The sequence below is a fragment of the Trachypithecus francoisi genome, unplaced genomic scaffold (genome assembly GCF_009764315.1).
Source record: "Trachypithecus francoisi isolate TF-2019V2 unplaced genomic scaffold, Tfra_2.0 Lachesis_group21, whole genome shotgun sequence".
Classification (NCBI taxonomy): Eukaryota; Metazoa; Chordata; class Mammalia; order Primates; family Cercopithecidae; genus Trachypithecus; species Trachypithecus francoisi.
This window is the reverse complement of record NW_022681467.1, coordinates 26,366,966-26,437,379: the sequence shown is the minus strand read 5'-3', so window position 1 is coordinate 26,437,379 and position 70,414 is coordinate 26,366,966. Positions and strand designations below refer to the sequence as shown.

Below are 70,414 nucleotides of genomic sequence, written 5' to 3'. Positions count from 1 at the left end.
CCCACACTTCTCATTGGTCAGAACTGCATCACTTGCCGTTTCTGACCAATCACCAGCTTACTTTCGTGGGGCACATGCTTACACTAACCATGGCACTCCTCGAGCTGTAGGTGGAGCTCGTGCGTCATATGGAGGGGGAGTGATTCCTGAGCAAAACCAGGTTCAAAGAGGGAGGAGATGGTAGGGACAATAATGTGCAGAAGTGTGGAGGCCCAGCCAACAGCCTGCTAACTGCAGATACTCGAGAGCCGCCACCCTGGATCATCTGACCCAGGCTGGCCCATACTAGAATTGCCCAGTGACCCAAAAGGTCATTAGCTAATTGAGCTAAATAAAATCGTTGTTTTTTGTTTGTTTGTTTTGTTTTGTTTTTTGAGACAGAGTCTCCACTCTGTCACCCAGGCTGGAGTGCAGTGGCGTGATCTTGGCTCTCTGCAACCTCTGCCTCTCGGATTTTCAAACGATTCTTCTGCCTCAGCCTCCCGGGTAGCTGGGATTACAGGCACACGCCACTACACCTGGCTAATTTTTATATTTTTAGTAGAGATGAGGTAAAAATTATATTTTTCGCCATGTTGGCCAGGCTGGTCTCCAACTCCTGACCTCAGGTGATCCGCCCACCTCGGCCTCCCAAAGTGCTGGGATTACAGGCATGAGCCACCACACCAGGCCAATCATTGTGATTTTAAGTCACTAAGTTTAGGCTATTATGTTTTACAGCAAAAGCTAACTGATGCAGACAGGGACAAGTCAGTCTCATCTCTGTGCACCCAGCATTTCCCAGAACAGGGCCTAGCTGTGTTTAGGGTCTCATGGGGCAGCCACTGACCTCTATCTTGCCCCTCCCAGCTTCCAACAGACCCTGTCTCAGCTCCCTCTAAGCTGAGTGTTGGCCTGATACCTACCAATGGAGCAAGGGGAATAGGAGGGCTGCCAAGGGCAGGTACCATGCCAACACTTTACTCCATTGCACAAAGAGACTCATTTACTCCTCAAGACAATCCAGTGAGGTAGATGCTCCTGTCATTTTACAGATAAGACAAATGAGCTTTAGAGAGAGCAGAAGACTCATCCAAGACCCCACAACATAGAAAAAGACTCCTCTGGTTTTGCCTTGAAGCAGGAACTTTTGACAAGCCTGCAGATATCAGGGGAGCAGAAGGAGCAGAAGTCTACTGGTGATTACTGGCGTCCATGTGTGAAGAAGGGTACAGAGAAGCAGGCTGAGTGGATGGCAAAGTGACTGGTTGAGGAACCGAAACTACAGGAGGGTGAGGGGCTGAAGTGGACGCGGGGGGGCCTAAAGAATTATAGGTAAATTGTAGTTTGGTCCCGGAGCCATTAGGTGACTCTGGAGGTTTGAAGAGAGAAGAATTAGCATATATATGGTCCTGGGCTGTGTGAGTCGGGGCGCGGGAGCTACAAGTACCGGCTCTTCGTGAAAAGAAATAAGATCATCAGGGGGTGACCACAATCCAGAGTCACCGGAGTTAGACATCGAATTCTCAACATCATCAGGTGGGGGAGGAGTAGCTAAAGGGAGAGGCTGATCAGATAACGAAGGCCGTGTGGGAGAGGGAGGTTGAGGAAGAGGTGGAGGGTCGTCAGATTCAGAAAACTGTGGTAACTGTAGGGGGTCATGGGATTGGTATGTCATCAGGACGGCACATACCAAGGCCCAATCACCCCTGTGATGGGAACATAATTCCCTGTGGAGACCAGTTCCCAGAATGTTGCACCAACAGGATCCCATAGTTCTACATCTAAGGTTCCTTTTTCAGGAAACCAAGGATGGTATTTTTCCACTGCCTTGAATAGAGTGACCATATTTTCCATGGTTACTTGGACACCACCCTGTTTTAACAGGAGTTTAATATAGCAGAGATAAGCATGATGTTTAGACTCCGCGTGACCCAGAGACTACTCACCAGTCGTCAGGGAGTCGAACAAGTGTCTCAGTGGACCAAACCGATGACGTTTCTCTGCACCTACCAAAGGGAATCAGGTTCCCACATGCACTTGGGAAAAAGAAAAAACCACATTGGCGTGCCAGATATCAGGGGAACCCGCCCCCAATAACGTTATTTCATGTAGGTTGTTTTCTATTTCCCTAAGTGTTGGCTAGTCTGAGAAATAAAGGGAAAGAGTAGAAAAGAGAGAAATTTTAAAGCTGGGTATCCGGGGGTTCCATGATGCCCCCCAAGCCACAAAACCAGTAAGTTTTTATTAGCGATTTTCAAAAGGGGAGGGAGTGTACGAATAGGGTATGGGTCACAGAGATCACATGCTTCACAAGGGAATAAAATATCACAAGGCAAATGGAGGCAGAGCAAGGTCACAGGACCAGGGCAACATTAAAATTGCTAGTGAAGTTTCGGGCACACATTGTCATTGATGAAATCTTATCAGGAGACAGGGTTTGAGAGCAGACAACCGGTCTGACCAAAATTTATTAGGTGGGAATTTCCTCGTCCTAATAAGCCTGGGAGCGCTACGGGAGACTGGGCTTATTTCACGCCTTATCTACAACCGTAAAAGACAGACATTCCCAGAAACCTCCCGCTAGGAACACATTCTCTTTCTCAGGGCTGTTCCTTGCTAAGAAAAAGAACTCAGCGATATTTCTCCTATTTACTTTTGAAAGAAGAGAAATATGGCTCTGTTCCGCCCGGCTCTCAGGCAGCCAGACCTAATGGTTATCTCCCTTGTTCCCTGAACATCGCTGTTACCCTGTTCTTTTTTCAAGGTGCCCAGATTTCATATTGTTTAAACAATTTGTGCAGTTAATGCAATCATCACAGGGTCCTGAGGAGACATACATCCTCAGCTTACGAAGATGACAGGATTGAGAGATTAAAGTAAAGACAGGCATAGGAAATCACAAGAGTATTGATTGGGGAAGTGATAAATGTCCATGAAATCTTCACAATTTATGTTCTTCGGCCATAGCTTCAGCTGGTCCCTCCATTCGGGGTCCCTGACTTCCCGCAACATGCACAGATGCAGCCACATGAAAACTGCCCATTAAAAATGCAATATCGGCCCAGAACAGTGGCTCATGCCTGTAATCCCAGCACTTTAGGAGGCTGAAGCCAACAGATCACTTGAGGTCAGGAGTTCAAGACCACCCTGGCCAACATGGTGAAACCCCGTCTCTACTAAAAATATAAAAAATAGCCAGGCTTGTTGGTGTGTGCCTATAATCCCAGCTACTTGGGAAGCTGAGGCAGGAGAATCACTTGAACCCAGGAGGCAGAGATTGCAGTGAGCCAAGATTGCACCACCGCACTCCAGCCTGAGCGACAGAGCAAGACTCTGTCTCAAAATAATAATAAAATGTAATATTCACTCTTATCAAATAATGGATGTCACCACACCCCGACCCTAATTAGTGAGGACTTTCATGTTCTACTTGTCTTCATTTAATCATCATTGTATAAGAGTTTTACATTATCAAATTAGTACATGTATATTACTGAAAGGGAAGGACTGTTAGAAAATTACTTGAGGAATGTCTGCCACGGGGGGCTGAACACAAAAGATCCTATTGTGACCTGCCAGATTATTCACTCATTTAGCAAGTCAACAACATTGCTGAATGCCTACTATAGGCCAGGTGCCATGCAAGACAGATGTACTCCTGCCCTCAAGGATTCACAGTCTAATAGAGGAGAGAGATGTTAAACAGATAACCATACAAATGACACAGCTAAGTATATTTGTGGAAGTTCGTTGTGGCAAAGACAGGCATCTCAATATTTCAGCAGCTCCCCTACATTTTCTAGCCTCCCTTACAGTCACATGACTAGTTCTGACCAATGGGGTGTGTGTAGGAGTGGCAGGCTGAAGCAATGGAGAGCTGGTGAGCCTCATCCCTCTCTTCCCCTGCCACAGCCACCTTGCGGCTATGAGTTCCCTTAGCTACAAGCTGGAGGAGAACCACCAGATCCACCTTGGATTTCACTGAGTGAGGAATAAAGCTTCTTGTGTTAAGTCTTTCAGATTTGGAGTTTGTCTGGTAGATAGTGTTAATTACTATGACGAAGGAAAATTTGCCCCTAGTGAAGGGAGGAAAAAGATTCTCCACCAGTAACAAGGCCATGTCAGTCTGCTGCATTACAAACCCCAAACAGTAGTTTATGATCCTGTAGGTTGACAATTTGGGCTGAATTCTGCTGGGTCACTCCTGCAGCTGCAGGCAGCAAGCAGCTCAAATGTCTACCTTGCCAGGAAGACTCTTCTCTGCTCCACGTGGCCTCATCCTGCAACAGGCATAGCCCACTCCTTCCTATAGTGGTCTCAGAGTTTCAGAAAGCAACAAGAGAGGACAAATTCCAGTATTCAAGCTGCACTAGCATCAAAGCATATCAAATAGCGTGTCAAATTTCATGTCAAATTCAGGATGTAGGCAAATAGATTCCTTCTCTTGATGGGAGGAGCTGAAAATAATGTGTGGTCTTGTTTTTCAACGTACAATGGTCCCACTTATCCAGGGGGGATACATTCCAAGACCCCCGGTGGATGCCTGAAACCACAGATAGTATAGAATTCTGTATATACCATGTTTTTTACTATATACACATACCTATGATAAAATTTAATTTGTAAATTAAACTCTTACAAATTAAAAGTTAACAACAGCCGGGCACAGTGGCTCACGCCTGTAATCCCAGCACTTTGGGAGGCTGAGGTGGGCGGCTCACGAGGTCAAGAGATCGAGATCATCCTGACCAACATGGTGAAACTCCGTCTCTACTAAAAATACAAAAATTAGCTGGGCGTGGTGGCACATGCCTGTAATCCCAGCTACTTGGGAGGCTGAGGCAGGAGAATCACCTGAACCCAGGAGGTGGAGTTTGCAGTGAGCCGAGATCAGGCCACTGCACTCTAGCTTGGCAACAGAGTGAGACTCCACCTCAAAAAAAAAAAAAAAAAAAAAAGAGTTAACAATAAATAGAACAGTTATAACAGTATGTTGTAATACAAGTTATGTGAATGTGGTCTCTCCCTCAAAATGTCCTATTGCTCTGTATTCACCCTTCTTGTGATGATGGGAGATAATAAAATGCCTACATGATGAGATGATGGTAAATGAATGACATGGGCATTGTGATCTAGCATTAGGCTACTACTGACCTGACGATACGTCAGAAGGAGAATCATCTCCTTTGGGTGATCCAGGATCATGAAGCCGTGACAATGACCATGGTTGGATGTCAGGAGCAGATGATGTTGATGATTAACGGTGGATAACGTCTACAATACGGATACAGTGGAAAAGGGATGATTCACATCCTAGGTGGAATAGTGCAGGATGGCATGAGATTTCATCACGTGGTTGGCTGCAGGTAACTGAAATTGCAGAAAGCAAAACCACAGATCATGGGGGTGGGAGTGGGGAACTACTGTACAACATGAGATATATTTGATCAAATAAGATGATGTGCACCTAAAACTGTCCCTACAGGTTGTATGCCCCTGGGTAAATTGCTTGGTGTCTCTAGATCTCCAGCTGTTCTTCTTCTTTCTGCATGGCTAAGCCCTATCCATCACTTGAGGCTGGACCTAGAGCCCTGCCTGGCCACTAAGCCCTCAGAACAGGGTGTCTTTTTTTAAAAAAGACAGGGTCGGGAGGCAGAGGTTGCAATGAGCTAAGATCGCACCATTGCACTCCAGCTTGGGTGACAAGAGTGAAACTCCATCTCAAAAAAAAAAAAGACAGGGTCTCACTCTGCCACCCAGGCTGGAGTACAGTGGTATGATCATGGCTCGCTGCAGCCTTGAACACCTGGGCTCAAGCTATACCCCCCTCAGCTTCCTGAGTAGCTGGGAGCACAAGTGAGTGCCACCACACCTGGCTAATTTTTAAAAAATTTGTTTTGTAGAGACAGGGGCCTCACTATGTTGCCCAGGCTGGTCTTGAATGCCTGGCCTTAAATGATCCTCCTGCCTTGGCCTCCCAAAGCACTGGGTTTACAGGCATGACAACTACCCACAACCAGAACATTTCTCAAATGTGATTGGTTGATCTCCTGCATCCATCCCTGGGGTGCTTGTTTAAAATGCAGATCCCTGGGCCGGGTGCGGTGGCTCAAGCCTGTAATCCCAGCACTTTGGGAGGCCGAGACGGGCGGATCACAAGGTCAGGAGATCGAGACCATCCTGGCTAACACGGTGAAACCCCATCTCTACTAAAAATACAAAAACTAGCCGGGCGAGGTGGCGGGCGCCTGTAGTCCCAGCTACTTAGGAGGCTGAGGCAGGAGAATGGCGTAAACCCGGGAGGTGGAGCTTGCAGTGAGCTGAGATCCGGCCACTGCACTCCAGCCTGGGAGACAGAGCCAGACTCTGTCTGAAAAAAAAAAAAAAAAAAAATGCAGATCCCTGGACCCTCCCCCAACCTAGAGAGTCAGAACATCTGGGCTCCTGCATCTTAACAAGCTCCCTGGGTGATGCTGCTGGGCCTCCAAGTTGGAGAACCTCTGTATTTGAAGAAATTCGGACTCCTTGGGGACTCAAATCTTATTTCAGCTCTTCTCTGGACCAGTTTGATTTTAGCCTAGATGTAAAATGGGTATAAATTTTACATGCCTGTGATGCCAGGATGCACTCACAGGGGAGGGAGGGCTTTAGCAGAGGTCAGAATCTAAGTCACCATTACAGTTGTACCAGAACCATGGAGAAAGACACCCAGGCCTCATTTCCTCATTGTTCGCTCTTCCCTCACCTGGCTTTATGCTTCTTCATAGCGCTGAGCACCACCAGGCAGTGTATTTTATGTTTTTTTGAGTTTCACAAGGCCAGGGACTATGTTTTGTTTATAACTGTTCCCCCAGTTCCTAGAACAGTGCCTGGTACACAGGGGTGCTCAATAAATGTTTGTGGAATGATTGAATAAAAGTTGTTCCTGTACAGATTCCAACTGCCTAGAGCAAAGCCAGGACACTGATTGGGATGAACACATAGCACATGCCAGACATGGCTCTGAGTGCTTTACCTACATCATCTCACTTCATATGTGACAGCCAAATGGCCCCCAGTGGCCTTCACTAGCTGGTATTCACGCCTTTGAACAGTTCCACCCTATCCTGAGCTGGGCTGACCGGTGTAATTAACAGGATATTGTGAAATGAGAAAGTATGACTTTTAAGATTAGGTCATAAAATACGTTATGGTTTCTGCTTTGCTTTTCTGGATCATCTGCTCTGGGGAGAGCCAGCTGCCATGTTGTGAGTACACTCAATTACCCCTGTGGAAACGTATACGTGGTGAGGAACGTAGGCATTCTGCAAATAACCAGCACCACCCAGGCACATGAGAGAGCTTTCTTGGGTCGATCCTCCAGCCCCAGTCAAGACTTCAGATGACTGCAGCCCCAGCTGACATCTTAACTACAACTTCATGAGAGACCCTGAGTCAGAACCATCTATGTAGCTGCTCCTCAGCTCCTAACCCACAGAAACTGTGTAACAGCATACATGTTTATTGCTGTTTTAAGCTGTTAATTTTGGGAAATTTGCTATGTATCAATAATTAATAACTTGTACAGATTCTCACAACAGCCTATGTGGGAGGAGCCATTATAATCACCACTGTACAGAGAAAGAAACTGAGGCCCAGATGGGGGAATCTTTGTCCAGGGTCACAGAGATAGTGAACTGTAGCACTGAGATTGGAACCCAAGTTTGAATGACTAGAGTCTACTCACTGAGGTGAAGGGTGTTCAAGTTGAATGCCAGCTCTTCCCGTGAAGGGCCAAGGCTGACACCAGAAAACCTGAAACAATATAGCTGCCCCCAATATAAGTATGTGCAGGTAACTCAGGGCTGATGGTACATGACCATAATAAATCAGCAGGGTCATTAGGAGAAAACAAGACAATAGGAGTGAAAATGGACAGAAACAAATATGCCCAGAGTTTGCATATCAGTATTATCAGATGCAGATTACAAAACAAAATGTTGGCCAGGTGTGGTGGCTCATGCCTGTAATCCCAGCCCTTTGCGGGGCCGAGGCGCATGGATCACCTGAGGTCAGGAGTTCAAGATCAGCCTGGCCAACATGGTGAAACCCAGTCTCTACCAAAAATACAAAAAATTAGCCAGGAGTGGTGGCAGACGACTGTAATCCCAGCTACTCAGGAGGCTGAGGCAAGAGAATCAGGAGGCGGAGGTTGCAGTGAGCCAAGATCGTGCCATTTGCACTTCAGCCTGGGTAATAAGAGTGAAACTCCATCACACACACACAGATACACAAAAATTAAATTTAAAAGATGGGCTAAACAGCAAATTAGACATGGCTAAAGAGGGAATTAGTGAGACAGAAATCAGACACCAATCACAGATTCAAGAAACTCCATAAATTTCACACATAGACACATCATAGTAAAAATGCAAAAAAAAACCCATTTAAAATATTTTTTAAATATTTTAAAAAATTCTTAAAAGCACTCAGAGGAAAAGAATCAGAGATTCTAATAACAAAAAACAAAACAAATTAAAAAAATCCCCAAACAACAACAAAAAATAAAAAATACCCAGTACTACCACATGGATAAACCTCAAAAACATTATGTCAAGAAAAACCCCAGTGTTATGCCAAGTGAAAGAAGCCAGTCACAAAGGTTCACATATTGCCAAAGCCTAATTTTCTTTTTGAGACAGGGTCTCACTCTGTCACCCAGGCTGCAGTGCAGTGGGGTGATCACTGCTCTACAGGTGCACACCATCCCACTCGGCTAATTTTTGTATTTTTTGTAGAGATGGAGTTTCACCATGTTGCCCAGGCTGGTCTTGAATTCCTGGGCTCAAGCGATCCACCCGGCTTGGCCTCCCCAAGTGCTGGGATTACTGGCACGAGCCACTGTGGCCCATGAGTAAGATCTAATTTCTATAAAATATCAAGAAGAGGAAAGTCTATAGAAATATAAAGTATATTAGTGCTGTCAGTTGGAGGATGGGGAAGAGTGAATGTCTGCTAATGAGTACAGGTCTATTTTGGGGTGATAAAAATTTTCTTTCTTTCTCTCTCTTTCTTTCTTTCTCTTTCCCTCCCTTTCTCCCTCCCTCTTTTCTTTCTCTCTCTCTTTCTCTCCCTTCCTTCCTTCCTTCCTTCTTTCCTTCCTTCCTTCTTCCCTTCCTTCTCTTCCTTCCCTTCCCTCCCTTCCCTCCCTTCCTTTCCTTTCCCCTTCCTTCCTTCCTTCCTTCCCTCTTTCCTTCCTTCCTTTCTCTTCTTTCTTTCTTTCTTTCTTTTCTTTCCTTCCTTCCTTCCTTCCTTCCTTCCTTCCTTCTTCTTTCTTTCTTTCTTTCTTTCTTCTTTCTTTCTTCTTTCTTCTTTCTTTCTTTCTTTCTCTTATGGAATCTCACTTTATCATGCAGGCTGGAGTACAATGGTGCGATCTCAGCTCACTGCAACCTCCACCTCCCGGGTTCAAGCAATTCTCATGCCTCAGGCTCCGCAGTAGCTAGGATTACAGATGCCCACTACCACACACCTGGCTAATTTTTGCATTTTTAGTAGAGACAGGGTTTCACCATGTTGGCCAGGCTGGTCTCGAACTCCGGACCTCAAGTGATCCGCCCGCCTCAGCCTCCCAAAGTGCTGGGATTGCAGGTGTGAGCCACCATGCCCAGCCAAAAATGTTCTAAAATTTGATTGTGGTGATGGGTGCACAATTCTGTAAATGTTACTAAAAACTATTAAATTGTATATTTTAAGTGGGTGGATTTTATGGCATATAAATTATATCTCAATAAAGTTGTTTATAAAAAGAACAGCAGTTAGATTGACAGGTGATGATGTCTCAACAGCAACCATTTCCCAGCATTTTGGGAGGCCGAGGTGGGCAGATCTCTTGAGCCCACGAGTTCAAGACCAGCCTGGGGAACATGACCAAACCCTGTCTCTACAAAAATTAGCCAAGTGTGGTGGCACGTGCCCGTGGTTGCAGCTACTCGGGAAGCTGAGCCCAGGAGTTGGAGGCTGTAGTGAGCCATGATTACCCCACTGCACTCCAGCCTGAGCAACACGAGTGAAACTCCGTTTCAAAAAAAAAAAAAAGCTTGCCCCAGGCCATTCAAATGTACAGCCAAGGTTGAAAAACATTGTCTTAAGAGATGCGTTTCAGGCAAAAGAAAAATTATCACAGATGGGCCGGGCGCGGTGGTTCATGCCTGTAATCCCAGCACTTTGGGAGGCCGAGCCAGGCGGATCACGAGGTCAGGAGATCGAGACCATCCTGGCTAACACGGTGAACTCTCGTCTCTACTAAAAATACAAAAAATTAGCCGGACCTGGTGGCGGGCGCCCGTAGTCCCAGCTACTCGGGAGGCTGAGGCAGGAGAATGATGAACTCGGGAGGCGGACCTTGCAGTAAGCTGAGATCGCGCCACTGCACTCCAGCCTGGGCGACAGAGCGAGACTCTTGTCTCAAAAAAAAAAAAAAAGAAAAGAAAAGAAAAAAGAAAAAAGGAAAGAAAAATTATCCCAGATGAAGATCAGGTTCACTCCTTCATTCAACATATGGAGCCTCCATTACGTGTTTGGAACTGTGCTAGACACCAGGAACACAGCAGTGAGCAAAACAAACAAACTGCCCTCTAGGAGAGGAAAACAGACCCAGAAAAACATAACTAAGTAAAATATGCTCCGTTAGACAGTAATAGATGCTGGGAAGAAAAAAAAATGAAGCCAGGAAGGCGGATGTGAAATGCTGGATATATGTGTGTCTGTGAAATTTCAGATGGAGTAGCTAGGGAAGATTTTTGGGTAAATACCAAAATAAAGGGAAGGAGAGAGTCATGCAGACGTTTGGGTTATGGCAGGTGCAAAGGCCCTAAGGCGAGAGTGTGTCTGACTTACTCCAGGACCCAGCAGGTCAACGGGACTTGAGTGGAGTGAGGCAAGGGCAGGGTAGTCAGCTACGAAGACAGAGATCTGGAGGCAGTTTGCAAGCCCTGGGGAAGATCTCGGCTGTTGCTTTAAGTGAGATGGAAGTACTTGAATGGGGGAGTGGCCTGAGTTTGATTTACATTTTAACAGGACTCTCCGGCAGCTGGGTGGAAATGGACAGAAGAGGGCAAAGAGAAGCAAGGAGGCCCAGGAAGAGGCTGATTCAGGACCCCTGAGATGATGGAGCACTGATGGAGCTGGAGCGGGATGGGGCCGGAGGAGGTGAGGGATGAGAGTCTGCAAGTGGAGCCCACAGGATCTGCTGATCGATGGGACGAGGAGCGGGAGAAAAATTAAAGCAGGCGAATGCAAACTTCACCAATAGCTCAACGAAAAGACAGACGGTGACCGCTGAGAGGCAGCGTCGGACCTGGGTAAGGGCGGGTTCCTGAGCCTGCCAGGCCTGGATTCAAACCTCGGCTGAGTGGCCTTGGACAGGTCATCAACAAACAGAGCCTTCGTTTATTCATTTGCAAACGAAGCCGAGGACCGGGCCTGCCCCGCGGTATGCCTGAGGCTTGCGTGAGCAGGCGCCGGGCTCGCAGGGGGCGCTCCTAACCCGTCCCCGGCAGCTCGACGCTGTGGATCTAGCCGCCTTCCAGCCCAGGCTCCAGCTCCTGCTCAGGTTCCTGCTACTGCCCCCGGCCCCCGGCCCCGGGCCCCGCGCCCCGCCCACCCCGCCTCTCGGTCCCGCCTCCTCCCGCTGCTCCGCCGCGCAGCCCGCACGGTGAGCCCGGCGGGGGTCCGGGGGTCCGCGGTCAGCCCCGGAGGACGGGGTGGGGTCGCCCCAAACAGGAGCGCCGGGAGGGCTGGGACCCCTCGCTCGCCGTCCGCCGCCGCTGGGTGGCCGGGCAGTGGAGGTCCCGGATGAGGCGACAATTTTTCCGGGCCCCCTCCCAGTCCCGCCCCACTTCCGGGGCCGCCACTTTCACTTTCTCTACCGCCGAAGCCACTCGTCTTGCGAAGAACTGGGGCCTCCCGGGAGGAGAGAGGGCTTTGCGTTGAAACCCAGGACGCCAAGAGTGCTCCCGCAAGTGGGGGTCCTCCGGGACTTGGAACGCCCCGGCTGGGCGGTGTCCGGGCGTCCTTTCCCCGCTTCTCCCCACGTCGGCTGGTCCCGTTTCCTCTTGCACCCAGTGCGGACTTGTCTCGGCGCCCGCTGCCCTCTCACCGCCTCACTCGGGATCCCGGCCTGGTCACCGGGCAGTGTGATGCTTCCCGATTGCCGCGGGGACAGCGAGGCACAGACAGAACTTGGGCCGCGCCGGAGGCCACACGGCCTGGCTGAGTTGCTCCTGGTCTCTCGCCTCTCCCAGGCGACCCGGAGGTAGCATTTCCCAGGAGGCACGGTCCCCCGCAGGGGGATGGGCGCAGCCACGCCAGATGGACGAGAAGACCAAGAAAGGTGGGCAGAGGCTGGAGGTGGCTGGGGAACTTCCGGTGGGAAGTGGGCCCCGCAGGACCTGGCCTTGCCTGCCTGGAAGGACCTTGGAGAGGGGGCTCTAGCCTGCCCTCCCTCTGCCCCCCTCCCCATCAGTTTCCTCCTTTAGTACCTGCTAGCTTCCAGAGCCATCTTGGGGCCCTGAGAACTCCTTGGGCCAGCTCTGTGCTGAGATGGGGCTTGGGGACTCGCAGAGGACACAGGGCATTGAACTTGGAGACCTCCTGGGCTGGTGGGATACAGATCTCAGTTGATCTGAATAGCAGGGGTCCTTGCCTCTTCTCTTGCCCCCTGCACCTAGGGTTGTAGAACGGAAGTCAGTCACTGCCTTGCTGGAAACCTTCCCATGCCCCTCTGTGTTCTACAAACAAAACCCAGTGCCCCTGGGTGGCCCACAGGACATCTCTCCTCAGTTACCCCGCCATGCTCACTCTACTGGAGCCCCACTGGCTTTTTTCGGTTCTCATCCAACCATTTCTTGGCCAAGGCCCTTACTCTTCCTTCCACCTGGACCACTCTTCCCCACGGGGGCTTGACACGTGCAGCTTCTCCTCCTTCAGGTCTCATCTTCAGTGTTACTCCCTCCCAGAAGCCTCCCCTGGTCTCCTTAACCTGTTTATTTCCCTGCCAGCAAGGATCACAATCTGACTTTTTTTTTTTTTTTTTGTTAAACTTGTTCATTGTCTCCCCCCTGGGCAGGGAGATCCATAAGGAGAGGGACCCTGTTTATAAATCTCTGTCGGATTCCAGTTCCTGGGACAGTGGGTGGCACACAGTAGGAACTCAATAACTGCTTATTGGATAAATGAATAGAAGTATGAGGGACCTTGGGAATATGAAGGACAAACAGAACCAAATGAGCCTAAAGTGAGGAGGAGTGGGGAATATCAAAGAACCCCTCCCAGAGAAAGGGACTTTTAGTCTGGGTGCTGAAGGATATGTAGGAGTTCACCAGGAAGACAGAAAGCAGCACACACAAAGGATCGTCTCCTTTCCTACCCCATTACGCCCAGCTCCTGAAAATAAAACCCTGTGCTAACTGGCTCCTGCTGTACTGGCTTTCAGCAGAGGAAATGGCCCTGAGCCTCACCCGAGCAGTGGCGGGCGGGGATGAACAGGTGGCAATGAAGTGTGCCATCTGGCTGGCAGAGCAACGGGTGCCCCTGAATGTGCAACTGAAGCCTGAGGTCTCCCCAACGCAGGACATCAGGTGAGGAGTGCATGGCTGGCCTGAACCCTAGGGACAGCAGGACAGGACATTCTTGCCTGTAAAACAGTTCTTCCTAATGGCAGGTTCTGGCTTCAGGAGGCCTGGCTTCTAACCCTTGTTATGTCATTAATCAACTGTGAAATATAGGAGAGGTCACTTCACCTCTCAGTGTGTCCTCATTTTAAAAATCAGACCATAACATAGGGTTGTTAGGAGGTGTACTGTATTAGGATGACTGTAACAGTAGCTATCTCATAGGGTTGTTAGGAGGTGTACTGTATGTTAGTCCTTACACAACAGAAGAAAACGGAACAGTGACGTAAACAAATTTATGGCAGGGAGTCCAGAGAGGGGGATTCTGCTCCCCACAGTCCTCAGAGGCTCATGTTGCTTCTCTCACTGTTCTGCCCTTCATTCCCAGATTCCTCATGGTGCAAAATGGCCATTCCAGCTCCATCCAGCCATCACATCACAGGAGGAAGGGAAGAAAGGCACCCCTCCACATTCCTCTAAAGAGCATAGCTCAAAAGTTGTACACACTTCTTCCATTAATTCCTATGGACCAGAACTGATTTGCACAGCTACAGTTCAACTTGAGGGAAGACTGTATAGCCAGGATATTCAACTAGAATTCAGGGGTTTGCTTGGTAAGGGAAGGGAAGAGAATGGATACTGTCAGTCTCTGCTCCAGGAGACTTAAACTCAATGCTGAAACACTTTGCACAGCGCCTGGTGTGTGTTATGCACTCAATAAACATTAGTGTCTATGGTTCTTTTTTGACTGCTTTTTCATTACTGGATAGTAAGGCAATAGTTTTATGGTTTCTGATTTTCAGTTCTCATGGTAGGTCCCATTTGATTTTTCTTAAAACAGATTTATTTATTTATCCATACAGTTCAACCATTTAAAGTATACAGTTCAATGGCTTTTAGTATATTCAAGTTGTGCAGCCATTACCACAATCAATTTTAGAACATTTTCATCATCCTGTAAAGAAACCTGGTACTCATTAGCAGTCAGTCTCCATCTCTCTACCTTTTCCCTAACTCCCCAACCTTAGGCAACCACTAATCTACTTTTTATCTCTAGGGATCTCCCTTCTCTGGAAATTTCATATAAGTTGAATCATACAACATGTGGCCTTTTGTGTCTGGCTTCTTTCACTTAGGATCATGTTTTCTAGATTCATCCATGTTGTAGCATGTATAACAACTTCATTCCCCTTTTTTGACATGGGGTCTCACTCTTGTCCAAGTTGAAGTGCAGTGGTGCCATCATCTCTCACTACAGCCTCAACTTCCTGGGTTCAAGCAGTCCTCCTGCCTTGGCCTCCCAGGTAGCTGGGACTACTGGCGTGTACCATCACACCCAGCTAATTTTTTAAGAGATAAGGTCTTGCTGTGTTGCCTAGGCTGGTCTTGAACTTCTGGCCCAAGCAGTCTTCCCACCTCAGCCTCTCAAAGTGCTGGGATTACAGGTGTGAGCCACCATGCCCAGCCAGAACCTTATTCCTTTTTATTGCCAAATAATAATCTATTGTATGGACATACCTCATTATCATTACTCATTAAATCAGTTGATGGACATTTGGGTGTTTCTATTTTTTGGCTATTATAAACAATGCTGCCGTGTGGACATGTTTTCATTTCTCTTGGGTACATACTAGGAGTGGAATTGCTGGGTCATACAGTAACTCTATATGTTTAACCTTTTAAAGACATGACAGTTTTCCAAAGTGGCTACACCGTTTTACATTCCCACCAGCATATACGAGGGTTCTAGTTTCTCCACATCCTCTCTAACACTTGTTATTTATCTATTTTATTATAGTCATCCTAGTAAATTTGAAGAGGTATCTCATTGTGGTTTTAATTTGCAATTTCCTAACCATTTGATGACAAATGATGTTGAGCATCTTCATGTGCTTATTTGCCATTTGCATATTTTCTTTGGAGGTTTGCCTATTCAGGTCTTTTGCCCATTTTAAAATTGGGTTTATCTTTTTTTTTTTTTTTTGAGATGGAGTCTCACTGTATTGCCCAGGCAGGAGTGCAATGGAGGAGCCATCTCAGCTCACTGCAACCTCCGCCTCCCAGGTTCAAATGATTCTCCTGCCCCAGCCTTCCAAGTAGCTGGATTACAGGTGCCCACCACCACACCAGCTAATTTTTGTATTTTTAGTAGAGATAGAGTCTCATTGTGTTGGCCAGGCTGGTCTTGAACTCCTGACCTCAGGTGATCCACCCACCTTGGCCTCCCAAAGTGCTGGGATTACAGGCATGAGCCACCACACCCAGCTGGGTTTATGTTTTTATTATTGAGTTGTAGGAGTACTTTATTCATTTGAGATAGAAGTGCCTTATCAGCTGCATGATTTGCAAAAATTCTCTCATTCTGTGGGTTGTCTTCTCACTTTGTTGATGGTGTCCTTTGAAGCACAAAAGTTTTAAATTTAGATAATGTCCAGGTAGTCTATGTTTTATTTTGTTGTTTGTGCTTTTGGTGTCATATCTAAGAAATCATTGCCTCATCCAAGGTAATGAAGATTTACCTCTATATTTTCTCCTAAATATTTTATGGTTTTAGCTCTTACATTTAGGTCTTTGGTCCATTTTGATTTAATTTTTATATATGGTGTGAGGTAAGGGTCCAACTTCATTCTTTTGCACGTGGATATTGAATTGTGCTGACACTATTTGTTAAAAAGACTATTTTCCCCTGTTTAATCATCTTAACCCTTTTTGAAAATTAATTGACCATAAATATAAGTGCTTATTTCTGGACTCTCATTTCTATACCATTGAACTATAATATATATCTGCCCTTATGCCAGTACCACACTGTTCTGATTACTATAACTTCATAGTATTTGAAATCAGGAAATGGAAGTTCTCCAGCTTTTGTTCTTTTTCAATATTGTTTTGGTTATTGCAAGTGTCTTGAATTTCCATATAAATTTTAGGATCAGCTTGTCTGGTTCTGCAAAAAAGAAAAAAAAAATGGGATTTTGGTAGGGATTTCATTGAATCTGTAGATCATTGGCCACTTGATTTTAAACAAAATATTGGTATATCTACTTCTTGAAATGGTTGATTGAGACAGTACCTGTGTACTCCTTGCTATGAAAAATGAGGAGGTTAACATACTCATCTTCCACCTTTGCTTTTCATGACTTTTTTTGTTGAAGGATCATTGTGGACATTTTCCCAGTTGATTTCTACTTGATGCCCTGAATTAACTAACTGGCACTGGCGTTTCCTCTGTAAAATGTACAATGTCAGCCACCATCTTGCTATTAAAGTGTGGCCCCTGGACCACAACATGGGGGGAATCTCAGGTCCCACCTCAGACTTGCTGGATCAGAACCTGAGTTTTGAGAGGCTGTGGGCAACCAGCACCTCTCAGACCTGCTGTTGGGTTCTCATCGATGGACCCGATGCTTCCTAGCAAATGATACCTGTTGTATGTGTTATTGGTAATAACATAGTTTACTTAGCTGTTACATTAATTAATAAAACATGAGCACTGAAAGAGTTGTTTCTGTGAAAATAAGCTGATTGCTTTAAAAAGACAGACAAATCACACAGACACATACACACACACACACACACAGATTAACACTTTTGGGTGAGACAGTAGTAAGGAAATACAGTAAAAATCCAGAAGGGCTCTGTGCTCTGATGCTTCAGGAGTGTGTCTAAGTTCTTGCTCACTTTAAAGAAGCCACTACTAGAAATATATAGATCATGATTATGGATGTGATTCATACAAAAAAAAAAAAAAAGAAAAACCCATGGGAAACTCCAGTCAGCAGGTATAAACTCATGCTGGGCATGGTGGCTCAGCACTTTGGGAGTCTCAGGCAGGAGAATGACTTGAGCTCAGGAGTTTAAGACCAGCCTGGGCAACATAGTGAGAACTTGTCTCTATAAAAAATGAAAAAATTAGCCAGGTTGGGTGGCACACACCTGTAGTCCCAGCTACTTGAGAGGCTGAGGCCAGAGGATTATTAGACCTCAGGTGGTTGAGGTTGCAGTGAGCCGTGATCATGCCTGAGTGACAAGGTGAAACCCTGTCTCAAAGAAAGAAAGAGAGAAAAGCCGTTGGCTGTACACCTAGAGACTGGCCAGTGAATATGCATTTATAGCATGTAAGTTAAAATTAAGTGTTTAAGCTTTGACTGCAGCTGTTTTTGTGATTCTCTGCTGTTCACCAGCGATCTTGATGTGACATTGAATGAGAGAGCTCCAGCTGTATTTTTTTGTTGATAGTGTTAAGATTATAGCTTTTAAAAATTTTGTTTTCTAATGTAATTAAGGCTTTTATGCTTTGCCTCTAGGTTGATTCTAAAAGTGCAATACTACTAGAAAGGATTTATAGTATTTTGATTATGGAAATATTATTCACTATAGAATAACTAGTGCAGTCAAAACTATATGCACTTTTATGTTTCAAAACCCTTATTGCTGGAAGAACATTTTGGGGTTAAGATCCAGTCCTTTTCATGTTTTACTTTTCTTCTATTCTCCTGTATCAGACTCATCTATTTTTGTTTCTCAAGAACTTTTCATGTGGAAAATGTGGTAAATTTTTAGTTTTTGCATGTTTAAAAATTTCTAGGCCAGGCGCGGTGGCTAACGCCTGTAATCCCAGCACTTTGGGAGGCTGAGGCAGGCGGATCATGAGGTCAGGAGATCGAGACCATCCTGGCTAACATGGTGAAACCCCGTCTCTACTAAAAATACAAAAAATTAGCTGGGCACAGTGGCGGGCGCCTATAGTCCCAGCTATAGTCCCAGCTACTGGGGAGGCTGAGGCAGGAGAATGGCGTGAACCCGGGAGGCAGAGCTTGCAGTGAGCGGAGATCGTGCCACTGCACTCCAACCTGGGCGACAGAGCGAGACTCCACAACAAAAAAAAAATTCTGTATTTTGCTCTCTCAATTCATTGATAGTCGACTGGGTATTCAAATTGTTTACCTGAAGAATTTTAAGAACATTTTCTGGACTACTTTTAAACAAATTTCAGATGTTATTTTATCCTTAAATCTTTAGTATGTGTCTTCAAAAAGTTAGGACTTGGCCGGGCACCGTGGATCATGCTTGTAATCCTAGCACTTTGGGAGGCTGAGGCAGGTGGATTGCTTGAATCCAGGAGTTCAGAACCAGCCTGGGCAACATAGTGAAACCTTATCTCTACAAAACATTAGCTGGGCATGGTGATGCGCCCCTCTAGTCCCAGCTACCGGGGAGGCTGAAGTGGGAGGGTCACCGCAGTCCAGGAGATTGAAGCTGCAGTGAGCCAAGATCATGCCACTACACTCCAGCCTGGGTGACAGAAGCGAAACCCTGTCTCAAAAAAAACAAAAACAAAAACAAACAAAAAACCCTCAATACTATCATCACACCTTAGAAAAGGAATAAGAATTCCTTAAAATCCCCTAATGCACTGTTTATATTCAAATTTTCCTGTTTCATTAGTGCTTTTTACAGTTTGTTTTCTTCAAATCAAGAGCCAAACAAGATGTACACATAGCATTTCTTAATATGTCTTAAGTCTCTTTTATTCTTCTCTATTTTTCTGCCACTAGTTTTTTTAAGAAACCTGGTCTTTTGACCTCTAGAATTTTCCCCATATTCTGGATCTATCCATTACCTCTTCATGGTATGTATTAGGCCACTCTAGCATTGTTACAAAGAAATATCTGAGACTGGGTAATTTATAAAGAAAAGAGGTTTGGCCGGGCGCGGTGGTTCACGCCTGTAATCCCAGCACTTTGGGAGGCTGAGGTGGGCGGATCACGAGGTCAGGAGATGGAGACCATCCTGGCTAACATGGTGAAACCCGTCTCTACTAAAAATACAAAAATTAGCCGGGCATGGCGGCGGTTGCCTGTAGTCCTAGCCAGAGCAAAACTCCGTCTCAGAAAAAAAAAAGGAAAGAGGTTTAATTGAGTCAGTTCTGCAGGTTGCATAGGAAGCATGGTCCCAACCTTTGCTTGGCTTTTGAGGAGGCCTCAGTGAGCTTTTACTGAAGCGGGAGCAGGCACTTCACATGGTGAGAGAGGGAGAAAGAGAGAGAGTTGCGGGGGAGGTGCTACACTTTACAACAACCAGATCTCACGAGGACTCACTGTGGTGAGAAGTCACTATGGTGAGAGCGGCACTAGGCTGTGAGGGAGCTGTGCCTATGACCCAAACGTCTCCCACCAGGCCTCACCTTCAACACTGAGGATTACAGTTCAAGATAAGATTTGGGCAGGGACAAATACCCAGACTATCATGGTGTCATTTACTATCTCCCATTTTTCCTGTAACTGGTAGTTAGAGATAAAGGTTCAGGTAGTCAACAGTCACTTTTTTTTTTCCTTTTTTTTTTTTTTTTAAGAGTTTCACTCTGTTGCCCAGGCTGGAGTGTAGTGGTGCAATCTCGGCTCACTGCAACCTCCGCCTCCCGGGTTCATGCCATTCTCCTGCCTCAGTCTCCCGAGTAGCTAGGACTACAGGCGCCCACCACAGCGCCCAGCTAATTTTTTGTTGTTGTTGTATTTTTAGTAGAAACAGGGTTTCACCATGTTAACCAGGATGGTCTTGATCTCCTGACCTTGTGATCCACCCACCTCAGCCTCCCAAAGTGCTGGGATTCAGCAGTCACTTTTAATGTGCAGGACTTTCTCATTTTTTGGTTATTTCATGCCTTTTCTTGCTTTCTGAATGCAATGTTTTCCCAAATCTCTCTGAAGGTACTACTTAGACTTTACTGTTGCTTATTGTTCCATACCCTAAATGATCTCTGTTTGCTTTGGGGTCAGTTCTGTTTTTTCATCTTCTCATGCTTTTGATTTTTCAAAAATGTTGGAGGATCCTCGAGAAAGTTAAAACCACTTTCTCTGGAATAATACCATGTGGATTTAAATCCTGCCTCTGGCTGAACACAGTGGCTTACTCCTGTAATCCCACTTCAGGAGGCCAAGGCAGGAGGATCACTTGAGGCTAAGAGTTCGAGACCAGCTTTGGCAACATAGTGAGACCCTGTCTGTACAAAAACTTAAAAAATTAGCCAGGCATGGGGTCATGAGCCTGTGGTCCCAGCTACTTAGGAGGCTGAGATGGGACGATCCCTTGAGCCCAGGAGGTTGACACTGCAGTGAGCCAAGGTAGCACTACTGCACTCCAGCCTGGGCCACAGAAAGAGAGCCTGTGTCTGAAAAGTAAATCAATACATACAAATGAATCCTGCCTCTAACAGTTATTAGTTGCTTAGTTTGGCAGAGTCACTGTAACCTATCTGTGCCTCACATTTTTATCTGTAAAACAGGGATATAGCAGTACCTGCCTGATGGGTTTGTTGAGAGGATTAAATGAGTTAATACACATTCAATGCATTGAATAGTCTTAGCATATAGTAAACAACAACTTTTGGTGGTTTGACTAAGGAGCAGGGGAGAGAAGACAGAAGAGGTTGGAGAGGTCAGGGAGGCGCCAGATCATGGAGGCCCTCGTGTGCTGCCATGAGTTGATTCTAAGAGTAGCGTGGAGCCATTGGAGGGGCCTAACTGGTGGGTTCTAATAAAGGAGGAAGCATGGGTGGGGTCTACCCCAGACTGGGGGTTGTATGTGTGTGTGCATGGCCATACGCCTGTGTGCAAATACGTACATGTCTGTAGCTGGTGGCTGAGGCTGGACCCCTGGCCAGAGCCCATGCTGAGCCCCTGCTGTTCTCCGCAGGCTGTGGGTGAGCGTGGAGGATGCTCAGATGCACACCGTCACCATCTGGCTCACAGTGCGCCCTGATATGACAGTGGCATCCCTCAAAGACATGGTGAGTGAGGAGGCTGAGGGTGACACTGGGGTGGAGGCTCTCCCTTTCGCTCCTGCTTCCTCTCTCTCCTCTGGCCCTGCCTTCCCACTCTCTTGGTGCCCCCACCAGGTTTTTCTGGACTATGGCTTCCCACCAGTCTTGCAGCAGTGGGTGATTGGGCAGCGGCTGGCACGAGACCAGGAGACCCTGCACTCCCATGGGGTACGGCAGAATGGGGACAGTGCCTACCTCTATCTGCTGTCAGCCCGCAACACCTCCCTCAACCCTCAGGAGCTGCAGCGGGAGCGGCAGCTGCGGATGCTGGAAGGTGAGGCTCTGCCCCGAGCACCGTGGGACCCAGCGGGGGCCCTGGACTCACTTGAGAGTGTAGGGCAAGCAGGGGCAGAGCCCCTGGGTTTTTAGTCAGGGACTCACCCAGAGGACCCTATCCAAGTGGGGAAGAGAGGACCGAAGACACATGGGAGGGAGCATTTCAGGGACCCATCATGACAACAGCTGGCATGGGGGTCGGTGGATTCCATCCAGGCTCTGGCATTCCCAGCTGTGTGACCTTGGGCAAGGTTACTCCTATCTGCTGCCCAGTTTGCTAAAATCATAAACTGGGTATGACGGTGATGATAACTAGTGTTTATTCTTAATTTTTAACTTGTGAAATGTTTCAGACCTACAGAAAAGTTGCCAAATTTTACAAAGTAGTATATAAAGAATTCCTGTGTGCCTTTCGTGGGGGTTTTACCATGTTTGCTTTCTTTTATCATTCTCTTTCTATATAAAATTATTTTATTTTCTGAACCGTTTTGAGAGTAAGTTGCAGCCATGATGTCTCTTTCCCCTAAATAATTCAGTGTGCATTCCCTTGAAAAGAAAGGTCATTTTCTTACATTACTAGGCATAACAATCCAGCTCAGGAAACTAACACTGATACAGTACTGGTATCCAATCTACAGATCTTACTCCGATTTTACCAGTTGTCCCACCATTATCATTTATAGCAAAGACTTGGCATTCAGCTGTCATGTCTCAGTCCCTTTCAAAGAGTCTAGGCCAGTTTCTTTCTTGTGGCGGGGGTGGGGGCTGATGTCTCCTCCGGAATGGAGCGAGCCGCTGTTTTGGCAGGACCGCCTCAGCGCTGCTCTTGCGTCCCTCTTGGTGAACCCTTCGGGAGGCACAGAAAGGCAGGTGTTATGGTAGATTTTGAAGCTCAGAGGACGTAGAAGCATTTGTGGGTGGAATAGGGACCCTGACCCTGGAGGAGCCAGGATGCTCATTTGGCCAGATGGAAGCTGGAGATGCCCCCAGGGAGGAGGGAGAGGATAGGGGGAGGGTCTGCCTGGCTGGCTCAGGGAGACCCACACCCATGGGTGTGGACCAAGCGGGCCACGTGGAACCACCACCCCTTAACCCTTCTCCACAGATCTGGGCTTCAAGGACCTCACGCTGCAGCCACGGGGCCCTCTGGAACCAGGCCCCCCAAAGCCCAGGGTCCCCCAGGAACCCGGACGGGGGCAGCCAGATGCAGTGCCCGAGCCCCCACCGGTAAGCTGTCCCTGACCACACCTCCCTGGCCTCAGTATCCTCTTCTGTGCCCCTCCCTTGCCCCACCCTGTCCACTCCGGCTCACAGCCCGCTCTGCTCCCAGGTGGGCTGGCAGTGCCCCGGGTGCACCTTCATCAACAAGCCCACGCGGCCTGGCTGTGAGATGTGCTGCCGGGCACGCCCAGAGGCCTACCAGGTTCCCGCCTCATACCAGCCCGACGAGGAGGAGCGAGCGCGCCTGGCAGGCGAGGAGGAGGCGCTGCGCCAGTACCAGCAGGTGGGTGCGGAAGTCCCTGGACAGACACCTGCAGACCGCACGGGGGAGGTGTAGGCCAGGAAGGGAGACACCTGTGCATTGCCGCTCCTCCCCATTACTGCCTTGCTCCTCCCAACCACGCTGTTGGCAGTGACCCTGCACCTGGCTGTGACCTGCCCTCTCTCAAAGGTCACCCTGTGGCTGAGACCCACTCCCTGGCTGTGATGCACATCCAGGTTCACGTGCCTCACTCCCACGTGAGCTGTGGCTCCATCCCTAGCTTTGACACACCACACAAGTATGGCTGGCTATGACCCCAGCATCCTAGCCATGACCACACCTCAGCTCGGACCTCACCCTCACCTGCCTGTGACCTAATCCTACTCCACCTCGCTGTGACGTCACCCTGGACTCTCCTACTCCCGACCTCATCCCTCTCGGGCTTGGCCCACCCTTGACTTCCTGAGAGCCTGGCCTGGCCCCTCACTGCTCCCTAGGGGGATGATCCCCAACCCCGGTCTTGCGCCTTAGCCCTCCCCCACCCCCATCGTGACACACACTAATGACACAGACACTGACCCCCGAGTGCTCCCCATTCTGATCTCACCCCTGGCCCACCTGCATTCCCCTTGGACCCGGTGCTGCCCCTGGCCACCCCACTCCTGTTCTCGTCTCAGCCTTGCTCTGCTCCCCGGCTTTGTCATTTCCCCACTCCTGACCTTGAGCTGGCTCCACCAGCCCTGGCCCAGGCCCTGCCCTGCTACCTGACTCACCACTCAGACCCCGGCTCCCTTCCTTTCCCTGCTGCCACTGCTCCCTCTCCTGATGCCTTCCCTGGCTACCTGGCCGGCATCCCCTCCCTTGGCTTCCCCACGGTCCGCCTGGCCTCTCTCCCAGCCCCGCCCCTCCCAACCTTCCTGCTCCTGACCACCCCTGCCCACCCCGATCCCGGATCCCCGATCCCGACTGGCTCCCAGCTTTGCCTCTTGCTGGTCTGACCCAGCCCTGACCACGCCCTCCGGTCCTTCCCCCTTCGTGGTCTGACCCGCCCCCGAGGCCCTGACCCACCCCGTGGCCCCGCCCCGTGTGCCCAGCGGAAGCAGCAGCAGCAGGAGGGGAACTACCTGCAGCACGTCCAGCTGGACCAGAGGAGCCTGGTGCTGAACACCGAGCCCGCCGAGTGCCCCGTGTGCTACTCGGTGCTGGCGCCCGGCGAGGCCGTGGTGCTGCGTGAGTGTCTGCACACCTTCTGCAGGTGCGGCCCCCAATGCCACCCCCGGCAATGCGGCATTATTAAAGCCACCAATTACGCAGGGCTGGACGTGGGTGGGGCCCTGTGCTCTGATACCTCATTGGACGCCCGCGAAAACCTATGAGGTAGGCTCCGTCTCCCCATTTTGCAGATGAGGAACCTGAGGTACAGAGAGGCCAAGCAGCTTACCCAAGGCCACATGGCTCGTAAGAGAAGCAGCCTAGACATGAACGCAGGCATGGGTGGAGACTCCAGAGCCTCCCTTCCCCTCTACCGTTCACCGCCCAGGCTCCTGCAGCTATGCTGCTCTGAGCGTCGCTGTGGGCATCTGCCAGTTTCTGAGTCTCCTGTCATGGCCCTTCCACCCCTGAATGTGGGGAACACAGACCCACTCACCACAGCAGACCCTTGTGGAGCAGTCCCTGGGTGACAGGCTCCGTGCCTGCCTCCTGGAGCTTACATTCCAGCAGAGAGGCTGATGTGAATTGGATAATCACTGGTTGATGTCCTTGTGAATTGTGTCAAATGCTACATACAGTATGTTAAGAGACAACAGGAGTCCTTCCTAGAAAGGGTGGTCTGGAAGCTTCCAAGGAGGTAGCTCCAGAACAGGGACTGGAAGGCCTGCTGTAGGTGTGGGCCTGGCGTGTTGGAGGAGGCTGAGGAGGTCTCTCGGTGGCTGGAGCAGAGGGATGAAGGGGGTAATCAAAGAGCAGGATAGAGAGGTGTTGGGTCTGTGAGCAGCGATGAGGAGTTGGGATTTGTTCTGGGTGGGATGGGGGTCACTGGGGAGACATGGCTGCTGTTCTGAGATAGACTTTAGGGGCCAGATGGATTCAGGGAGCCCAGTGAGGAGGCTCCTGGAGTCGCCCAGGCGGGGGATGTGGGGCCTGGACCAGAGAATTAGAGCGGCAGTGTGGAGACAGGGTGGAGGCCTTGGTGATGGGTTGGTGAGAGGATGGGAAGGAAGGGGATATTGAGGAGAAGCCCATCTGGGGTGACTGAGTGAGGCCCCTGGGGTCAGGCCTTGCCATGTGAGGGGTGGAGTCCCCAGTGGATGGGGTTCCTATGATCCTAACTCTTCTCCCCTCCCCTCCCCTAGGGAGTGCCTGCAGGGCACCATCCGCAACAGCCAGGAGGCGGAAGTCTCCTGCCCCTTCATTGACAACACCTACTCATGCTCGGGCAAGCTGCTGGAGAGGGAGATCAAGGCGGTAAGGCTTCGGGGTGGGAGACATACCCCAGTCCTGAGGAACTGGGCCTGGAGCAGGCAGGTAGGGACTGGCTCAGGCAGCAGGCATCTTTTCTTTCTTTTTCTTTTCTTTTCTTTTTTTTTTTTTTGGAGATGGGGGTCTCGCTATGTGGTCCAAGCTGGTCTCAAACTCCTGGGCTTAAGCGATCATCCATCCTCGGCCCCCCAGACATTTTTCAAGAGATTTGTCTATGTGGGGTGCTGAGACCCCAAGCAGAGAAATAATTGAGGGGAGTAGCTAGTCAAGAAACCACATCTATGAAGGAAAGACAGCAGAGTTGTTAAGAGTCAGGGACCTGGCCGGGCGCGGTGGCTCAAGCCTGTAATCCCAGCACTTTGGGAGGCCGAGACGGGCGGATCACGAGGTCAGGAGATCGACACCATCCTGGCTAACACGGTGAAACCCCGTCTCTACTAAAAAATACAAAAAAACTAGCCGGGCGAGGTGGCGGGCGCCTGTAGTCCCAGCTACTCGGGAGGCTGAGGCAGGAGAACGGCGTGAACCCGGGAGGCGGAGCTTGCAGTGAGCTGAGATCCGGCCACTGCACTCCAGCCTGGGCTATAGAGCGAGACTCCATCTCAAAAAAAAAAAAAAAAAGAGTCAGGGACTTGGCTGGGTGTGGCGGCTCACACATGTATTCCCAGCACTTTGGGAGGCCAAGGTGGGCAGATTGCTTGAACCCATGAGCTCCAGACCAGCCTGGGCAATATGGCAAAACCCTGTCTCTCCAAAAAATATTCAAAAAATAGCCAGGCGCGGGGGCATGCACCTGTAGTCCTAGCTGCTCGGGCGGGGGTCAGGAGTGAGTGGGCTGAGGTGGGAGGATTGCTTGAGCCTGGGAGGTCAAGGTTGCGGTGAGCTGTGATTGTGCCACTACACTCCAGCCTGGGCAACAGAGTGAGACCTTGCCTCAAAAAAAGAAAAAAAAATTAGTCGGGGAACTCTGGAGCCTGGTGGCCTGGGTATGTGACCACAAGTCAGATATTTAACCTCTCTATGCCTCTATCTCATCTCTGTTAGAGTCAGAGTTACAGCTTCTATTTCCAGGATTGCAAAGATTACGGCAGAGCATAAGTGTATAGAATTTAGAGTAGTGTGGCCAGGCACAGTGGCTCATTCCTGTAATCCCAGTGCTTTGGGAGGCTGAGGTGGGTGGATCACCTGAGGTCGGGAATTCGAGACCAGCCTGACTAACATGGAGAAACCCCGTCTCTACAAAATACAAAATTAGCTGGGTGTGGTGGCACATGCCTGTAATCCCAGCTACTCCAGAGGCTGAGGCAGGGGAATCGCTTGATCCCAGGAGGTAGAGGTTGCAGTGAGCCGAGTCTGTGCGATTGCACTCCAGCCTGGGCAACCAGAGCGAAACTCTGTCTCAAAAAATATATGTATATTTAGAGTAGTACTTGTCACATGGTAAGCCTTTGTTGTTGTTAGCGCTTACTGTGTAACAACTCACTGCAGGCTCAAAACAACAGTCATTTATTTAGCTCATAAATCTGCAAGTTGAGTTGGCCGTCTGTATCTGTGGGTACCACACTGGAGAATTCAACAACGGTGGATAGAACGTATTCTTAAGAAAACAAAAAAATTACCATAAAAACCAAATTTAAAAAACAATACAGCATAAACTGTTTATATAACATTTATGTTATGTTAGGTATTATAAGTAATCTACAGATGATTTAAAGTGTATGGGAGGATGTTGGTAGGTTGTATGCAAATACTGTGCCCTTTTATATAAGGAGTCTGAGCATCCCTGGATTTGGGTATCTGCAGGGATCTTGGAACCAATTCTCTCTGGATACTGAGGGATGACTATAATTTGGGTTGGACTTATCCGGATGGTTCTTCTGATCTGGGCAGGGCCCCGCTGATTTCACCTGGGCCTCGCTGGTGGGCCAGCTGTTTGTTTAATTTTTATTTTTTATTTTTGAGGGTACATAGTTGGTGTATACATTTCTGGGGTACATGAAATACTTTGATACAGGCATGCAGTGCGTAATAATCACATCATGGAGAATGGGGAATCCATCCCCTCAAGCATTTATCCTTTGTGTTACAGACGGTCCAATTATGCTTTCTTAGTTATTATAAAATGTACAATTAAATTATTGACTATAGTCTGTCTGTTGTGCTATCAAATACCAGTTCTTATTCTATTTTTTTATACCAGTTTACCATCCCCACTCCCTTCCCACGCCCCACTACCCTTCGCTGCTTCTGGTAACCATCCTTTTATTCTCTGTCTTTGATTGTTCAGTAGTTTTGATTTTTAGCACCTGCAAATAAGTGAGAACATGTAATGTTTGTCTGTCTGTGCCTGGCTTATTTCATTTAACATAATGACCTCCAGTTCCTCCATGTTGCTGTAAACGACAGAATTGCATTCTTTTTTTATGGCCAAGTAGTACTCCATTGTGTATATGTACCACATTTTCTTTATAGGATACTAGTTTAATCATGTCTTTCCCAACATTGCTTATTATTTATGTTCTTTTCTTTATTGTGAGAAAATAGACATAACATTTACAATTTTAACCAGTTTTTAAGTGTACAGTTCAGTGGCATTAAGTACATTCACATTGTTGTGCAACCATTACCACCATCCACCACCAAAACTTTTAGAAATTCCCCCCACTTTCTTTTTACTTTTCTTTTCCTTTTTTTTTTTTTTTTTTTCCAGCTAGGATTTCATTCTGTCACCCAGGTTGGAGTGCAGTGCATCAGTCATGGCTCACTGCAGTCTTGACCTTCTGGGCTCAAGCGATCCTCACAACCCAGCCTCCCAAGTAGCTGGGACTACAGGTGTGAGCACCACACCTGCTTTTTTTTTTTTTTTTTTTTTTTAATTTTTTTGTAGAGATGAGGTCTCACTCTATTTCTCAGGCTGATCTTAAACTCTTGGCCTCAAGGAATCCTCCTGCCTTGATTGACCTCCTAAAGTGCTGGGATTACAGGTGTAAGCCACCACGCCTGGCCTAAAATCCACTTTTTGAATGAAGTTTTTCAATACTATGAGGATCACATGAAGAAAAAAGCCTGGCCTGGGTTAGAGTTTATGGGCTAGGGGCTTTCTGGAAGGTATGTGGTGATCAAGGGTCATATGTCAGGTGTTCTGAATCCTGAGCAACAAGGACGTGGTCTGTTGGCAGCTCCTGACCCCTGAGGATTACCAGCGATTTCTAGACCTGGGCATCTCCATTGCTGAAAACCGCAGTGCCTTCAGCTACCATTGCAAGACCCCAGATTGCAAGGGATGGTGTTTCTTTGAGGATGATGTCAACGAGTTCACCTGCCCTGTGTGTTTCCATGTCAACTGCCTGCTCTGCAAGGTGGGGCCAGGGACTCACCCCACCTAGTCACTGTCTTCTTGCCTGGAGCTTACCATACTGCAGTGCTTGTTCTCCTGGGAAGGGAGCTGTGACACTGACCTGCTAATCATGACTTAGAGCTGCATGTCAGTGGAAGAGTGTGGCTCGAGCCTGAACCAAGCCCTGGCCCCACAGATGGAGTCCCAGACCCGGCCCCAGATGGAGCCTCCGACCTAGGCAGCCCTGGTCCACAATGGAGCCCTGACCTGGAACCAGTCAACCCCAGTCACAGACTGAATCCCAGTCCCACACTGAGCCCTGACCCCATCCAAGTCCATAGACTCGGCTTCTGACCAAACCTGACCCTGCACTTGTCACTTAAGGTGGTCCCATATTCAGCCCAGACCCTGAACTAAGCTCTGACCCTGGCTTCTCACTGAACCTGTCACAGACTAAGGCCTGTGCCCTATGCCACGTCTCCGCCCCTGTCCTGAACTGAGTGCTGACCCCAAACCCAGACAGCCCTACATGATCCTTCCCCCAGGCCTGCCCCTGCCCCTTTATCTCAAAAGTGGAAGGTGAGGAGCCGGTAAACACGTCTGGAGCCTGGTCTCACACTCAGCCTGAGCAAGCTCAGTCTGGGGTCATTGGGCCTGTAACCCCGGGCAGGGCCTTGGCAGGGATGCGGGGTCTCACCTTAGGGGTGTAAGGGATTTCCGTGCCCATCAGAACTTAAATAAGCTGGGTGCGCCAGCATGTGCTAGTAGCTTGTGCTACTCAGGAGGCTGAGGTATATTTTGCTGTTAGCATATGTGATGACCTTGACTTCACCTCCCTGGTGCCAGTATCCTCTTCTGTAAAATGGCTTATGCTTTACAAAGTGAGGTCCTGCCAGTGACTACACCTAGAGGCATTAGGTGCCTTTGTGGACTCCTGCCCTGTGTCTCACCTCTCCCAGCTTCTTAACCCCCTGAGGAACCTTCTCACCTTGAGTCCCTCACCTGCTGCAGGCCATCCACGAGCAGATGAACTGCAAGGAGTACCAGGAGGACCTGGCCCTGCGGGCTCAGAATGATGTGGCTGCCCGGCAGACGACAGAGATGCTGAAGGTGAGGCTGGGACAGGGCCGAGGCCTAGGGATTTTAAGTTCTGGGATCCAGGTGGGGGCTGGGGCTTCTCAGCAAGGGCTGTGCTCACACATCCCTGGAGGCTCTGATCTCCCTTCTGGCTGTCACTTCCATCCAGAGATGGGACTTAGGCCAAGTTGTCATGTTGGGAAGAGCGTCTGGGTGGAGGGTGGAGACCACAGGAATGAAGAGGGACTTGCTGGACGGAGCCTGGCCTGGCGGAGCTGCACAGGAGAGACTCCACAGCACCAGAGGGTCACTACCTTCTCCCTGCCATGGGGAGGAGCCAGGCTGGGTGACTGCCCCAGGCCCGCCCCAAGGCCAGTGCCTGTCCTGCTCCAGGTGATGCTGCAGCAGGGCGAGGCCATGCGCTGCCCCCAGTGCCAGATCGTGGTACAGAAGAAGGACGGCTGCGACTGGATCCGCTGCACCGTCTGCCACACCGAGATCTGCTGGGTCACCAAGGGCCCACGCTGGGGCCCCGGGGTGAGTCTTTGCTCGTGGTGGTGTGGAGAGGGTGCCCTTGTGGGTTGCCTTAGAGGAGGGCTTGGAAAACTACAGCCCATGGGCCGTATCCAGCCCAGCACCTGGCTTTGTACAGCTCCCGAGGTAAGAATGTTGTTTCTTTTGAAATGGAGTTTCGCTCTCGTTGCCCAGGCTGGAGTGCAATAGTGCAGTCTCAGCTCACTGCAACCTCTGCCTCTCAGGTTCAAGCGATTCTCCTGCCTAAGCCTCCCAAGTAGATGGGATTACAGGCATGCGCCACCATGCCTGGCTGATTTTGTATTTTTAGTAGAGACAGGGTTTCTCCATGTTGGTCAGGCTGGTCTCAAATTCCTGACTGCAGGTGATCCGCCTGCCTCAGCCTCCCAAAGTGCTGGGATTACAGGCGGGAGCCACCATTCCCGGCCACAAGAATGTCCTTTACATCTTTAAATGGTTGAAAAAATACCAAAAGATGACTATCTTGTGATGTGAAAATTACATGAAATCCACATTTCAGTGTCCAGAAGTAAAGTGCTTTGGAGCACAGCCATGCTCGTTCATTTACATGTTGTCTGTGGTTGCTTTTACACTGCAGAGGCAGAGGCCATATGGCTGCCCAGCCCAAAATGACCAGCCCTTTGTAGAAAAGGTTTGCCCACCCTTGCCCTAGAGGGCAGCAAGTAAAGGTTCCATCTGGATTCGGAAGTGGATTGGCCCCTGGCTCTGGCACGTACCGACTGTGATTAGGCTGCCGCTCATCTCTCTCAGCCCCATTTCCTCTGTGAAGTGGGGATGATAGCTGGGCTTATCTCAGGCTTGTTGTCAGAATCAAGTGGAAAAATTGCAAGAGAAGTGCTTAGAGAGTCTGTCATTTGGTGAGCACTCTTGCAAATGGTAGCTGTCATTATTAGGGGTGTGCTCTGGAATTGGGAGCCTGTTGTTACGTTCAGGTAGACTTTCAGACAGGTAGAGGCAGAGGAAACTGCCCTCTTGCATGCTGCCAGTGTGATGACATGTCTAGAATATGCAGAGTGATCAGATCCTCCCCCTGGCCTGTTCCTGGATCTAGGCTTGGGTAGACTGAGTGCTGTGGGAGCCCAGAAAAGGCTTCAGTGACTCTCCATCAGGTAGCTGAGGCCGACAAGGCCATTCTTGCAGGAGGGCCTGCAGAGGCAAAGGCCCAGGGGGGAGAGTGCTCGGCTGTGGGGGCAGTCTCTGTACTGCCCTGACATTCTCTTCTCTTCCTGTCATCTTTTAGGGCCCAGGAGACACCAGCGGGGGCTGCCGCTGCAGGGTGAATGGGATTCCTTGCCACCCAAGCTGTCAGAACTGCCACTGAGCAAGTGGTGGGACCCCATGCTGACACAGCCCCACATCCACATTCTGTTACGGGGCAGGGCTGGGCTTGGGGCTTTTGCTCCAACTTCTGGCTGGGAGATGCTTTTGTGCAGAGACCAAGTCCCTGAGCTTTGTGGACGGCCTTGCTTGCTGTAGCGTTGTAGGGGCCCTGCCTGCACTGCTGTTGTCCGTGGTCACATCTGCCCCAGTGCGTTTGTCCTTCCCTTGGGGCTTGCCAGCCAAACTTCTCTCCCCTGCAGCTCCCACCTCTGCCTGACCCCAGCCTTAAACACAGCCCCTGGCCAGAGGCCTTGCTGGGTGGAGCCGCTGTGTGACTCCATACTCCGCCCACCACAACACTCATCTTTCGAATACCAAGCACTCTCAGCCTCCCTGCCTTCCCCTGTCAGCTTTCTGGGGCTAACTGTTCTCTGCCTTTGTGGTTGGAGGCCCGGGGCCGCTTAGAACTCTTGCTAACCTGTTCAGAGCCAGGAAGGGGACTGGACAGTTTTGAAAGCACAGTCCCTCAGGTCCAATTCTGCGTCTCCCTCTCTGCAGCGTGTGTAAGCTATTATAATTAAAATGGTTTTCCGGGAAAGGATGAGTGTGATGTCCTTGAGAGGAAGTGAATGTCCTGGGCTGGGACTCTACACACAGGCAGGATCCCGAGGTCTCTGGGAACTGCCTCAGAAAGTTGACTTGTCAGTTCATCGATGGTAGAAGGAGGCTGTGACTGAGCACTGGGACCTTTCTACCAGACGTCGACCCCACGCACAGCCTCGGGGACCAGGATGCGCTTGGGTCCCCATCAGCCAGGACAGGCGGAGTGTGCAGTATGTCATCTGCAGAGAAGGATGGGCTTAGGGGCGGGAGGGGAAGTCTTGCCACTCCTGCTCCCTTTTGACCTCTCAGCAGGCATCCAGGGTTGGCAGGTAGATAGTTCAAGAAGGAATGAAGCTGCTGCAGTTGAGGGGTGAGGTTGTCCATCCTAATTTTCACATCTCAAGAAAGAAGGCAAAGTATCGATTCAGCAGTATTTATTAGAACCCACTCTGTGCTGGTCAGAGGTTACTAAGACATGGTCCTGGGATGTTCATTCTCTAAGTTTTTCCTCCATTCTGTGACCCACCCTCCTTCCCCTTTTGAGATCTGGTATTTATTGTCCAGTGCTGTGATGTGACCATCATCATAGCAAGTGGAGGGCGCCTCTTCTGCTGAAGGCCTGTAGTGTTGTGGGGAACGGCCTGTTCTGGCCTCTGGAAAGGCACTGCCACCTGCTGTTGGATGCCAAGACTCAAGAGCTGGCCCCAGTCACTGTGCGCAGAGCTGTCCGAGAATGTGTGAGTGGACTGGGTCCTGCTGGCACTACCTGCATTGGCTCAGGGCAGTCGACTGTTGCAGAGGATGAGGGGCGCACTCAGGCAGCCTTCCTGGCCCTGGAGGCAGAGGGGCCCAGGCAGAACCACCAACTGGGAGGAAACAGAAAAAGCAGAGGAGAGCCAGGCTGCAGGCGCGTGGATGGGACCAACTCAGGCAGACGCTGTCTCATACCCACTCTTCCCTCTCTTGCCAGGGCCTGGCCTAGTGTCTCTCAGGAGCCTGGGCACCAGACAAAAGCAGAGATTGTTCTCTTGTGATGCCGCAGGCTGTAATCAGTCCACCTAATGTTTTCGAAATTTAAATTGGTTGCCAATCTTTTCAAATTGGCAACATCTTTTACCACATTAAAATCTAGATGCCCGGCTTCTCTTGAAAATGTCAAAGCTTGGTAATGCCAGGTCCTCAATTCCACACGGGGGGAATGGAGTCGCAGAGATGTCAAGCCTCTTCACGTGGTATATACCTTCCGGTTTGCCATAGTCCTGACCACCCCAGGACTCACGCCCAGGCCTTTCCAGCGCCCTTGCACCATCCTCTTTCTCTTAAGAGGAGAATGAAGTGGGTCTCTACCCACAGCGTATCACAGGTGAGGGTGAGACGGTCAGAGAGGGCTGTGCTGGCTGTGGCTTTGCTTGACCCGCCCCGTCCATGCTGCAGTGGTGCGGAGGGGCAGCGAGCTGTGCGGGGCCAACTCCGGTTCCTGCCTCAGCTCCACACTCCTTGCACCTGTGAGTGAAAGATCTAAGACGAGCAGGCCCAGGGCACCCTCTACTGCAGGGCCAGGTGGAGGGGTCTCCACCTCCCAAGGCTCACTCCATGCCAGGGGCCCAGACCTTGAGAGCCCAGCACCAGCTCTCCAGAGCAGAATGAAAACTACACCCCAGGGCTTGGGACTCAAACCATCTAGAGGAAGCAGCAGGAGGTCCCAAATGTACTTGCGTGACACCATGATCACTCTCTCCCCAGGGGCAGGACAGGGGCAGGGGAAGGTGAGTGGAAGCCCATTGCTCAGATAAAGAGCAGCTGCCACTGAGGTGGCCCCATGGCCTATGCCGGCACTCACTGGTGTCTTCTAGTGCCTGGGGCTGGCATGGAATCTGCTCAAATGCAGGCAGCTGGAGGTGAGCCCGCAGCCTGATGCTCCCAAGTGCCAACCATGAGGAAGTCTGGAGAAAAGACGGAGCAGGGGCCCTCGTGAGGGGCAGGAATTGGCAGCAGGGGCCACCAGAACACCAGAGGGGACAGTGGCAGGGGGAGGAAGATACAGCCAGGCTGGGTCTCAGCCCTGTCACCTCTTGGCTGGTGAAGCCTCTGGCCTGTTCCTCCTTTCAGTCACCGCTTCATCCCTGGGTGATCGTGGGCCCAGTGCAGGACTGGCTACAGGTGTTTGTTGATTGATAACTGCTCACGAAAATGCACAGCTTCACAACTAGAAATGCATTTCACCAACACCCTTGCAGGAAGCCCTCCAGGAAGGACAAAACCATCCCTGCTTTACTGTTACGGACGTGAGCCTCCGAGAGGCAGTGACTTAGATGCTCATCCAGCCAGGAAGTAAGGGACACACTTGACCCTCAGTCTAAGACCCCATCAGGCCACCAATAATTCTCCCTCCAAACCCATCTCAGGTCAAGGCCTATCTTCACCCTCAAATCACCCTCAAGGCAGGCTTAACTCCTCTCTACAGCACTATAGCCATCCCCGCCTGGCCCCGATGCTCCACGGACAGGGCCACCTTCCTCCACAGACCCTAAACCAGAGCCCTCTTGGGCTTTGCTGGCCCGAAACCACCTAACATTGTTGACTCAAGTGTTATTTTTACACTGACGTTTCCCCTCAGCCTTGCATACTGTGTGGTATTTTCTGACACCACTTTTCCAGATGTCTGACACCAACGTCAGGGCTACCCACACTTCCTGGCCAACTACACATTCAGGGGTTCCCATGACTCCACCCCCTCAGGTTCAATAATTCGCCAGAGTGACTCAACTGAGGATCGCCCTGCCCTGACGCTTCCTGGTGTGGTGTCCTCAGGGATGCAGTGCGGGCAGGAACAGCCACATGCGAGATGAACAGGGTAAGGGATGGGAGCAACTGGCAGCTACTGGAATCTCAAGTTTTGGATTGTTTGTTTGTTTGAGACGGAGTCTTGCTCTGTCTCCCAGAGCTGGGAGTGCAGTGGTACAGTCTTGGCTCACTGCAACTTCTGCCTCCCAAGTTCAAGTAATTCTTCTGCCTCAGCCTCCCAAGTAGCTGGGATTACAGGCACCCACCACATGCCTGGCTAATTTTTAATTTTTGTTTTTTTTTTTTTTTTTTTTTTTGAGACGGAGTCTCGCTCTGTCACCCAGGCTGGAGTGCAGTGGCCGGATCTCAGCTCACTGCAAGCTCCGCCTCCCGGGTTCACGTCATTCTCCTGCCTCAGCCTCCCAAGTGGCTGGGACTACAGGTGCTCGCCACCTCACCCGGCTAGTTTTTTGTATTTTTAGTAGAGACGGGGTTTCACCGTATTAGCCAGGATGGTCTCGATCTCCTGACCTCGTGATCCGCCCGTCTCGGCCTCCCAAAGTGCTGGGATTACACGCTTGAGCCTAATTTTTGTATTTTAATAGAGATGGGGTTCACCATGTTGGCCAGGCTGGTCTTGAACTCCTGACCTCAGGTGATCTGCCCACCTCGGCCTCCCAAAGTGCTGGAATTATAGGCGTGAGCCACCGCGCGCCCAGCCCTGAATTTCAAGTTTGTGAAGTGCTCCACCTCAGTCAGCCTGACTCCCAGGAGTCACTGCTTGGGATCGAAAGTTTCCACCCTCAAAATCACCTGGTCTTTCTGGTGCAGGAGCGACCCTGAGGCAATCTAGAGGCCCTACTCTAACAACTTCATTAGCATTAACTCAAATGGGCTGGAAAGGGGTTATGAATACCAAGACACTCACCACTCATGAAATTCCAAGGGTTGTTGGAGCCCCGTGTCAGGAACCCAGGAGGAAGACCAAGTATTTCTTAGTACCCCACACATACCCTTCCTTCAGTTCTCCAATTATCATAATTCTATTCATCCTTCACATTCCACCCTCACCTTCTATGAAAGCGCCCCTGAATTTGCTGCAGGATACAGATTGCTCCTGGAGTGCAGCTCTGGTGTGAGCTTGCAGAGGCAGCACAGTGCCCTGGGCAGCCCTGTGTACCCCACGACTGTCCGATCAAAGGGCAGCGTGACCCTGGCCCACAGTGGCAGGAGCCGAGTGCCACTGGCTTGGCCCTGGGAACCTGCACATCTCCCCTCTGGGCCAAGGAAAACGAACAACACAGACAACAGGGCCTCCCTGATGGCCCCGTCCCCAGGGTGGAGGCCCTGTACCAGGCACTGCTCTGCGCTCGCTTGCGCTTCCCAGCCGCCGGAAGTGTCTGGAGGATGTTGGAAAGCTTGGCAAGAGCAGGCTGAGCAGCTCCTCTGTGGACAGAAAGGCCATGTGGAGGAGAAGCTGCACATCAAGCTCTGATTAGGATCCAAAAACAAATGCCAGCTCCTAGGATCCCCAGACCAGGGTGTGAAACGTAGCCCAGAGCACCCCAGACCCACACCAGTTGCGTCAACTGTGACAGTACCCAGAGTGGAAAAAACATGAACTCAAACTATGTTTTCCTCCACTGCTCTCTCAACACCAAGAGACATCTGTGGCCAAATGTGTTGGGGATTTCTTCCGACACCAAGCAAGCAAGCAATTCTGCAGCCTACACCAGCTGGGTATCCTCCAATTCAATTCAGTGCTGACTGTACCTTTAGTATCTGGAAATGGAATCCACAGGTTCAGGGCTCTGTCCCACGAGACTGCCCCCTCTGCACATCGGACTGACCACCCTCTTTGGGTGGGATGATTTGCCCGAGTGGCTCACAAAACTCAGGGAAACTTATGTTTACCAGCTTATTACAAATGTTATTAGAAAGGATACAAATAAGTAAACAGCCAGATGAAGATACACACTGGGTGAGGTCTGGAAGGGTCCTGGGCAAATGCTGGAGCTTCTGTCCCCATGGAGTGGGGGTGTGCCATCCTCTAGGCACATGGACAAATTCTCGTTCCCCTCCCTCCCTCCACATGTTCAGCTCTCCAGACGCTCCCCAAAGCCTATCTTCCTGGGCCTTTTATGGAGACATCATTGGATAGGCATGGCTGAAGCATGGCAACCATGTTGAGATGAAACTGGACAAAAAGCATAAGGTCTAAACCCAGCAAGTCCTGTCTAGATGCTCTGGATCTCTCTGTGCAGCATTCCTCCTTCCCGGGTATGGGGCAGGACCCTCTCTGGAATGAGGGTCTTATGAGCTACAGTCAGATTAGAGTCTGGCATTGAGCAAGTGAAATGAGGGCATAAGGTCAGACAAAGAGATTTCATTTTTGAGGCCTGCAGTGCCCCAACAAAGGGCTATGAAGTGATGAACCAGAACTGTGGACAAAAACATCTACGCACACACATATAAAATATCACGGTGCCTTGGGCAGCAGCTGGAGTGTGTGGGTCATACTTCTTGCAGATGAAATAGAAACAGCAGGACTGTAGGTATTGCCCAAGGTCTCCTAGCCAGTCAAAGCCTACCACGAGTCCACAGGCCACGGCACAGTTCTGGGCCTGACATGGAAGGTGGGGAGCATCCAGATCAGAGACCATTCCCACTGATGGTGGGCAAGGACAGAATGACAGAAGAGGTGATTAGTAACCACATATGGCTGTTTATTTGATACAGGGCTCTGTACAAAATATTTACACATATTCTTTACAGAATAAGTAAACCACCTGAAGGTAATTAGATAATGCTTTCTTCTCAATGACAGGGAGAATCCTGGTGTCAGCAAAGTTACGAAACAGATAAACATTCTCCTTCCGAGGCCACAACTCAAGCAAATGCCACTTGCTTCCTAGGATCTGAAAAGCTGTGGCCTTGGGACCCTGGTCACATGAACCTCTTTTCCTCAACCCCATCAATTCCTTCAGTATTTACAAACAGGTTTGAGTGCTTGTGGAAGGAGGGCAGCTGCTGCCGCCCACTGAAATGATGACAAGAAGGCCAGCCTGCTGTGGGAGAGCACTGGGAATATCTGCCGCGTCATCACCTCTGGAATAATTTCCTTTGCTCTGATGAATACACCACTTTCTAAATTAATCCATCTACATTAGGCTCACCCCAAGGTGGGGCTCCTGCCATGGACAATGATCCATCACTTTGAGCTTTTTTTGGTTTTAAAGTGCGTAGTGGCCGGGCATGGTGGCTCACGCCTGTAATCCCAGCACTTTGGGAGAACGAGACGGGTAGATCACCTGAGGTCAGGAGTTCGAGACCAGCCTGGCCAATGTGGTGAAACCCCCATCTCTACTAAAAATACAAAAATTAGCCAGGCATGGTAGCAGGTGCCTGTAGTCCCAGCTACTCAGGAGGCTGAGGCAGGGAGAACTGCTTGAACCTGGGAGGCCGAGGGTGCAGTGAGCCGAGATTGCACCACTGCACTACAGCCTGGGCAACAGAGACTCCATCTCAGAAAAAAGAAAATAATAATAAAATAAATAAAAGTAAAGTGCTTAGTGTAACTCAGTGGACAGGGCTCCCAGCTGCCTGGCATGTGGGACACCCTCCACCCTGCACACAATAGGCATGCAAGGAGGACAGGGGGGTCTGGATATGGTGGGGTGCGGTGCTTCTGGTGTGTTCACTTTAAGAAAACACCTGCCAAGAGAGATCAGTGCCCAGGAAAGACCAGGAAAATACAAGTACATGGCTGCTTCATACCCTATACCCCAATTCTTTAAAGCAGCAAAAGGCACTTTTTTTTTTCAGGCCAGAGTTAATCTAAAACAAACCTGGCTTTGCTTAGAGGGAAGCTGTCCCGGAAGGACTGAGTGATGCCTCTTGTTCCCTAAGGCCTGGAGAGTCTTTGGAGAAGCTTGGGCAGGGAAGTTGGCTGTTCCAGGCTCCTGCCAAGCTCTTCAGGCTCCATTTGTCCCTTTCTGGGTGCCAGCAAGTTTCCAATGACATTTCCAACCAGGTGGGAGAGACCAGTTGACGAGACAAATCAGACCCAAAAAACGACGCCAAGGTAGTGAATGGGCGCCTATGTGGGAGTAGGATGATTTGAGGAAAACAGGAAGAAAAACTGGTCAGAAAGTGGCACTTTGGAAGTGGAAAGCTGTTTGCAAATAGCAACTCTGTCTAAAGTGAAATGTTAAACAATCAAGTAGAAAGTAAAATTCAGGATCTTAGAAGCTCATCCTTCTGATGAGAACTATTTTTTTTTTTCTGTGAAGGAACTATTATTACTTTAAAAGTGAGGGTAATTTACATATGAGGTGTATATATTCTAAAAATAGTAACAAAAGTACTTTTTATAAGCAATGTTTTGTGGCTTATAGAAGAAAACAGGGAGGAAAAAAAAAAGGCAGGCAAAACTAGTCTAGGTCTAGGCCCTAAAAATGAGCATTCCTTCCCACTTGACTGGAAATGCCCATTCAATCTCTAGGCGGAAAATAGGTAGGATTTAACGAGTAACCTAGTTCCCCTCTGTCTCTGATTTCTGACCAGCTGATGGAGCTGCTAGTAAGATGGGCCGATCATGCTCCCAGACGAGTCCTTTGGCCTCTTGTTCTCAATCCCAAGCCTGACTCCTTCGGCAGCAGCCCCCTCCTCCTGTGTTCATCGGATGCGGGCAGACCAGGAGCAGTGAAGAGGGCATCCCAGGCTCCAGCTCACTTTCTACGGGGTAACTAGGGCAGCCCAGGCCCAGCAGGTTGCAAAGGCAGCTGGAAGCTTCAGAAACCCACTTCCTCCAACACCAGGGGAGGTGGCAGAGAGCCCATCCAAAGGCCCACTGGGAGGGGCATAAGATTCTGTGCCAGGCCCCCGAGTGCCCTCTGTGTCAGGTAGGCTCTCCTATTGGCCTCTGAAGTAAAGGCAAACACGAACAGGCAGGGCAGGGTGGCAGGAATAGAAAACTCTAGACAGAAACCCTTTTAATAAAGGAAATTCCACCCCTCCCAATCCTTCCATGGAAGGGTGAGACCTTAATGTGATGTAAGAGGAAGGTCTTCTCTGGCTTTCAGGGAAACAGCTGCAGCTGAAACTTAGGGGCCCACTCCAGGGCACTTTTCACCACAGCCAGTGCGGCCGCTCCAAGTGCCACTGTCAGCCCCATCACTGCCAATTTCACAAAGCGGTTGGTCCTTGGTTTGGTCAGGACATCTTTTGTTCGATCTTCAGGCCGCAGAAGTCCCCGAAACCGCTGCCGCAGCACCATATCAGGCCTCTGCTGGGCTGATGCCAGCTCAAAGTCTTTGAAGGTAGAGGCTGCCGTCCTGCAGGGGAAAGAGGCAGAAGGAAGGAAGTGGTATGAAAGAAGAGGAGAAAAGAAAAACTACACCACATAGGCTGTGGGCAGAGCCTTTCATGGCTGGGAAAGCTCTTCTTGATAAAGACCCATACGTCTACAGTGGGGATTCCACTGGCCTAAGCTCAATCTCTGGAAACATGCCCCAATCCTGTCCCACCAGACACAAACCTTCCCTCACTTCTGCTCGTTTATAGCCACCCCCACTCAACCAGTGTCCCAGCCTTGCTCACCTCTCGGCTTGCTGTTGGGCGGCGGCCTCCCGGGCAAGTTCAGATGGGGGAAACTGAACAAAAAGGTCCCCTGCTCTGCTGATCAGTGTCTCATAGGGCAAGTCCTGAGGGATCTGGGACAACAGGTGGTGGACCGAGGCCATGTCACAGTCACAGTCCAGGACTTCCTGCTCGCGATACAACACAATCTGCGGGGAGGTAGTAAAGCCTTGTGGTCAGAGGCCAGACACACGGGGCCTGGGCTGCCTGCATTCCATTATCCTTGGAGATGAATTTAAACTGGTTACAGACAGGACTCAGCCCAAATGTTCAGCAAACTCTTGTATCCATCAAGGAAGTAATAACATATATACTCTCAGTGCTACTCCTACTGTCTGGCCCTTCCTCCGAACTCCCACCATGTGACATGAAAGGCTGACCAGTTACAATCTAAGTCCTTCAGGCACGCTGGGCTGCTCAGGTGTCCCTTTAAGTCTTGAAAGAAATGAAGGAGATTCTTTTAGAAGAAAGGAGAAGAATTACTGGGAGTTTCCTGGAGCTCCAGCATAGAAGACATGGTTCAAAACAGTAGAAAGAACAGTCTTGCTCCCTTTAAGCATCTTCCTTCTGACTTTTGGTCCACAAACCCACGGATGCTCAAGGGACCAGTGGCCACTGAAAGACTTCCCTGAACTCCCATCTCCACCGCATCCCTCAGGCCCTTCTACTAACTGGAGCCCCCACCCTCCACCACAAGCCACTTCCTTGTCTATCATGGCACCAGATCTCTTCTTTTCTTGAATCTGGAGTTGGCAGCTTGTACTACTACTTCCCGAATTGTGTTCATCAGCTGAATATATGTTCCAGGCAATGTCAATAGGAACCCTGACAATTCACAATGCAGATTAGCGTTTTAAAGGTTCAGAAGAGCCATGCAGCAAAAAAATCTGATTTTGTTTACCCAGCATTTCACAACTTACTATCTTTTTTGTGACACCCCCATTAATATTGCATAGAATGGTGTCCAGGCACACCAGCCTCAAAAGTGCTGTCTTTTGCATCTTTCCATAATCCCCAGGTTTCCCTTCAGGGAAAATGACCACAGTGGGATGGGTGATGGTGAACCTAGTTGCTGGCTCGTGGCCTGTACCTACCACGGCTGCAAAGTAAATGGGCATCAGCGGGTGGCAGGCCAGGAAGAAGTCATATAACCGCACGACGTGCCTGAAGTCAGACAGGACATGCCCAAACCAGGTGATGAGCCAGCTGAGGGCAAAGATGGTCCCCACCTCAGCACTAAAAACAAAGGAAAGCCAGGTGTCAGATCCTGTGGGCCATCCCTTCCCTCTCTCTGGGCCTTCTTTGTCCTCAGTGCTGGTGAGAAGGAAGCATTAAGGAATAGAATTTCTGGAAAATTCAGCTACCAAGGAATTCAGCATCTTCTCCTCAGAAAATACTTAATACAAAGTCTTCTTTTTTTTTTTTTTGAGGCGGAGTCTCGCTCTGTCGCCCGGACTGGAGTGCAGTGGCCGGATCTCAGCTCAATGCAAGCTCCGCCTCCTGGGTTTACGCCATTCTCCTGCCTCAGCCTCCCGAGTAGCTGGGACTACAGGCGCCCGCCACTTCACCCGGCTAGTTTTTTTTTTTGTATTTTTAGTAGAGACGGGGTTTCACCGTGTTAGCCAGGATGGTCTCGATCTCCTGACCTCGTGATCCGCCCATCTCGGCCTCCCAAAGTGCTGGGATTACAGGCTTGAGCCACCGCGCCCGGCCTTCTTAATACAAAGTCTTTAAGGTGTACCATGACACTAACACCACAACAGGGTCCTGGCTGCTTTATCTCACTGGGTGCTCTCCTAATGGCCAACAAATGTCAACTACAGGAACGAGAAGCAGTTGTTTTCAGAGAACTACGCCATGCTTCTCCTTCTGAGTAAGTCTTACCCTTGTGGGGGGCACAGGTACATATTCCCAGGCCTGAAAACATGACTGCATTAATTTTTCAATTAACATGAGACAAATGAAATATCTTAAGATGTAGCTGCCAGGCGTGGTGACTCACGCCTATAATCTCAGCATTTTGGGAGGCCGAAGTGGGCGAATCACCTGAGATTGGGAGTTCGAGATCAGCCTGACCAACATGGAGAAACCCCATCTCTATTAAAAAAACAAAATTAGCCTGGTGTGGTGGCACATGCCTGTAATCCCAGCTACTTGGGAGACTGGGGCAGGAGAATCGCTTGAACCTGGAAGGTAGAGGTTGCGGTGAACTGAGATCACGCCATTATACTCCAGCCTGGGCAACGAGCAAATACTCCATCTCAAAGAAAAAAAGGCATAGCCATTACCTTTTAAAATTTTTTTTAAAAAGAGGCATTGGCCAAGAACACATTTCCAACTAAACAGAGAAGAAACAAAACATCACATGGGATTTGCAAAAAAACAGTTCTTCTCTTTGGTACTTGGGAAATAAAACAAGCCACTGTCGGCCTTCTCCTTCTCGCCGCTGGATCCCACAGGACTTCGTGTTTCTCTTGTGGCAATCATCTCAACATCTACCTTGGCATACATACCTTATCCACCTCTCCCCACTAGATGTAAACTCAAGGGATGGGATATGTCCCCCAAAGAGCACAGTCCCCAAAAACTGCTCCAAGAACAGAATTATCCAGATTGCTGGTGACTGGAACAACTTGGGAGAACTTAACAAATCCCCCCAGGACAATGAGGAGACTGCGCTCGGCTTGTGAGGAAGGGTGTGGGTGTGTGTATGCATGCACACACAAATGCGGACACACATGTACCTCTGCATGAAGTCATGGAGCTCTGGATTCACCTGGTCAATGATGGGCATCAGATAGTTTAATATATGTTTGGTGTTGTCCATTGTTGGATCCATAAAATCCCTGGAAGGAGACAATTCAATAAGCCTGGTCACCAAACACTTAGATCAGGGCTAGGGGTGGCAAGGGCTCAAACTCCTAAAAAAAGTTGACCAGAAAATGGGCCAATGAGTTATCCCCAGGACAGCTGAGGAGTGATGCCTGTCCTCTCATGTTCTTCTGTACTGGTACCTGAGGTGGTGGGTAGATAATTTTTCTACCAGGGATGTTGCCAGCCTCTCGCCTACCACCAGGAGAAATGTGACCACAATGTCATGGTAGCCCTGGTAGTAGTGCAGCTGAGGGTTGCGCTCCAAGATGAGGAGGATGATGTCAATCAGTTCTTCCTGGAGCCCTTCTCTCTGTTCTTCTGGCATGCCTGGGGACAGGAACAGAGAGGAGATGCCTTTGAACATACCAAGCAGCCTAGTTAACAAGGAGGTCGAAGAAGGCCAGCAATGGATTTTCAGAGAAAAAAGGAAAATAAATTACAAATAATTTGGCAACGCATATCAGGATCCACTGTTGATACCACCTGGCATACAGGAAAAGGCAGCCGCTAGCTCTCCAGTGGGGGAAGCTGCAGACACCACCTTAACCAAGTCGCTGCAGTTAATACTGCTGGGACACAGTATTTAACTGCAGTATTTCAACTATGGGAGCCGCAGAAGCCTCTGCCTCCCGATGTGATGCACTGACAGAGCTCAGCATCATGTCTGCAGGATTCCTATCAACAGCACACAGACCTACATCTCATGATGAAGAAATATCCAATACACCCAAAGTAAGAGAAATTTCACAAAAATAACTGGCCTCTCATACAGTACAAAGGAACTGTTCCAGATTAAAAATGGCTAAAGAGATATAATGACAGCATGAGCAATGCATAAATCTTTATTTCCTTTTCCAGTGAAGCACATGACTCGAAGAAATGGTGAAATGTGAGTAAAATCTGAGGATTAGTTAACTATTTTTCAGTGTTGTTACTGATGTTGCTCAGTGTACTGATGTTGCTCAGTGTACTGTGATTATATGAGAGCCTTATATTTAGGAAATATATCCTGAAACATTTAGGGGTTAAAAGGTGTCATGTCTGCAACTTAAATAGTTCAGAGAAAAAGTGTATGTCTATGTGTAAAGTGAAGGAAAGAGAGAAAGCAGCTAAAAAAGCAAATGTAGTAAAATGTGAAAACAAAAGAAAATCTTGGTAAAAGGTATCTGGGGAATTCTTTGTCCTATTTTTACAACTTTTCAGTAAGTATGAAATTATATAAAAATAAAAATATGTTAAAGTTGCATGTTCCCCTTTAAACCAAAGCAAACGTTATGGGAAAAACCGATCCTCTTGATCCAAAGATGTATTATAGCTGGAAACAGGGAAGCCTGTCTTCGGAGTTCTTTCAGAGTCCGGAGCTAGTCCTGCCAGCAGTAAAAATGCCAAGCCTTGGCCTCATGAGCCACGTTAGAAGAATGGCACATGCACAGCTTCCCTACACCATTAGCTTTTAGTTACAAACACATACTCAGAGAAAGCAGCTAATGTAAGGGCCCAAACTAAACTGGACAAAGGATTGCAGGTAAGAGCAAAGCTCACCTCTTGCCTATATTTACCCCACCCCTTCTCAAATAGAAAGCATACCCTAAAAGATAAATAAGGAAATGGGCTGCTGATAGGTGAAGCAGTGAAAGGAGTGAGAGTAAAAATTAAACCCTGTGTGAATTTTCAGCAGAAGAGCAGTGAGTCAAGCCCAGAAGACCAGGAATGGAAAAAGAATATGAAGCCACATGGTAAGTTCAGCCTACAGAAAGAATATCACAGATACCACATCAATGGAAGAGGAATAAAGGGTTCAGAGGGAAAACAGGCTACCTAGGAAAAAATGAGGGCCAGGCCCAGTGGCTCTCGCCTCTAATCCCAGCACTTTGGGAGGCCGAGGTACGTGGATCACCTAAGGTCAGGAGTTCGAGACCAGACTGGCCAACATGGTGAAACCCCCTCTCTATTAAAAACACACACACACAAAATTAGCTGGGCGAGGTGGTGGGCACCTGTTATCCCAGCTACTTGGGAGGCTGATGCAGGAGAACTGCTTGAACCCGGGAGGCAGAGGTTATAGTGAGCTGAGACAGTGCCACTGCACTCCAGCCACATTTCACTCCAGGGCAACAAGAGTGAAACTCTGTCTTTAAAAAAAAAAAAAAGGGGGGGAGGCATCTGTCCTATGTGATCTCATCCAAACCAGCAGGCTAGGAAAAGGGAATGGACCGTGGGCATGTGCTTTTATCAAAACCACGCTGCTGGCAGACTACTGCTACCTGGGGATTGCAAAAGTCTGTCCAGGAAGCAGGAATGCCAGCAGGAAAGCAGCCGCTTCAACAACAAAAGCCAGGCCAGAGCACAGTCCAGAAGAGGGAGGCAGTGAGCTCAGAGGCTTCTGTTCCCTTTAGCAATTCTTTCTTCACAACCTAAGGTGGAGATGCCAGAGGAAGAAAAATAGGTCATCCATGTGGCGTTTGTTGCCCAGTTCCCTTCACTGTGAAAACTGAGAGAATGGTCCTTCTTTTCTTTCTTCCGGAAATGAAGAGGTAATTTTAGGAATATATTCTCTTTTTTTTGTTTTCTTTGTATTTATTTATTTTTTATCTATTGCTGCTGAACAAATTAAGGAATATACTCTTACACAAACAGGGAATGGCCTCTCTTCCCTCTAAGGAATCTTACATATGTATGCACAAGGTATCATTATTTTTAAACCTAATTAAGATATTAATCATTCTTGTTGGTGCCCAATTCCACACCAATCTGTTCTTAAACACCAGACTGATGGCTCTAACAATTCTTATTAACTCCTTTTCGTGGCTTCAAGGAAAAACGAAACCTCTTCTCTCATTCACCACCTCTAAGCCAGGAGAAATTATTTTTGGTTCAGGCTTTCACAGTGGGGGTCTGAAAGTGACCAGGCAACAAAAGGATGACTCAGCAAAAGGAGAGTTCTGAAGGTCCCTGAGGAGGCAGGGTCCAGCATACTAGGTCACATGGTATGACCTGGGACAGATACAGTCTTTCCAAATGTGGCAGGACCGCAAGAGCTTCTCACCAGGAGGGAACCGCCGCAGCGACCGCCGGACGTCCAGCAACACTTGTTGGTAGTCCTTGCTCATCTGCCGTAGGTTCTTCCCTATTGAGGGAAAAGGAACGTTACTGCAGGAATGTCTGAGAAGCCAGACCAGAAGCAAAACATTCTAGGATGACGCAAAAGGCCTAGAGGACACATGTCAGCTTTCTCCCAAAGAGTAGGATATGACTCAAGATACAACATTTGGCAGGGAATCCCTAGTTTAGTTCCAAACACAATGTTTCCTGCAAGTCACAATGACCCTAAGAGAAGGGAGCACAGACTTCCCAGGAGGTAATACAATGGGGTGAGAAGGAGAACAGGCGCCTTGTGCAGAAGGCCACTACGCATCACTGGGAACTGCTCTGAATTTCAAAGTCCACAGCTACAAAATGAGGATATTCCCTTCCAAGGATCAAATAAAATCATGAATGTGGGAACAATACACCACTGAAAAAAACCCTAACACCTATAAAATTGTGGGAGCACTAAGCTGTTTAGAAAGGTATACTGAGACTCACACAAAGAACCACCTAACATCTCTTGACCCAGCAATTCTAAAACTAAGATGCTGCAAAGACGAGACAGTCCTTGTGTTCAGCTGGTAAGTCCAATACAGTGTGAAAGTAAGGAGGCAGTCTCTAGCTGTTATATATATATAACAAGTGTACATTTTCCCCAAACAAACCAAGTGCTGTATAATAAGCGTACATTTCCCTCGCAACCCAAATCAAAAGCTAGTAAGGCTGGGCAACACTTCCTCACATGCAGGCTTCATGGTATAAGATGAGGGAAGTTTGGAACCTGGTAGAAGAACATCATCTCAGGATTCAGGGTGTGAATATGGCACTGCCTTAGCCTTCCAACAAAAAGCTGACCGCTCTGACGCAGCCAATTCCAAGGATAGTAACAAGTGGCAACTCGACACCTACTGGGTGACATCATGACACTGTGAACTTTTTGGTGGCAGAAGTCCTGTTTCAATCATCTCCAGTACCTGGCACACAATCATAGCACAACTAATATTTGCCAACTGAATGAAAGAATCCTCAGCACTTGGCATTTTGCCATGATGGCAGGAAAGCTACAAGGTGAGCTGAGTGAATGGCCAGCAGGGTGGATTCACTGTTCTGCAGGACTTTTCTTTACTGTTTTCAACTGCATTCCAAGGAACTCTTTTTACTACATAGGCCTTGCATATTAGTTAGGTAACTCTTTTCACAGAATTACAGGATTGTACAACTCCAAAGGATCTCAGTATTTCCAAATAAAAAGAGGGTGTTTTCTTTTTTTTGAGAGTGTCTCCCTCTGTCGCCCAGGCTGGAGTACACTGGCACAATCTCGGCTCATTGCAACTTCCACCTCCCGGGTTCAAGCGATTCTCCTGCCTCAGCTTCCCTAGCAGCTGGAATTACAGGCATGCGCCAACACACCCAGCTAATTTTTGTATTTTTACTAGAGATGAGGTTTCACCATGTTGGCCAGGCTGGTCTCAAACTCCTAATCTCAAGTGATTTACTTGCCTCAGCCTCCCAAAATGCTACAATTACAGGTGTGAGCCACTGTGCCTGGACAAAAGAGGGTGTTTTTGTGTTTAATTTTACTTTACTTTTAGAGATGGGATCTTGCCATGTTGCCCAGGCTGGCCTCAAACTCCTGGGCTCAAATAATCCTGCCTCAGCCTCCCAAGCAACTAAGACTACAGCGGTACACCACCATGTCTGGCTAACTTTTAACTTTTTGTAGACAGGGTTTTGCAATGTTGCCCATGCTGGCTTCAAATTTCCAGTCTCAAGTGATCCTCCTGCCTCAGCCTCCAACAGTGCTGGAATTACAGGTGTGAGCCACCTTGCCCAGCCACAAAATACGCATTTTTTTTTTTTTTTTGAGACGGAGTCTCGCTCTGTCACCCAGGCTGGAGGGCAATGGCGCAATCTTAGCTTGCTGCAACCTCCACCTCCTGGGTTCAAGCAATTCTCTGGCTCAGCCTCCCGAGTAGCTGGGATTACGGGCACCCACCATCATACCTGGCTAATTTTTGTATTTTTTTTTTTTTAGTAGAGACGGGGTTTCACCATCTTGACCAGGCTGGTCTTGAACTTCTGACCTCAAGATCCACCCGCCTTGGCCTCCCAAAGTGCTGGGATTACAGGCGTGAGCCACGGCGCCCAGCCCAAAATATGCATTTTTAAAAGACACTTGCCAAGCAAGTATGTAGAATAAAGCATACGCATTTTTAATAAACTCACTTGCCTAGGCAATATTTTAATCCCTAATAAAAAAAGAACTTGGCTGGGCGTGGTAGCTCACTCCTGTAATCCCCGCACTTTGGGAGGCCGAGGCAGGCGAATCACTTGAGGTCAGGAATTCGAGCCTGATCAACATGGCAAAACCCCGTTTCTACTAAAAATACAAAAATTAGCCAGGGGTGGTAGCGCACATCTGTAATCCCAGCTACTAGGAAGGCTGAGGCAAGGAGAACTGCTTGAACCCAGGGGCAGAGGTTGCAGTAAGCTGAGATTGTGCCATTGCACTCCAGCCTGGGCAACAGAGCAAGATTCCGTCTTAAAAATAAATAAATAAGTAAAATAAAAACAAATAAAAAAAGAACTCATCCCATTTTTGAATTAAATTCTACTTATCAGTTTGGCCTTATTTTCAGAGTGGGCCCAAGCATTTCCCAAAATACTTTACATTTATTCATATACCCTTGGTTTGAAAGGACCATAAAAATTAAAGATCCTGGACTTCTTTTCTCCCTGTCTCCTAGATACGCTCCCCTCACAGCCTCCCCGACTCCCCTTACCTGATATAGGAGGTGGGTCATTGGCATTGACATTGAGGAGCTTGGGCCACACTTTTCGTCTGATCTCATCAGTCAGGAGCCCTCCTTCACTGATAGCCATGCGTCTAAGGGCAGCCACATCAGTGGGATCACTGTTCAGAGCCTGGTGTATCTCTGCCACTTTCTTTTTCCTTTTGGCGTTAAAGTCTGAAAATAAGGATAGGGAAGAATTAGGCGTCCATTCAGCACGTGCATGTTTTCTGCCTAGGACTCAATCTCCTTTTTGATGTGAGGTACAGGTAGTATCTCCTCTGAGCTCTAAGACTGCCTGCTGGCATAAAGTCTCATAGCCACATGCACTATCATTTCAGGCCCAGTCTACTGGGCCTCATGGGGGAGGCTTGGAGAGCCCATTATAAAACAGATTTTAAATCGCCAATTTTTAAAAAGAGAGTCTCTTTTTATAGGTCTGAACCAAAAATCATAGACACAGACTGGAAATAATTATTAGTTGCTGTTTTTAAGAGACAGTGTCGGCTGGGTGTGGTGGCTCACGCCTGTAATCCCAGAACTTTGGGAGGCTGAGGCAGGCGGATCACAAGGTCAGGAGTTTGAGACCAGCCTAGTCAATATGGTGAACCCTCGTCTCTACTAAAAATACAAAAATTAGCTGGGCATGGTGGTGGCTCAGGAGGCTAAGGCAGAAGAATCACTTAAACCTGGGAGGCAGAGGTTGCAGTGAGCCGAGATCGTGCCGTTCCACTCCAGCCTGAGACAGAGTGAGACTCTGTCTCAAAAAAAAAAAAAAAAAAAAAAAGATAAGTAAAAAAAAGAGATGTGTTAAAATCAGACAGATCTTGGTTCACATCCTGGGTCTGCCACTTATCTGATCCATAATCTTGGGCAGATGACTTCCCTGCTCTGGGCCTCTGGACTGACACCCTCTTGTCAGGATAGTTACCATGGTACACAGTAGACACTTACTAAAATTTAGTTCCTCTCCTCACTCTGAAACAACACGTATTTTACAAATCAACCTACAGATATTTAATTAGTACGTAATATGCAAAGCACTAAGGACATATACTGTGTAAGTAACAAGCAAAGAATTACAATTACAGTAAATGTTCAGTAAATTCAGGCATATCTAGCAGTTAGTGTCAATGTTTTCATAAAAGAATGTCTGTTCATTCTTAATTCCCAAACTTCACAGAGCATATACATCTCTTACTGTAACAATTTTTTCCTGTTGTTTAGATAGGAAAAACGCATGTCACCAAAACTCAGTATTACATTGAAAACAAAACCACATGAAAAGGTCTCCTGTTACACATTACTACAACTGGTAAAAACATTAGAATCACATAGAGATTTTTTTTTTTTTGAGATGGCGTCTTACTCTGTCGCCCAGGCTGGAGTGTAGTGGTGCAATCTCAGCTCATTGCAACCTCCCTGTCCCAGGTTCAAGTGATTTTCCTGCCTCAGCCTCCCGAGTAGCTGGGATTACAGGCATGCACCACCACGCTCGGCTAATTTTTTTTTTTTTTTGGACGGGGTTTCACCATGTTGGCCAGGGTGGTCTCGAACTCCTTACCTCAAGTGATCCACCTGCCTCAGGCTCCCAAAGTGCTGAGATTACAGGCGTGAGCCACCACACCTGGCCAACACGGAGATGTTTTCAAAACCAGAGTGTCAAAGGGTACTTGGGTTTCCAGTGTGGCTGGTGGGGTGAGAGGCTGTGACACTGCATACAAAGGAACTGTTTCTTAAAAACCGTAATACGTAATGTTTTAAGCATCTTACATCCTTATGCGATAGTCTGTTCTTCATAGGCATTTTGCCATGTTTAAACTGCTTTTTAGGGCTGGTCCCCCATGTGGTGCTATTTACAACTCATTCATCACAATCAGATTTCTTTGTTCCTTTTCCACTCCCACTACTTTACTTGACTAGCCTTCAAATAAATAAATAAATAAATAAACAAATAACTTTTTTAGGAAATTGGTTGGGAATTTGTGGTTGGTAGCTATCATATTTTTCTATGTGAAATAACAGAGTATTGCTTTTTGTCCTTTTGGCTAAGATCAGGGGGATAAAGGAGTAAAAGGCTCTGAGAGTTTGCATACAGAATATCTGCTTTTAGGGACGACTTGCTGAAGTTTAAATGGATGATGCCTGTATTTCAGTTCTTTCTGGTTGTCGGTACCATTGAGAAAATATGTCAAAAACACAAGAAACATTACACAAGACAACACCAAATGTCACAAGGCAGTAGACTATAACTGTCAAAAAAGGCGCGTGCAGATAATAATGACCAAGAGCTCAGACACTACAGTGGGTCAGGGCCAAGCTAACCTGAGAACTGTACCTTAAAAAGGAAGGGGAGGAAAACTCTCTTGACATGCTTAACTGTGATGTTTAACGGACATCCTTGCAGTGCAAGACGACCTTTTTAAAATAAATTCTCGGCCAGGGACAGTGGTTCACGTCTGTAATCCCAGCACTTTGCGGGGCCAAGGCAGAAGGATCGTCTGAGGTCAGGAGTTTGAGATCAGCCTGGCCAACATGGTGAAACCCTGTCTCTACTTTAAAAATACAAAAAAATAGCCAGGCATGGTGGCGGGTGCCTGTGGTCCCAACTAGTTGGAGGCTGAGGCAGGAGAATCACTTGAACCTGCAAGGTGGAGGTTATAGTGAGCCGAGATAGCGTCACTGCACTTCAGCCTGAGCGTCAGAGCAAGACTCTGTCTCAATCAATCAATCAATCAATCAATACATTCTCTCGGCTTCAGACCCACCTATCTTTGGTCTCTTAAGTTAAATCCAAAGCAGCACCCATCACATCTGCCTTTTCTTCACTTTTGTCTCCCATTGCTTCCGGATACCTTCTTCCTTTTCCTGCAAAGCCTATTCTGCTGGACTGGAAAAGGCCAATGCCTTGAGACCAGGATCTTGCTCAGTCACCCAAGATGGACTGCAGTGGCACAATCATGGCTCACTGCAGCCTCAACCATATGTATATAGTTTAAATAAATCAGTAAATCAATAAATTCTCTCTTAATGATGGTTCGAGCCTCACCACTTGATTAGGAGAATCAGCATAACCTGTAGGATCTTACTTGGAATTGAATTCTGTATTGTAATTTTGTTCCTGTTCATTTTTAAATTTTATTTTTGTTTCACTGGAAAGATGATGCTCAGTTTTAAATGTTAAAAGTGTAGGAGCAAAAGGCCAGGTGCAGTGGCTCACACCTGTAATCCCAGCACTTTGGGAGGCCAAGGCAGGTGGATCACGAAATCAGGCGTTCGAGACCAGCCTGACCAACATGGTGAAAACCCCATCTCTAATCAAAATACAAAAATTAGCCTGGCCTGGTGGTGCATGCCTGTAATCCCAGCTACTCAGGAGGCTGAGGCAGGAGAATTGCTTGAACCCCAGTGGCGGAGGTTAGAGTGAGCCAAGATCGCACCACTGTGCTCCAGCCTGGGAAGCATAGTGAGATCCATCTCAAAAACAAACAAACAAAAGTGTATGAGTTAAGGGAGCCAGGTACAATGGCTCACGCCTGTAATCCCAGTGCTGTGGAGGGCCGTAGTGTGAGAATCACTTGAGCCCACAAGATCGAGAACAGCCTGGGCAACAAAGTGAGACCCTGTCTCTACAAAAAGTACAAAAAGTTAGCCAGGCATGGTGGTCCCAGCTACTTAGGAGGCTGGGGCGAGAGGATCACTTGAGCCCAGGAGCATAAGGCCGCAGTGAGCTATGATAGCACCGCTGCACTTCAGCCTAGGTGACAGAGCAAGACCCTATTATCAAGGCACTGGACTTTTCTACTCCAGCAGAATGGGCTTGGCAGGAAATGGAGGAAGGTATCCTGGTGACCTGTCTCTAAAAACAAAAACAAGGCCGGGCACGGTGGTTCACGCCTGTAATCCCAGCACTTTGGGAGGCTGAGGCGGACAGATCACCTGAGATCAGGAGTTCGAGACCAGCCTGACCAACACGGAGAGACCCTGTCCCTACTAAAAATTCAAAATTAGCCGGGCGTGGTGGCGCAGGCCGGTAATCCCAGCTACTCAGGAGGCTGAAGTAGGAGAATTGCTTGAACCCAGAGGACAGAGATTGCAGTGAGCTGAGATCGCAGAACCCACCATTGCACTCCAGCCTGGGCAACAAGAGCAAAACTCCGTTTCAAAACAACAACAACAGGCCAGGCGCAGTGGCTCACGCCTGTAATCCTAGCACCGTGGGAGGCCGAGGTGGGCAGATCACCTGAGGTCGGCAGTTGGAGGCCAGCCTGACCAACATGGAGAAACCCCATTTCTACTAGAAGTACAAAAAATTATCTGGGCATGGTGGCACATGCCTGTAATCCCAGCTACTCGGGAGGCTGAGACAGGAGAATTGCTTGAACGTGGGAGGCAGAGGTTGCAGTGAGCCGAGACGATGACATATGCCACTGCACTCTAGCCTAGGCAACAAGAGCAAAACTCTGTCTCAAACAAACAAACAAAAAAACAAAAAAACCAAAAGCAGCCAGGGACTGTGGCTCATGCCTATAATCCTACCCCCCCGCCTTTTTTTTTTTGAGACAGAGTCTCGCCCTGTCACCCAGGCTGGAGTGCAGAGACGCAATCTCGGCTTACTGCAACCTCCACCTCCCAGGTTCAAGTGATTCTCCTGCCTCAGCCTCCTGAGTAGCTGGGATTACAGGCGTGCGCCACCATGCCTGGCTAATTTTTTCTTTTCTTTTTTGTATTTTTAGTAGAGACAGGGTTTCACCATGTTGGTCAGGCTAGTCTCGAACTTCTGACTTGGTGACCTGTAAGTCTCGGCCTCCCAAAGTACTGGGATTACAGGCGTGAGCCACCACACCCAGCCTATCCCAGCACTTCAGGAGGCCCAGGCAGGTGGATCACTGAGGTCAGGAGATTTGAGACCAGCCTGGCCAACATGGTGAAACACCATCTCTATTAAAAATACAAAAATTAGGCCAGGCGCGGTGGCTCACACCTGTAATCCCAGCACTTTGGGAGGCCGAGGCGGGCAGATCATGAGGCCAGGAGATCAAGACCATCCTGGCTATGATGGTGAAACCTCATCTTTACTAGAAAAATACAAAAAAATTAGCCAGGCGTGGTGGCGGGCGCCTGCAGTCCCAGCTATTCGGGAGGCTGAGGCAGGAGAACAGAGTGAATCTGGGAGGCGGAGCTTGCAGTGAGCCGAGATTACATCACTGCACTCCAGCCTGGGGCACAGAGCGAGACTCTGTCTCAAAAAAAAAAAATTAGCTGGGCATGGTGGCAGTCACCTGTAATCTCAGCTACTCAGGAGGCTGAGGCAAGAGAATTGCTTAAACCTGGGAGGTGGGGAATGCAGTGAGCCGAGATCATGCCACTGTACTCCAGCATGGGTGACAAGAGCAAAACTCTGTCTCAAAAAAAAAAAAAAAAAAAGGCAAAAAGAACATGGATTCACCTGCTTATATAAGAAAAAAGGGGGAAAAAAAAGTACGAGTTGCCTTGTTACAATAAAACTAAATATGTATACACATAAAGGAAAGGAAGGACATTCAGGGCCTGGGATGAAGGGTACAGAAGAAGGGCCAGGAGATACGGCCCTTCCATTTGACAGTAAATAGACGAATGCAAAAACATTTATGTAGTATACATTAGACGCAAGGCACCAGAGCTCATGTGAAGTGGAAGATATCACCAGAAGGCAGGGTAGATTTTAGAAAGGACTAACATCAGAAGGTACATTAGATTTTAGAAGGGACACTAAGCAGCTTCCCTAGCAATGTTCTAGTCTGAGACTATAGTCTACAAACTGTTTCCATGACAAAGCTGTACATTATTATTATTATTTTATTTTAATTAATTTATTTATTTTGCAACAGAGTCTTGCTTTCTATCCCAGGCTGGAGTGCAGTGGAACAATCTTGGCTCACTGGAACCTCTGTCTCTCAGGTTCAAATGATTATCGGGCCTCAGCCTCCCAGGTAGCCAGGATTGTAGGCTCATGCTGCCACCACGCCTGGCTAATTTTTTTGTGTTTTAGTAGAGATGGGGTTTCACCACGCCAGGCTGGTCTTAAACTCCTGACCTCAAGTGATCTGCCTGCCTCAGCCTCCCAAAGTGCTGAGATTACAGGCATGAGCCATCACATCCAGCCCATTATTAACATAAATTAAAGTTGGTACTAGTAAGTCACAGGTGAGCTACCTATGAGACCTGAAACATAAAAACCACATAAACAGAGGCACTAACTGCATTGGAGTCATGTGCAATTGGAGGTGCAGACAGAAAGATAATACAAGTGACTTTTTACCTCGGTAAATCTGCCCTCCTGGCTTCACTGCTGTTTCCTGGTAACCTAGTCGGGTGACCATTTGTTCTCGTTTGTCTGAGATCTTCCTGGTTTATACCTAGAGTACTGGCAAATTGTTCACAGCAAACCCTTTTTGCTCCCTGTACTTTCAAATATGTCCCAGTTTGGATGCCAAATTAAATGGTTACCCTACCTAGAAATCATTAAAAATAAAACCCCTTCTGGGCACGCCTGTAATCCCAGTACTTTGGGAGGCTGAGGTGGGCAGATTACCTGAGGTCTGGAGATCAAGATCAGCCTGACCAACATGTTGAAACTCTGTCTCTACTAAAAATATAAAAATTAGCCAAGTGTGGTGGTGCACGCTTATAGTCCCAGCTACTCAGGAGGCTAAGGCAGGAGAATCGCTTGAATCCGGGAGGCAGAGGTTACAGTGTGCCGCGATCGCGCCACTCTACTCCAGACTGGGCAACAGAGTGAGACTCTGTCTCATAAAATAAATAAATAAATAATAAAATAAAATAGGCTGGTGTCATGCCTGTAATCCTAGCACTTTGGGAGGTCGAGGCAGGCAGATCACCTGAGGTCAGGTGTTCTGAGACCAGCCTGATCAACATGGCAAAACCCCGTCTCTACTAAAAATAAAAAATTAGCCAGGTGTAGTGGTGTGTGCCTGTAATCCCAGTTACTTGGGAGGCTGAGGCAGGAGAATCGCTTGAACCCAGGAGGTGGAGGTTACAATGAGCTGAGATCGTGCCATTGCACTCCAGTCTCGGCAACAAGAGCAAAACTCTGTCTCAAAAAAATAAATAAATAAAATAGAAATAAAAATAAAATAAAAAGCACTGCCGGCATGGTTTTTAGTTGAGACGGGGCTCATGCCTATAATCCCAGCACTTTAGGAAGCCAAGGTGGTCGGATTGCTTGACCCCAGTATTTGGAGAGCAACCAGCCTGCGCAACATGGCAAAACCTTGTCTCTACAAAACATAGCTGGGTGTGACAGCGTGCACCTGTAATTCCAGCTGCTTAAGAGGCAGAGGCGGGTTGTAGTGAGGCATGATTGTGCCACTGCGCTCCACCCTGGGTGACGGAGTAAGGCTCTGTCTCAAAAACAAACAAACAAAAATCTCCAGTTTCTTCTGTCAGTATAGCACCTAGTCAATTGTTCATGAGATGTGTCAAGCTCTTGACTCAGGTGTCTCCTTCCACCCATTCATCCGCCTGCCCATTTGTCCAGGCATTCTTCAGTCTGTCACTTAATGAGTGTCTACTTGTACTAAGTAAGCACTGTACTGGGTATAAAAAAGATGGAATTACTCCCTCCCAGCCCTTGAAGGGCTCACAGCAGGGACACAGACAATTATTATATATAATAGAAGCTGAGGGATTATGAAAATCCAGAGGAAAGAATGACTATTTCTTTGTTTTTTTTTTTGAGATGGAGTTACGCTCTTGTTGCCCAGGCTGGAGTGCAGTGGCACGATCTCGGTTCACCGCAACCTCCGCCTCCTGGGTCCGAGCAATTTTCCTGCCTCGGCCTCCAGAGTAGCTGGGATTACAGGCATTCACCACCATGCCTGGCTAATTTTTTGTACTTTTAGTAGAGACGGGGTTTTGTCATGTTGGTCAGGCTGGTCTCGAAATCCTGACCTCAGGGGATCCGCCTGCCTCGGCCTCCCAAAGTGCTGGGATTACAGGAGTGAGCTACCGTGTCCGGCCAAGAATGACTACTTCTAAAGCAGTCAGGAAAGGCTTCACCAAGAACATATTCTGGATCCTTCTTTTCAATTTTTTTTTTTTTTTTGAGATGGAGTTTCATTCTTGTTGCCCAGGCTGGAGTGCAGTGGCGCGATCTCGGCTCACTGCAACCTCCGCATCCCAGGTTCAAGCGATTCTCCTGTCTCAGCCTCCCGAGTAGCTGGGATTACAGGCATGCGCCACCACACCTGGCTAATTTTGTATTTTTGGTAAAGATGGGGTTTCTCCATGTTGGTCAGGTTGGTCTCAAACTCCCAATCTCAGGCAATCCACCCACCTCGACCTCCCAAAGTGTTAGGATTACAGCTGTGAGCCACCGCATCTGGACCTTCTTTTTAATTTTTATTTATTTATTTAGACAGGGTCTCACTCTGTTGCCCTGGCTGGAGTACAGTGGCATAATCACAGCTCATTGCAGCCTCAACCTCTAGGGCTCGAGCGATCCTCCCACCTCAGACTTCTGTGCCACCATGCCTAATTTAAAAAATTTTTTTATAGAGGTGGGGTCTCACTGATCTTGAACTCCTAGGCTCAAGCAATCCTCCTGCCTCAACCTCCCAAAGTGCTAGGATTACAGATGTGAGCCACCACACTGGGCTCTGGTACCTTCTTAAAGAAAATTTTGCCAAAGGGAAGAGTGTGTTAAGGGAAAACTACCCCAGGCAGAAGAAAATAGTTATATGCAAAGACCTTGTCACATGAAAGAAACACCATGTCCAGGAAACAAAGAGTTCTAAGACGCTGAAGTGCCAGGTAAAGGGAGAGAACAGAAGCAGATAGCACCGCAGTAAAAGAGGCCGGGCTGGATTCATCCCGCAAAGGAGTCTGGGTTTATCCTGCACTCAGGAGGAACACAGGGAGGGATTTTACTTTGGGCCTGAGGGCCATCCTTTGGAAGACCAGGCTATATGTTTTCAAGAGGGGTCAAAAACACGCAGGAAACAGAGAAGACTTTTTATATAACATTGGTGGAGGCAAAACCTGAGAAGAATTTAATTTCCAACAAAGAGAAAAAAATCTAACGTATTTAATTTTTTTTAACTTGGGAGTACCCCTGCACTTTCCACACATCACAAATTGACAGCACTTGAGCGGCAATACTGAATACTGCTTGAGGGAAGCTGACATTCAGAAATCTTGTTAACCTATTTGCTAAGAGTATGATAATTTTTCTTCAGTTTGTTTAGACATACATCCACCTCACCTCTCTTTCTAAATGTTATTCGGCAATCTGGGGGAAAGGAAATCTTGTATCTTGGGGGAAAACACTATGCAGTCAACTGAATTTCCATGAGGTTTTGACAAACCATTTGCCAGAATGTCACTTAATTCTGAACTCAAATCCTCAAATCATACCTCCCATAACTCATTTCTCTTAAGATTCTGTTCCAATTTTTTTTTTTTTTTTTGAGGCAGGGTCTTACTCTGTCACCCAGGCTGGAGTACAGTGGCACGATCGTGGCTCACTGCAGCCTTGACCTCCTGGGCTCAAGTGATCCTCCTGCCTCAGCCTCCCAGGTAGCTGGGACCACAGATGGGCTCCATCTGGCCCAGCTACTTTGTGTGTGTGTGTGTGTGTGTGTGTGTGTGTATATTTTTTTTTTTGGTAGAGAAAAAAAATGTTGCTGATCTTGAACTCCTGGATTCTAGTGATCTACCCACCTCCATCTCCCAAAGTGCTGGGATTACAGGCGTTGAGCCACCATACCTGGCCTCCAATTCTATTTTTAATACTGCATTTCAAAATTTACTTACTATTTCAAAATTTTTGGCACTCTGTGGGAACGCAACAAATACATGCAGAATATAATAAGTGATTTAGTTTATTGTTCCTCTGGAAAAAACTGGCTTGCAGTAAATGACATTATTTTTCCCATACTGTTAAGATGATGCTCACTGCAGAACTCTCTAAACAGATCTGCAGACTCTTTGGCCTATTTCTAAAACTACCGGTGTTTCCCAGAGTAGGATGCTGCCCCAGTGTGGATTTCGACTGCTGTTTTTTTCAGGCCCCAACACCACCTTCCTCAACCCCACACCCTAGTGATTAAATGTCAGTGGCCAATGGAGAAAGCACTCCCACGTGTGCCACTCTGACAAATACTTTATTCCAACTAAACGTATAGATTTTCATTGTGACATAAAAAGGGAAGAGGAAACAGAAAAGTCAAGTGAGCAAAAGATGTATGAATTACAGAGTGAGATCAACTGCTAGATGACACAGGGAGGGAGGTTAGCAGCATCTCCACTGAAAAACAAATTCACAGACATCCTGTTTATTTCCGAAAGAGAAACACCATAGAGCTATTCTTGGCATGTTCAGGAAAAGATTAAAATAAATGCTTATTATGTATTGTATTTCAAGATAAACTTTATAGATTTAGAGCAGGACACACATTTCTGGACTTGAGAATGCCATATCTGGCTTGGAATAAAAGCCCACATTTCATCTAGAGGTAGAATGTATGCCATTCTATCTCCCTCAATCCTTTCTTCTCCAATTTCTTTATTGCCCAATTTACAAGAGACTGCACTATTATTCCAAAGCCGAAACCTTCCAAATTCCTTTATAGTAGAGGTCTTGGCTATCATAACCATGATGGAACGAAATGACTGTCCTACAGCTGGCTGCAAAATGTAAGACTGCTATAAATAAATCCCTGATGCCTGAAAAGTAATTCATTCGACAGAGGAAGATAGGTATGACTTTGGCCTACTCTTCATTAGAATGCTTATTTTTATTTATTTATTGATAAAGAGTGCAAAGCAGACTTCATTTGAGGGGTACCACAGCAACAGGTATAGAAACAACTGCAACAGGGTCTTGTAGTCAGGGAGGGAGATCAGACTCAACTCCCTAAAATGCTAATTTTAACAATGGGACACTTTAACTGAACTGTTGTTCTTTTTTTTGAGACGGAGTCTCGCTTTGCCGCCCAGGCTGGAGTGCAGTGCTGCGATCTGGCTCACTGCAAGCTCCGCCTCCTGGGCTCACACCATTCTCCTGCCTCAGCCTCAGAGTAGCTGGACTACAGGCGCACACCACCACACCGGCTAATTTCTTGTATTTTTAGTAGAGACAGGGTTTCACCGTGTTAGCCAGGAGGATGGTCTCGATCTCCTGACCTCGTGATCTGCCCGCCTCGGCCTCCCAAAGTGCTGGGATTACAGGCGTGAGCCACCGCGCCCGGCCTGAACTGTTGTTCTTAATGGTTCAGATAAAGATGACACAACCCACTACTGTCTTAAATTTCTCCCAACTCTGGCTACAGAATCCAGGTAAAGATTTCTGCCTCCTCAGAGTAATAGGCATGTCCAAAGTCACCTCGATTAGAGCACTAAATAACAACTAAAGATGACCACTATCCATGCCTCCTCTACAAGTTTTTTCATGTATTTTTTCATATCACCAAAACAAATATTAACTTGGATCAACTAATTTATATAATGGAATCTCGTGTGAGAGTACAAAATTCCATACTGATTATTTGGTTTAAGCTTGCATTATCATAAAAGCTTTACAGTCTTTAAACTGAAGTTAAGCTCACATTAAGCAATGGCTAGTCTTAAAACAACGGAGGGGGCCGGGCGCGGTGGCTCAAGCCTGTAATCCCAGCACTTTGGGAGGCCGAAGCGGGCGGATCACAAGGTCAGGAGATCGAGACCATCCTGGCTAACACTGTGAAACCCCGTCTCTACTAAAAAATACAAAAAACTAGCCGGGCGAGGTGGCGGGCGCCTGTAGTCCCAGCTACTCGGGAGGCTGAGGCAGGAGAATGGCGTGAACCCGGGAGGCGGAGCTTGCAGTGAGCTGAGATCTGGCCACTGCACTCCAGCCCCGGCGACAGAGTGAGACTCTGTCTCAAAAAAAAAAAAAAAAAAAAAACAACGGAGGGTTGGGGACGTATTGTGTGGAGGGAGGGAGACAGACATCCCCCTACAGCCACCCACAACTCCTGACATTGACATTGGAAATTAACTTAAAAATTTATGCCTGTAGTCCCAGCTACTCAGGAGGCTGAGGTGGGAGGATCACTTAAGTCCAGGAGTTGGGAGGTGACAGTGAGCTTTGACTGTGACACTGCACTCCAGCCCAGGTGACAGAGCAAGATCCCATCTCTCAAAAAAAAAAAAATGCTTTAACTCCATGTCTGTACCAGAAGACCACAGCAGGAGAGGAAAACCTTATTTCAGTCTGGGTAAGAGTCCTATTAAACACAAAATAAAACAAAGTAGCCTCTGTTTTTGGACGTCTTAACTAGTAGTTTCTACAAAACAGTATCCAAATTAGCAAAGATTCTGTTAACTACCTGGAACATAAAGCAGGTTATAAAGACTTCAGAATGTTTCACCCCTATAATGGAAAAAAACAGTCTAGTGAGTAAACCAATCTGATCATAAATGCTACAAAAGACGGATAGCATTAGGAACTTTGCCAACAATACTCTGATATGATTAAAAAACAAAACAGTAACAAAAACAAAAAACCTCATTTTTAAATGTCCCATTCATCCAGAGAAGCAAAATCAAGGAAACTAGAGGCGGTAAAGTCTTGCAACAGACACACAGCTGCACTGCCAACAGGTCACAAGACCCATGTTGCCTAGGGCATTGACTATTATGCCATGAGGACAGACATCACACAAACACCAGTAATGAAAGGGTTACGGTGCCAAAGGGTTCAGAGCTCCACTTCCATTCAGTATCAGAACATGAGAAAAAGGGAAAAAACAGAAAATGAGCCCAAATAAAATATAAAATAAAATATGAATACCAGCAGCTTCCTCAAAATACGTGGGTTGAATAACGTGTTTGGCTCTGTTATGGGTACCATCCATCAGAGGACTGGAAATGGGGAAAGTCACCTTAGTCTTCCTCAAGGAAAAAAGATTATTTAACTTGGTTCACGGTGTACATTCATAATTTTAACTGTCATGTATTTATTGAAAAACATTTGAGAACATAATGTGCAACAAAAACATGAGTTCACAGAAATGGTCCAAACTAGGAGTATAAAAATAGAATCGCTTTGTATACAATAATTTACTCATTATTGAGATAGGGTCTCCATCTGTCACCCAGGCTGGAGTGCAGTGGCGCAATCATAGAGTAGCCTCCAAGTCCTGGGTTCAAGCGATCCTCCCGCCTCAGCCTCCTGAGTCGTTGGGATCACAGGCTCGAGCCTCCACATCCGGCTTTTTAAAAAAAAACTTTTTGTAGAGATGAGGCCTCGCTATGTTTCCCAGCCTGACCTCGAAATCCTGGCCTCAATCGATCCTCCAACCACGGCCTCTCAAAGCGCTGGGATTACAGGCGGGAGCCGTAGCGCCAGGTCGCTTTTACACAACTAAACAACATTAAAATAGGTGGCAGAAGACAGAAAGTCGATTCGTGGTTGCCAGGCTTCGTGAATACTGGGGAATGGGGAGTGCCTGCTAATGGGTAAGGGTTTCATTTCGGAATCAGACAGCGGCGATGGCTGCACAACTTTGTGAATGTGCTAAGAATCACTGAACTGTGCACCTTAAAGGGAGAATTGTATGGTAATTAAATCGGCGGTACGCGGACAGCGCGTCAATCAAGCCGGCGACAGTGAATGAAGTTCGGGAGAGCTGATTTCCCTCGGGGAGGCGGCTCCGTGAGTCTGCGGACGTGGCGGAAGCCTGGGACAGGGTGGGCCTGCCCACGCTCGGGGAGTCCCGGTCCTCTCCAGACTGAAGAAAGCCGGGGCGCGGAGCTCCCTCCCGCTCTTCTGCCTGGGACGCTACTCTGCCGCCAGGCTCCCTCGGGTCAGCTCGGCACCCGCCCGAGCCCCCCAGTTCCAGGCCCTCTCCCCATGAGACGTGCCCCGGGCCCTCCGCCCGGAACCCCGCCGCAGCCCCGGGTCGCCAGCCCGCGCCCCTCCGGCAACGCCTCCGCCACCAGCTGCCACTGCCCCCTGGGCCGCCCTGGCAGGCCGCTCCCGGCGCCCTGGTCGGCTTCCGTACCTGCCTTCTCCGCGCCGCCGTCCCAGTGGCTGGAGTTGGGGCCGTCGCCCTGCGCACTCCGGAGGGCCATGCCCCGGGGGCCCGGGCCCCCACCCGAGCCCCGGCTGGTGGCGGAGCCGGGAGAAAACGCGGCTCCGACCGCGGGACGTAGCGCCCGCTCGGCATCGGCAGGCTCCGCTCGGTCGGCCAGCGGCGCGCAGGCGCGAAGGCGCCCCGCTGGCCCCGCCCCGCGCCGGCACGTGACCCTGCGCTACGCCCGGCCGCGGAAGGAGCGCAGTGAGCGCTCTGAGCAGTTAGTTTCCTCTGCGCTGTAGACTCTACGGTGTAGAGTGTGGCGCTCTTAAGCGAGTGTACTCAAGACCAGCTGTCATTTCCTTTGCTTCTTTCATCTGTTAAATAGTATAGATGATAATAAAAATATTGAACTCACAGGGTTATTGAGAGTGTTTAGAACATTACCAAGCATATAGTAAATACTCCACAATTATGACCAATTTTTGCTTACCAAGGATTTTTATTTTTTTTACCTCCTGTTTCATCTCCCCACACGAACTCCTGTCATCAGTTCTTGGGTACTTGGGGATCTAGCAGGTTCATCTCATACGGGTCCGCAGGTTATGCACTGCACAAGGCCTAGGAGCGCCATTCACGTAGACGTTCATGTGAACAGTGCCCCGCTTACGTTGTGCAAAATAGTAGCCACTCATCTAAAGTAGCTCTCTGGCTTACCAGGTCTGATTTCCTTCTCGTCTCCAGTGACATTCCTTTCTTTCCAGTTGGACATCCATTTCCTTACTTATATCCCTGATACGGTGATTGTGGACTCCCGAATTTCTAGTACTAGCTCTTTATGCTGAAGTTCTCATAATTACAGTTGCTTGATGACTCTCTTCCACCTCCCACCCCCAACCACAACAGTTCTTTATTATCCTGAGACCTCCAACCCATGAAACTCCTGACCTCGTGATCCACCCGCCTCAGCCTTCCAAAGTGCTGGGATTACAGGCAGCCACCGCGCACAGCCAAATTTTACAGTTTTATTCATAAATCTAGTAAATTATATCACTTATTTGGTCCCGTTAATAAACTTAGCTAATTAAAATCTTTGAACATTTGAAACTGCATTTAGAAATTTAATTCATTTTTCTTTTATAAGTATCACAGTTTTCTGTCTAGCAAAGCCTTTCAAGTCCTTGTGTAATTTTTGTAAATATAATAAATTTATAAGAATATTGAGTCATGAGTACTTTTAAATGTGTCAATACAAATGAAATTTCATCTTAAAATCAAAAGTCTAAATCTATTATTCAAATACATATTTGTAATTAGTACAAGAATAATCTGTTAGAATTTTCAAAATTATCTCTTTTTTTTTTTGAGACAGAGTCTCACTCTGTCACCCAGGCTGGAGTGCAATAGTGATCATAGCTCACTGCAGCCTCAAGCTCCTGGGCTCAAGCTATCATCCTGTTGCAGCCTCCTGAGTAGCTAAGACTACCATGCCTGGCTAATTTTTTTAGTTTTTATAGAGGGGGTGGGGAATCTCGCTATGTCGCCCAGGCTGGTCTCAAACTCCTGGCCTCAAGGGATCCTCCTGCCTTGGCCTCCCAAAGCTCTGGGATTACAGGCATGAGTCACAGTGCCAAGCTCTTGAAATTATCTTAAACATTATAAGAATTTAAAGTATCACATTTACACAAACGCCTTAATGCAAAATTAACACTAGAAGTTTGAAAACATTTCTAGTCTTTGTTCTAAGTCATCTTTGAGACCTGGCATGATGGCTCATGCCTGTAATCCCAGCACTTTGGGAGGCCAAGGCCCACAGATCACTTGAGGTCCGGAGTTCAAGACCAGCCTCGCCAACATGGTGAAACCCCGTCTCTACTAAAAATACAAAAATTAGCTGGGCATGGTGGCGCTTGCCTGTAATCCCAGCTACTTGGGAGGCTGAGGCAGGAGAATTGCTTGAACCTGGGAGGCAGAGGTTTCAGTGAGCCAAGACTGTGCCACTGCACTCCAGCCTAAGAGACAGAGTGAGACTCCATCTCAAAAAAAAAAAAAAAAAGAAATGAAATGAAATAAATCATCACTGAGGTTAAAAGACACTTAGTGCCCATTGAAGGAAGAATTAAGTGATCCCAATTTAAGAGTAACCTGTTCAAGCAATTTGAGGTATTTATTCCCTTCTCAGTTTACTGCGCTGGCCATCCAGTCAGCTGGATTCTTGTTTTTGGTAGTGACTGAACAGTGACCCCCACCCCATTCCCACCACCACAACTCTAGGACTAAACAGTTATGTGGTCATTGCGAAGCTTGGGCCCCTCTCACCCTCTGTTAAAAAGAAAGGAAGTGGCTGGTTCTCAGGGAAAAGGGAGAGATGCTCAAGCTAATGTCAAGTGCTCAGCAGGGTGAAGGAAGAGGTGTGCCTGTTGAGATACTCAGCTCCTGTTCTGGACTGGTACTCTACCTTCCGGGCAGCACATTGCCTAACTACACTCCATCAGCATGGAGCTCTAAATGACAGTCATTTTCTTCATAATCTCCCATGCCTACTCTTTTTGAAAGGAGTTCCATGTGTCGGGCAAGAATTTTTCAAAAATTTTCCTGGACTAATAGAAAACAGCCTGTCAGGCTATGATCTGAGCATTGTGACGGTGCCCTGCGGCCTGGGCTTGGAGACCACAGGGCAGCCAGAGCCTGCCAGGTTGGCCTGCCATGGGGCCCAGGACACCAGGAAGCACAGACATCTTGGAAGACTCAGAATCACAAACATGGAGAATATTGAACTCGTTTGTTTGGTCAACAAATTGTCTTAACTCTAGATCAGACCTTTCCTGGGACCCAGTGCAGTTTCATTCTCTACTCTCCAGGACAGCTCAGGCTGGCAGAGGAGAGGGACTCTTAACATAGAAGGCATGACAAGTTCTAGGAAAGGAGAAGGAAGCTTAGAGGGTTGTGGAAGCCCAAACAGGGGCACGAACCACACAATGGGGCAGGAGAGGGTGATGAGGAAGTTTCCTGGGTAGGTAACCTCCAAGCTGTTTAACAAGGGATGGGTACGAGTCAGTCAGTCAATGACGTAAGGAAGAGCGTCCTAGGTCAAGAAAACAGCACAGGCACTGGAATGGAGCTAAGAGAAAGCAAATCATACACTAGAAACAGGAAGTGATTTAATGTTCTTATAGTATGGTATGAAAGAGAAAGTGAGGTGAGGGCAGAGAAGTGTACAAGGGCGGGTCAGGCAGGGCCTCTCGAGTCATATTTGAATTTGGACTGGATGGAGCCAGTAGGGTAGAACTACAGTATTTTAGCATTTTAATCTTCACTTACAATGTGAGAATCACACCTACTTATCCATTAACAAATGTTTATGGAGCACCAAAGCCATGTCAGGCTGTGAGCTAGGACATAGAGTGACAGGTGAATTGCTCACCTTTCAACTGGGAAGAGAGACAAGTAGAGCCAGGTGAAAATATATCAGACAGGCTACAGCCTAGAAGTCTGGGAGAACACGGAAAATTCCAGAAACAAAAAGAGAACAGCAGAATTCTAAGATGGTCCCGAAGATTCCCACCAATGGTGTGCATGGTACGCATGTGTGGACAGAAATTCCCCTCGAGCGTGTACAATACTTGTGAATATGACAGGGTTTCACTCTCATGATTGGGTTATGTTACATGGCAAAGATGAAGGGATTTTGCAGATATAATGAGGATCCCTAATCAGTTGTCTTTGAAGTAACTGAAAGGGAAATTGACCTGGGTGAACCTGATCAAGTTGAGTCCTTTAAAAGGGGTTCCAGAGGCTGGGTGCAATGGCTCACGCCTGTAATCCCAGCACTTTGGGAGGCCGAGGCAGGTGTTTTACTTAAGGTCAGGAGTTTGAGACGGGCCTGACCAACATGGTGAAACCCCGTCTCTACTAAAAATACAAAAATTAGCCAGGCGTGGTGGCCCACACCTATAGTCTCAGCTACTTGGGAGGCTGAGGCAGGAGAATTGCTTGAACCTGGGAGGTGGAGGTTGCAGTGAGCCAAGATCATGCCACCGCGTTCCAGCGTGGGTGGCAGAGTGAGACGCTATCTTAAAAACAACAACAACAACAAACAAACAAACAAACAAAAAAACATCAAAGAGCCTCCAGGCCTTCCCTGAAAGATATTCAAAGCAGCACAGATGCTCTCCTATTGGCTGTTAAGCAGCCACATGGCAGAGAATGGCAGGCAGCCTCTAGGAGCACAGGGCTTCAGTCCTACACCATAAGGAACTGAATTCAGCAACAGTGAGTGACCTTGGAAGAGGATTGCAAGCCTAAGTTGAAATCACAGCCCTGGCCAATACTTGAATTTCATCCCAATGAGACCCTGAACAAAGGACTCAGCTGACCCACACTTGGACACCTGACCCACGGAGACTGAGATAATTAATTTGTGTCATTTAAGCTGCTAAATTTGTATTAATAGTATTTTGTTACACAACCAAGTGATTGAAAATCCCACCCAAAACAAGTTCCCAAGAGGAGGATTTTTTGGCTTCCGTAATTAAAAAGTTATCACCCCTCTGCATAGCCTCTTTCCATCGCTCATCTCCTTACCTCTTCATGTTGAATGCATCCTCCAACAGGTTTTGGGGTCCTAGCATGACTCTGGTGGCTGCAGATGTCACATACTTCCTGGTCTTACTCTGTGAAATAGAGCAACTGCCATTGTCCCAGCATTTCCAAGCAAAGTTTTGCAGTGTCTCACTGGCTCTGACTCAGTCACCAATCAGTCACTGTGGCCAGAAGAATGCCATCAGCTCATTGGCTAGGCCTGTTTCATGCTCCACCACTGAGCATGGGGCTGAGTCGGAAAGATATGGAAAAGTTAATGTTTACGATTGACCTAGGATTTATAGTACACATCATTGTTTTCTTTATCTTTTTCTTTTTCTTTTTTTGAAACAGTCTCACTCTATCGCCCAGGCTGGAGTGCAGTGGCACGATCTCGACTCAGCTCACTGCAACCTCCGCCTCCCAGGGTCAAGTGATTCTCCTACCTCAGCCTCCCGAGTAGCTGGGATTACAGGCATGCACCACCATGCCCGGCTAATTTTTGTATTTTTAGTAGAGACAGGGTTTCACCATGCTGGCCAGGTTGGTCTCAAACTCCTGACCTTGTGATCTGCCCATCTTGGCCTCCCAAAGTGCTGGGATTACAGGCGGGAGCCACCGTGCCCCGCCGTTTTTTTTGCTTTTGTTTTTTTTTTTTAAATGAGGCAGAGTCTTGCTCTGTTGCCTAGGCTGGAGTGCAGTGGCACGATTACGGCTCACTGCAGCCTCAACCTCTAGGGTTCAAGAGATCCTCCCACCTCAGCCTCAGCCTCAGACTCCATGGAGTAGCTGAGACTACAGGCATGCGTTATCATGTCCAGCTAATTAAAAATATACATATTTTTTATAAAGACGGAGGTCTCACTGTGTTGCTTAGGCTGGTCTTGAACTCCTGGGCTCATGTGATCCTCTTGCATTGGTTTCCGAATATGCTGGGATTACAGGTGTGAGCCACTGCACCCCACCACATCTTTAGTTAACCAGAATTTACTTTCAAAAAATGTCCTGCTTCATGTATAATATAAAGACCTTAAAATAGATTCCCATTTCTTCCCTCCTGTTCTTCTTGCTGTTGTCCTACATTTTACTTTTTAAAATCCCTTCCTTCTCTTGCTTTCTCCCCTCTACCCACCAACCATTTGCAAACAACCCTGATCTACATCCTGTCGCCATAGATTGGTTTTCATTTTCTAGAATTTTTTATGGACGTAATCATATAGTATGTAGTCTTTTTTTGTCTGGCTTCTTTTACTCAAAATAATTATTTTACAAGCAATCGTGTTGCATTAATCAATAGTTCATTTGTTTTTATTGTTAAGTAGAAATTCATCTTAGAAATATGCCATCATTCATTTATCAGTATTTTAAAATTTTGCATGTGCTGCAAGTACACAATTCATTGCTGATATGCTTGCCTTGGACCAGGCGGTTAGCGAGAAAGATGGTCTGCGCACCTGCAAGCCAAAACCACTCTCCTGCCTGATTTTGCATGGCTCATGAACTAAGAATGGCTTTTACCTTTATAAATGTTGAAAAATCACAAGTAGAACACATTGTAGCACATTAAAACTATATGGAATTTAAATCTCAGTGTCCATAAACTTTTACTGAAACAGAGCCACGCTCATTCATTTATCTACTATCAACGGCTGTTTTCATGCTGCAACGGTAGAGTTGAGTGGTTGCAACAGAGATATGGCCTACAAAACCTAAAATATTTATTATCTGCTCCTGTATGTATGTATGTATGTATGTATGTATGTATTTTGAGATGGAGATTTGCTCTTGTTGCCCAGGCTGGAGTGCAATGGCGTGATCGCAGTTCACTGCAACCTCTGCCTCCCAGGTTCACATGATTCTCCTGCCTCAGCCTCCCGAGTAGCTGGGATTAGCCTGCAACCACGCCTGGCTAATTTTTTTGTATTTTTAGTGGAGATGGGGTTTTGCCATGTTGGGCAGGCTGATCTCGAACTCCCAAGCTCAGGTGATCCACCCACCTCTGTCTCCC

At 48.0% G+C, this 70,414-nt stretch overlaps 2 protein-coding genes across 10 annotated transcripts; one reads left to right on the top strand and one right to left on the bottom strand.

Moving 5' to 3' along the window:
* The first annotated feature begins 11,023 nt into the window (after window positions 1–11,023).
* Window positions 11,024–32,583, top strand: RBCK1 (RANBP2-type and C3HC4-type zinc finger containing 1). Of its 9 annotated transcripts, XM_033185985.1 has the most exons (12): window positions 11,037–12,355; window positions 13,457–13,601; window positions 21,330–21,423; window positions 21,532–21,730; window positions 22,838–22,959; window positions 23,063–23,236; window positions 24,310–24,470; window positions 25,570–25,681; window positions 28,876–29,055; window positions 30,045–30,143; window positions 30,504–30,647; window positions 31,906–32,583. In XM_033185985.1, exons 1-12 carry the CDS (start codon window positions 12,334–12,336, stop codon window positions 31,984–31,986), a joined length of 1,533 nt encoding a protein of 510 aa, XP_033041876.1. In that variant the 5' UTR covers window positions 11,037–12,333; the 3' UTR covers window positions 31,987–32,583. The 9 variants fall into 9 exon arrangements, with proteins under 9 accessions (XP_033041880.1, XP_033041875.1, XP_033041878.1 ...); XM_033185984.1 differs by having other exon boundaries at window positions 11,032–12,355; window positions 24,219–24,470; window positions 30,045–30,647; XM_033185982.1 differs by having other exon boundaries at window positions 11,033–12,355; window positions 13,405–13,601; window positions 30,045–30,647.
* A 4,693-nt stretch (window positions 32,584–37,276) lies between these two features.
* TBC1D20 (TBC1 domain family member 20) lies at window positions 37,277–63,898 on the bottom strand. The gene is made up of 8 exons (XM_033185980.1): window positions 63,814–63,898; window positions 49,757–49,942; window positions 46,933–47,013; window positions 44,027–44,213; window positions 43,757–43,858; window positions 42,107–42,248; window positions 40,974–41,161; window positions 37,277–40,708 (listed from the first exon to the last, which is right to left on the bottom strand). The coding sequence occupies exons 1-8, from the start codon at window positions 63,881–63,883 to the stop codon at window positions 40,453–40,455; spliced, it is 1,212 nt and encodes a 403-aa protein (XP_033041871.1). The 5' UTR covers window positions 63,884–63,898; the 3' UTR covers window positions 37,277–40,452.
* Window positions 63,899–70,414: the final 6,516 nt, after the last annotated feature.

Bases quoted from the DNA above. Each gene is read 5' to 3' on its own strand.
- RBCK1 (XM_033185981.1), top strand. From the start codon at position 12,334: ATGGACGAGAAGACCAAGAAAG. The intron at 12,356-13,456 runs GTGGGCAGAGGC...ACTGGCTTTCAG, and splicing joins GGACGAGAAGACCAAGAAAG to CAGAGGAAATGGCCCTGAGC. The intron at 30,648-31,905 runs GTGAGTCTTTGC...GTCATCTTTTAG, and splicing joins GCCCACGCTGGGGCCCCGGG to GGCCCAGGAGACACCAGCGG.
- TBC1D20 (XM_033185980.1), bottom strand. From the start codon at position 63,883: ATGGCCCTCCGGAGTGCGCAGGGCGACGGCCCCAACTCCAGCCACTGG. The intron at 47,014-49,756 runs GTAAGGGGAGTC...TTCCCTCAATAG, and splicing joins TGACCCACCTCCTATATCAG to GGAAGAACCTACGGCAGATG. The intron at 40,709-40,973 runs GTGAGCAAGGCT...TTTCCCCTGCAG, and splicing joins GCCCAACAGCAAGCCGAGAG to GACGGCAGCCTCTACCTTCA.